A 72089-nucleotide genomic window follows, 5' to 3' on the forward strand; every position below is an offset into this window, starting at 1 on the left:
AAACACTAACCCACTAACAACAAACAACCCTAACCCACTAACAACAAACAACCCTAAACCCCTAACATCAAACACACTAACCCCCTAACAACACAAACCACTAACCCCCTAACAACAAACAACACTAACACCCTAACAACAAAAACTACTAAACCCCAACAAGAAACAACCTTAAACCCCTAACAACAAACAACCCTAAACCCCTAACATCAAACAACACTAACACCCTAACAACAAACAACTCTAACCCCCTAACAACAAACAACCCTAAACCCCTAACATCAAAGAACACTAACACCCTAACAACAAAAACCACTAAACCCCAACAAGAAACAACCTTAAACCCCTAACAACAAACAACCCTAAACCCCTAACATCAAACAACACTAACCCCCTAACAACACAAACCACTAACACCCTAACAACAAACAACACTAACACCCTAACAACAAAAACCACTAAACCCCAACAAGAAACAACCTTAAACCCCTAACAACAAACAACCCTAAACCCCTAACATCAAACAACACTAACACCCTAACAACAAACAACTCTAACCCCCTAACAACAAACAGCCCTAAACCCCTAACATCAAACAACACTAACACCCTAACAACAAAAACCACTAAACCCCAACAAGAAACAACCTTAAACCCCTAACAACAAACAACCCTAAACCCCTAACAACAAACAACACTAACACCCTAACAACAAACAACTCTAACCCACTAACAACAAACAACCCTAAACCCCTAACATCAAACAACACTAACCCCCTAACAACACAAACCACTAACACCCTAACAACAAACAACACTAACACCCTAACAACAAAAACCACTAAACCCCAACAAGAAACAACCTTAAACCCCTAACAACAAACAACCCTAAACCCCTAACAACAAACAACACTAACACCCTAACAACAAACAACTCTAACCCCCAAACAACAAACAACCCTAAACCCCTAACATCAAACAACACTAACCCCCTAACAACACAAACCACTAACACCCTAACAACAAACAACAGTAACCCCCAACAACAAACAACCCTAACCCCTGAAAACCAAAAACACTAACCCACTAACAACAAACAACCCTAACCCACTAACAACAAACAACCCTAAACCCCTAACATCAAACAACACTAACCCCCTAACAACACAAACCACAAACACCCTAACAACAAACAACACTAACACCCTAACAACAAAAACCACTAAACCCCAACAAGAAACAACCTTAAACCCCTAACAACAAACAACCCTAAACCCCTAACATCAAACAACACTAACACCCTAACAACAAACAACTCTAACCCCCTAACAACAAACAACCCTAAACCCCTAACATCAAACAACACTAACCCCCTATCAACACAAACCACTAACACCGTAACAAGAAACAACACTAACACCCTAACAACAAAAACCACTAAACCCCAACAAGAAACAACCTTAAACCCCTAACAACAAACAACCCTAAACCCCTAACATCAAACAACACTAACCCCCTAACAACAAAAACCACTAACACCCTAACAACAAACAACACTAACACCCTAACAACAAAAACCACTAAACCCCAACAAGAAACAACCTTAAACCCCTAACAACAAACAACCCTAAACCCCTAACATCAAACAACACTAACACCCTAACAACAAACAACTCTAACCCCCTAACAACAAACAACCCTAAACGCCTAACATCAAACAACACTAACCCCCTAACAACACAAACCACTAACACCCTAACAACAAACAACAGTAACCCCCAACAACAAACAACCCTAACCCCTGAAAACCAAAAACACTAACCCACTAACAACAAACAACCCTAACCCACTAACAACAAACAACCCTAAACCCCTAACATCAAACAACACTAACCCCCTAACAACACAAACCACTAACACCCTAACAACAAACAACACTAACACCCTAACAACAAAAACCACTAAACCCCAACAAGAAACAACCTTAAACCCCTAACAACAAACAACCCTAAACCCCTAACATCAAACAACACTAACACCCTAACAACAAACAACTCTAACCCCCTAACAACAAACAACCCTAAACCCCTAACATCAAACAACACTAACACCCTAACAACAAAAACCACTAAACCCCAACAAGAAACAACCTTAAACCCCTAACAACAAACAACCCTAAACCCCTAACATCAAACAACACTAACCCCTTAACAACACAAACCACTAACACCCTAACAACAAACAACACTAACACCCTAATAACAAAAACCACTAAACCCCAACAGAAACAACCTTAAACCCCTAACAACAAACAACCCTAAACCCCTAACAACAAACAACACTAACACCCTAACAACAAACAACTCTAACCCCCTAACAACAAACAACCCTAAACCCCTAACATCAAACAACACTAACCCCCTAACAACACAAACCACTAACACCCTAACATCAAACAACACTAACACCCTAACAACAAAAACCACTAAACCCCAACAAGAAACAACCTTAAACCCCTAACAACAAACAACCCTAAACCCCTAACATCAAACAACACTAACACCCTAAGAACAAACAACTCTAACCCCCTAACAACAAACAACCCTAAACCCCTAACATCAAACAACACTAACACCCTAACAACAAAAACCACTAAACCCCAACAAGAAACAACCTTAAACCCCTAACAACAAACACTAACCCCCTAACAAAAAACAACACTAGACCCCTAACAAGAAACTACCCTAACCCCGTAACAACAAACAACACTAACCCCGTAACAAGAAACAACCCTAACCCCCTAACAACAAAGAACACTAACACCCTAACAACAAACAACCCTAACCCCTGAAAACCAAAAACACTAACCCACTAACAACAAACAACCCTAACCCACTAACAACAAACAACCCTAAACCCCTAACATCAAACAACACTAACCCCCTAACAACACAAACCACTAAACCCCAACAAGAAACAACCTTAAACCCCTAACAACAAACACTAACCCCCTAAAAAAAACAACACTAAACCCCTAACAAGAAACTACCCTAACCCCGTAACAACAAACAACACTAACCCCGTAACAAGAAACAACCCTAACCCCCTAACAACAAAGAACACTATCACCCTAACAACAAACAACCCTAAACCCTGAAAACCAAAAACACTAACCCACTAAAAACAAACAACCCTAACAAACTAACAACAAACAACCCTAAACCCCTAACATCAAACAACACTAACCCCCTAACAACACAAACCACTAACACCCTAACAACAAACAACACTAACACCCTAACAACAAAAACCACTAAACCCCAACAAGAAACAACCCTAAACCCCTAACAACAAACACTAACACCCTAACAAAAAACAACACTAAACCCCTAAGAAGAAACTACCCTAACCCCGTAACAACAAACAACACTAACCCCGTAACAAGAAACAACCCTAACCCCCTAACAACAAAGAACACTAACACCCTAACAACAAACAACCCTAAACCCCTAACATCAAAGAACACTAACACCCTAACAACAAACAACCCTAACCCCCTAACATCAAACAACACTAACCCCCTAACAACACAAGCCACTAACACCCTAACAACAAACAACACTAACACCCTAACAACAAAAACCACTAAACCCCAACAAGAAACAACCTTAAACCCCTAACAACAAACAACCCTAAACCCCTAACAACAAACAACACTAACACCCTAACAAAAAAAAACTCTAACCCCCTAACAACAAACAACCCTAAACCCCTAACATCAAACAACACTAACCCCCTAACAACACAAACCACTAACACCCTAACAACAAACAACACTAACACCCTAACAACAAAAACCACTAAACCCCAACAAGAAACAACCTTAAACCCCTAACAACAAACAACCCTAAACCCCTAACATGAAACAACACTAACACCCTAACAACAAACAACTCTAACCACCTAACAACAAACAACCCTAAACCCCTAACATCAAACAACACTAACCCCCTAACAACACAAACCACTAACACCCTAACAACAAACAACACTAACACCCTAACAACAAAAACCACTAAACCCCAACAAGAAACAACCTTAAACCCCTAACAACAAACAACCCTAAACCCCTAACAACAAACAACACTAACACCCTAACAACAAACAACTCTAACCCCCTAACAACAAACAACCCTAAACCCCTAACAACATCACTAACCCCCAAACAACAAACAACCCTAACCCCTGAAAACCAAAAACACTAACCCACTAACAACAAACAACCCTAACCCACTAACAACAAACAACCCTAAACCCCTAACATCAAACAACACTAACACCCTAACAACAAACAACTCTAACCCAATAACAACAAACAACCCTAAACCCCTAACATCAAACAACACTAACCCCCTAACAACACAAACCACTAACACCCTAACAACAAACAACACTAACACCCTAACAACAAAAACCACTAAACCCCAACAAGAAACAACCTTAAACCCCTAACAACAAACAACCCTAAACCCCTAACATCAAACAACACTAACACCGTAACAACACAAACCACTAACACCCTAACAACAAACAACCCTAACCCCCTAACATCAAACAACACTAACCCCCTAACAACACAAACCACTAACACCCTAACAACAAACAACACTAACACCGTAACAACAAAAACCACTAAACCCCAACAAGAAACAACCTTAAACCCCTAACAACAAACAACCCTAAACCCCTAACAACAAACAACACTAACACCCTAACAACACAAACCACTAACACCCTAACAACAAACAACACTAACACCCTAACAACAAAAACCACTAAACCCCAACAGGAAACAACCCTAAACACCTAACAACAAACACTAACCCCCTAACGAAAAACAACACTAAACCCCTAACAAGAAACTACCCTAACCCCGTAACAACAAACAACACTAACCCCGTAACAAGAAACAACCCTAACCCCCTAACAACAAAGAACACTAACACCCTAACAACAAACAACCCTAAACCCCTAACATCAAACAACACTAACACCCTAACAAAACAAACCACTAACACCCTAACAACAAACAACACTAACCCCCTAACAACAAACACTAACCCCCAAACAACAAACAATCCTAACCCCTGAAAACCAAAAACACTAACCCACTAACAACAAACAACCCTAACCCACTAACAACAAACAACCCTAAACCCCTAACATCAAACACACTAACCCCCTAACAACACAAACCACTAACCCCCTAACAACAAACAACACTAACACCCTAACAACAAAAACTACTAAACCCCAACAAGAAACAACCTTAAACCCCTAACAACAAACAACCCTAAACCCCTAACATCAAACAACACTAACACCCTAACAACAAACAACTCTAACCCCCTAACAACAAACAACCCTAAACCCCTAACATCAAAGAACACTAACACCCTAACAACAAAAACCACTAAACCCCAACAAGAAACAACCTTAAACCCCTAACAACAAACAACCCTAAACCCCTAACATCAAACAACACTAACCCCCTAACAACACAAACCACTAACACCCTAACAACAAACAACACTAACACCCTAACAACAAAAACCACTAAACCCCAACAAGAAACAACCTTAAACCCCTAACAACAAACAACCCTAAACCCCTAACATCAAACAACACTAACACCCTAACAACAAACAACTCTAACCCCCTAACAACAAACAGCCCTAAACCCCTAACATCAAACAACACTAACACCCTAACAACAAAAACTACTAAACCCCAACAAGAAACAACCTTAAACCCCTAACAACAAACAACCCTAAACCCCTAACAACAAACAACACTAACACCCTAACAACAAACAACTCTAACCCACTAACAACAAACAACCCTAAACCCCTAACATCAAACAACACTAACCCCCTAACAACACAAACCACTAACACCCTAACAACAAACAACACTAACACCCTAACAACAAAAACCACTAAACCCCAACAAGAAACAACCTTAAACCCCTAACAACAAACAACCCTAAACCCCTAACAACAAACAACACTAACACCCTAACAACAAACAACTCTAACCCCCAAACAACAAACAACCCTAAACCCCTAACATCAAACAACACTAACCCCCTATCAACACAAACCACTAACACCCTAACAACAAACAACACTAACACCCTAACAACAAAAACCACTAAACCCCAACAAGAAACAACCTTAAACCCCTAACAACAAACAACCCTAAACCCCTAACATCAAACAACACTAACACCCTAACAACAAACAACTCTAACCCCCTAACAACAAACAACCCTAAACGCCTAACATCAAACAACACTAACCCCCTAACAACACAAACCACTAACACCCTAACAACAAACATCAGTAACCCCCAACAACAAACAATCCTAACCCCTGAAAACCAAAAACACTAACCCACTAACAACAAACAACCCTAACCCACTAACAACAAACAACCCTAAACCCCTAACATCAAACAACACTAACCCCCTAACAACACAAACCACTAACACCCTAACAACAAACAACACTAACACCCTAACAACAAAAACCACTAAACCCCAACAAGAAACAACCTTAAACCCCTAACAAGAAACAACCCTCAACCCCTAACATCAAACAACACTAACACCCTAACAACAAACAACTCTAACCCCCTAACAACAAACAACCCTAAACCCCTAACATCAAACAACACTAACCCCCTATCAACACAAACCACTAACACCCTAACAACAAACAACACTAACACCCTAACAACAAAAACCACTAAACCCCAACAAGAAACAACCTTAAACCCCTAACAACAAACAACCCTAAACCCCTAACATCAAACAACACTAACCCCCTAACAACAAAAACCACTAACACCCTAACAACAAACAACACTAACACCCTAACAACAAAAACAACTAAACCCCAACAAGAAACAACCTTAAACCCCTAACAACAAACAACCCTAAACCCCTAACATCAAACAACACTAACACCCTAACAACAAACAACTCTAACCCCCTAACAACAAACAACCCTAAACGCCTAACATCAAACAACACTAACCCCCTAACAACACAAACCACTAACACCCTAACAACAAACAACAGTAACCCCCAACAACAAACAACCCTAACCCCTGAAAACCAAAAACACTAACCCACTAACAACAAACAACCCTAACCCACTAACAACAAACAACCCTAAACCCCTAACATCAAACAACACTAACCCCCTAACAACACAAACCACTAACACCCTAACAACAAACAACGCTAACACCCTAACAACAAAAACCACTAAACCCCAACAAGAAACAACCTTAAACCCCTAACAACAAACAACCCTAAACCCCTAACATCAAACAACACTAACACCCTAACAACAAACAACTCTAACCCCCTAACAACAAACAACCCTAAACCCCTAACATCAAACAACACTAACACCCTAACAACAAAAACCACTAAACCCCAACAAGAAACAACCTTAAACCCCTAACAACAAACAACCCTAAACCCCTAACATCAAACAACACTAACCCCTTAACAACACAAACCACTAACACCCTAACAACAAACAACACTAACACCCTAACAACAAAAACCACTAAACCCCAACAAGAAACAAACTTAAACCCCTAACAACAAACAACCCTAAACCCCTAATATCAAACAACACTAACACCCTAACAACACAAACCACTAACACCCTAACAACAAACAACACTAACCCCCTAACAACAAACACTAACCCCCAAACAACAAACAATCCTAACCCCTGAAAACCAAAAACACTAACCCACTAACAACAAACAACCCTAACCCACTAACAACAAACAACCCTAAACCCCTAACATCAAACAACACTAACCCCCTAACAACACAAACCACTAACACCCTAACAACAAACAACACTAACACCCTAACAACAAAAACCACTAAACCCCAACAAGAAACAACCTTAAACCCCTAACAACAAACAACCCTAAACCCCTAACATCAAACAGCACTAACACCCTAACAACAAACAACTCTAACCCCCTAACAACAAACAACCCTAAACCCCTAACATCAAACAACACTAACACCCTAACAACAAAAACCACTAAACCCCAACAAGAAACAACCTTAAACCCCTAACAACAAACAACCCTAAACCCCTAACATCAAACAACACTAACCCCCTAACAACACAAACCACTAACACCCTAACAACAAACAACACTAACACCCTAACAACAAAAACCACTAAACCCCAACAAGAAACAACCTTAAACCCCTAACAACAAACAACCCTAAACCCCTAACATCAAACAACACTAACACCCTAACAACAAACAACTCTAACCCCCTAACAACATACAACCCTAAACCCCTAACATCAAACAACACTAACCCCCTAACAACACAAACCACTAACACCCTAACAACAAACAACTCTAACCCCCTAACAACAAACAACCCTAACCCCTGAAAACCAAAAACACTAACCCACTAACAACAAACAACCCTAACCCACTAACAACAAACAACCCTAAACCCCTAACAACAAACAACACTAACACCCTAACAACAAACAACTCTAACCCCCTAACAACAAACAACCCTAAACCCCTATCATCAAACAACACTAACCCCCTAACAACACAAACCACTAACACCCTAACAACAAACAACACTAACCCCCTAACAACACAAACCACTAACACCCTAACAACAAACAACACTAACACCCTAACAACAAAAACCACTAAACCCCAACAAGAAACAACCTTAAACCCCTAACAACAAACAACCCTAAACCCCTAACATCAAACAACACTAACACCCTAACAACAAACAACTCTAACCCCCTAACAACAAACAACCCTAAACCCCTAACATCAAACAACACTAACACCCTAACAACAAAAACCACTAAACCCCAACAAGAAACAACCTTAAACCCCTAACAACAAACAACCCTAAACCCCTAACATCAAACAACACTAACCCCCTAACAACACAAACCACTAACACCCTAACAACAAACAACACTAACACCCTAACAACAAAAACCACTAAACCCCAACAAGAAACAACCTTAAACCCCTAACAACAAACAACCCTAAACCCCTAACATCAAACAACACTAACACCCTAACAACAAACAACTCTAACCGCCTAACAACAAACAGCCCTAAACCCCTAACATCAAACAACACTAACACCCTAACAACAAAAACCACTAAACCCCAACAAGAAACAACCTTAAACCCCTAACAACAAACAACCCTAAACCCCTAACAACAAACAGCACTAACACCCTAACAACACACAACTCTAAACCCCTAACAACAAACAACCCTAAACCCCTAACATCAAACAACACTAACTCCCTAACAACACAAACCACTAACACCCTAACAACAAACAACACTAACACCCTAACAACAAAAACCACTAAACCCCAACAAGAAACAACCTTAAACCCCTAACAACAAACAACCCTAAACCCCTAACAACAAACAACACTAACACCCTAACAACAAACAACTCTAACCCCCTAACAACAAACAACCCTAAACCCCTAACATCAAACAACACTAACCCCCTATCAACACAAACCACTAACACCCTAACAACAAACAACACTAACACCCTAACAACAAAAACCACTAAACCCCAACAAGAAACAACCTTAAACCCCTAACAACAAACAACCCTAAACCCCTAACATCAAACAACACTAACCCCCTAACAACAAAAACCACTAACACCCTAACAACAAACAACACTAACACCCTAACAACAAAAACCACTAAACCCCAACAAGAAACAACCTTAAACCCCTAACAACAAACAACCCTAAACCCCTAACATCAAACAACACTAACACCCTAACAACAAACAACTCTAACCCCCTAACAACAAACAACCCTAAACGCCTAACATCAAACAACACTAACCCCCTAACAACACAAACCACTAACACCCTAACAACAAACAACAGTAACCCCCAACAACAAACAACCCTAACCCCTGAAAACCAAAAACACTAACCCACTAACAACAAACAACCCTAACCCACTAACAACAAACAACCCTAAACCCCTAACATCAAACAACACTAACCCCGTAACAACACAAACTACTAACACCCTAACAACAAACAACACTAACACCCTAACAACAAAAACCACTAAACCCCAACAAGAAACAACCTTAAACCCCTAACAACAAACAACCCTAAACCCCTAACATCAAACAACACTCACACCCTAACAACAAACAACTCTAACGCCCTAACAACAAACAACCCTAAACCCCTAACATCAAACAACACTAACACCCTAACAACAAAAACCACTAAACCCCAACAAGAAACAACCTTAAACCCCTAACAACAAACAACCCTAAACCCCTAACATCAAACAACACTAACCCCTTAACAACACAAACCACTAACACCCTAACAACAAACAACACTAACACCCTAACAACAAAAACCACTAAACCCCAACAAGAAACAACCTTAAACCCCTAACAACAAACAACCCTAAACCCCTAACATCAAACAACACTAACCCCCTAACAACAAAAACCACTAACACCCTAACAACAAACAACACTAACACCCTAACAACAAAAACCACTAAACCCCAACAAGAAACAACCTTAAACCCCTAACAACAAACAACCCTAAACCCCTAACATCAAACAACACTAACACCGTAACAACAAACAACTCTAACCCCCTAACAACAAACAACCCTAAACGCCTAACATCAAACAACACTAACCCCCTAACAACACAAACCACTAACACCCTAACAACAAACAACAGTAACCCCCAACAACAAACAACCCTAACCCCTGAAAACCAAAAACACTAACCCACTAACAACAAACAACCCTAACCCACTAACAACAAACAACCCTAAACCCCTAACATCAAACAACACTAACCCCCTAACAACACAAACCACTAACACCCTAACAACAAACAACACTAACACCCTAACAACAAAAACCACTAAACCCCAACAAGAAACAACCTTAAACCCCTAACAACAAACAACCCTAAACCCCTAACATCAAACAACACTAACACCCTAACAACAAACAACTCTAACCCCCTAACAACAAACAACCCTAAACCCCTAACATCAAACAACCCTAACACCCTAACAACAAAAACCACTAAACCCCAACAAGAAACAACCTTAAACCCCTAACAACAAACAACCCTAAACCCCTAACATCAAACAACACTAACACGCTAACAACAAACAACTCTAACCCCCTAACAACAAACAACCCTAAACCCCTAACATCAAACAACACTAACCCCCTAACAACACAAACCACTAACACCCTAACAACAAACAACACTAACACCCTAACAACAAAAACCACTAAACCCCAACAAGAAACAACCTTAAACCCCTAACAACAAACAACCCTAAACCCCTAACATCAAACAACACTAACACCCTAACAACACACAACTCTAACCCCCTAACAACAAACAACCCTAAACCCCTAACATCAAACAACACTAACCCCCTAACAACACAAACCACTAACACCCTAACAAGAAACAACACTAACACCCTAACAACAAAAACCACTAAACCCCAACAAGAAACAACCTTAAACCCCTAACAACAAACAACCCTAAACCCCTAACAACAAACAACACTAACACCCTAACAACAAACAACTCTAACCCCCTAACAACAAACAACCCTAAACCCCTAACATCAAACAACACTAACCCCCTATCAACACAAACCACTAACACCCTAACAACAAACAACACTAACACCCTAACAACAAAAACCACTAAACCCCAACAAGAAACAACCTTAAACCCCTAACAACAAACAACCCTAAACCCCTAACATCAAACAACACTAACCCCCTAACAACAAAAACCCCTAACACCCTAACAACAAACAACACTAACACCCTAACAACAAAAACCACTAAACCCCAACAAGAAACAACCTTAAACCCCTAACAACAAACAACCCTAAACCCCTAACATCAAACAACACTAACACCCTAACAACAAACAACTCTAACCCCCTAACAACAAACAACCCTAAACGCCTAACATCAAACAACACTAACCCCCTAACAACACAAACCACTAACACCCTAACAACAAACAACAGTAACCCCCAACAACAAACAACCCTAACCCCTGAAAACCAAAAACACTAACCCACTAACAACAAACAACCCTAACCCACTAACAACAAACAACCCTAAACCCCTAACATCAAACAACACTAACCCCGTAACAACACAAACCACTAACACCCTAACAACAAACAACACTAACACCCTAACAACAAAAACCACTAAACCCCAACAAGAAACAACCTTAAACCCCTAACAACAAACAACCCTAAACCCCTAACATCAAACAACACTAACACCCTAACAACAAACAACTCTAACCCCCTAACAACAAACAACCCTAAACCCCTAACATCAAACAACACTAAAACCCTAACAACAAAAACCACTAAACCCCAACAAGAAACAACCTTAAACCCCTAACAACAAACAACCCTAAACCCCTAACATCAAATAACACTAACCCCTTAACAACACAAACCACTAACACCCTAACAACAAACAACACTAACACCCTAACAACAAAAACCACTAAACCCCAACAAGAAACAACCTTAAACCCCTAACAACAAACAACCCTAAACCCCTAACATCAAACAACACTAACACCCTAACAACACAAACCACTAACACCCTAACAACAAACAACACTAACCCCCTAACAACAAACACTAACCCCCAAACAACAAACAATCCTAACCCCTGAAAACCAAAAACACTAACCCACTAACAACAAACAACCCTAACCCACTAACAACAAACAACCCTAAACCCCTAACATCAAACAACACTAACCCCCTAACAACACAAACCACTAACACCCTAACAACAAACAACACTAACACCCTAACAACAAAAACTACTAAACCCCAACAAGAAACAACCTTAAACCCCTAACAACAAACAACCCTAAACCCCTAACATCAAACAGCACTAACACCCTAACAACAAACAACTCTAACCCCCTAACAACAAACAACCCTAAACCCCTAACATCAAAGAACACTAACACCCTAACAACAAAAACCACTAAACCCCAACAAGAAACAACCTTAAACCCCTAACAACAAACAACCCTAAACCCCTAACATCAAACAACACTAACCCCCTAACAACACAAACCACTAACACCCTAACAACAAACAACACTAACACCCTAACAACAAAAACCACTAAACCCCAACAAGAAACAACCTTAAGCCCCTAACAACAAACAACCCTAAACCCCTAACATCAAACAACACTAACACCCTAACAACAAACAACTCTAACCCCCTAACAACAAACAGCCCTAAACCCCTAACATCAAACAACACTAACACCCTAACAACAAAAACCACTAAACCCCAACAAGAAACAACCTTAAACCCCTAACAACAAACAACCCTAAAACCCTAACAACAAACAACACTAACACCCTAACAACAAACAACTCTAACCCACTAACAACAAACAACCCTAAACCCCTAACATCAAACAACACTAACCCCCTAACAACACAAACCACTAACACCCTAACAACAAACAACACTAACACCCTAACAACAAAAACCACTAAACCCCAACAAGAAACAACATTAAACCCCTAACAACAAACAACCCTGAACCCCTAACAACAAACAACACTAACACCCTAACAACAAACAACTCTAACCCCCAAACAACAAACAACCCTAAACCCCTAACATCAAACAACACTAACCCCCTATCAACACAAACCACTAACACCCTAACAACAAACAACACTAACACCCTAACAACAAAAACCACTAAACCCCAACAAGAAACAACCTTAAACCCCTAACAACAAACAACCCTAAACCCCTAACATCAAACAACACTAACACCCTAACAACAAACAACTCTAACCCCCTAACAACAAACAACCCTAAACGCCTAACATCAAACAACACTAACCCCCTAACAACACAAACCACTAACACCCTAACAACAAACAACAGTAACCCCCAACAACAAACAATCCTAACCCCTGAAAACCAAAAACACTAACCCACTAACAACAAACAACCCTAACCCACTAACAACAAACAACCCTAAACCCCTAACATCAAACAACACTAACCCCCTAACAACACAAACCACTAACACCCTAACAAAAAACAACACTAACACCCTAACAACAAAAACCACTAAACCCCAACAAGAAACAACCTTAAACCCCTAACAAGAAACAACCCTAAACCCCTAACATCAAACAACACTAACACCCTAACAACAAACAACTCTAACCCCCTAACAACAAACAACCCTAAACCCCTAACATCAAACAACACTAACCCCCTATCAACACAAACCACTAACACCCTAACAACAAACAACACTAACACCCTAACAACAAAAACCACTAAACCCCAACAAGAAACAACCTTAAACCCCTAACAACAAACAACCCTAAACCCCTAACATCAAACAACACTAACCCCCTAACAACAAAAACCACTAACACCCTAACAACAAACAACACTAACACCCTAACAACAAAAACCACTAAACCCCAACAAGAAACAACCTTAAACCCCTAACAACAAACAACCGTAAACCCCTAACATCAAACAACACTAACACCCTAACAACAAACAACTCTAACCCCCTAACAACAAACAACCCTAAACGCCTAACATCAAACAACACTAACCCCCTAACAACACAAACCACTAACACCCTAACAACAAACAACAGTAACCCCCAACAACAAACAACCCTAACCCCTGAAAACCAAAAACACTAACCCACTAACAACAAACAACCCTAACCCACTAACAACAAACAACCCTAAACCCCTAACATCAAACAACACTAACCCCCTAACAACACAAACCACTAACACCCTAACAACAAACAACACTAACACCCTAACAACAAAAACCACTAAACCCCAACAAGAAACAACCTTAAACCCCTAACAACAAACAACCCTAAACCCCTAACATCAAACAACACTAACACCCTAACAACAAACAACTCTAACCCCCTAACAACAAACAACCCTAAACCCCTAACATCAAACAACACTAACACCCTAACAACATAAACCACTAAACCCCAACAAGAAACAACCTTAAACCCCTAACAACAAACAACCCTAAACCCCTAACATCAAACAACACTAACCCCTTAACAACACAAACCACTAACACCCTAACAACAAACAACACTAACACCCTAACAACAAAAACCACTAAACCCCAACAAGAAACAAACTTAAACCCCTAACAACAAACAACCCTAAACCCCTAACATCAAACAACACTAACACCCTAACAACACAAACCACTAACACCCTAACAACAAACAACACTAACCCCCTAACAACAAACACTAACCCCCAAACAACAAACAATCCTAACCCCTGAAAACCAAAAACACTAACCCACTAACAACAAACAACCCTAACCCACTAACAACAAACAACCCTAAACCCCTAACATCAAACAACACTAACCCCCTAACAACACAAACCACTAACACCCTAACAACAAACAACACTAACACCCTAACAACAAAAACCACTAAACCCCAACAAGAAACAACCTTAAACCCCTAACAACAAACAACCCTAAACCCCTAACATCAAACAGCACTAACACCCTAACAACAAACAACTCTAACCCCCTAACAACAAACAACCCTAAACCCCTAACATCAAACAACACTAACACCCTAACAACAAAAACCACTAAACCCCAACAAGAAACAACCTTAAACCCCTAACAACAAACAACCCTAAACCCCTAACATCAAACAACACTAACCCCCTAACAACACAAACCACTAACACCCTAACAACAAACACACTAACACCCTAACAACAAACAACCCTAAACGCCTAACATCAAACAACACTAACCCCCTAACAACACAAACCACTAACACCCTAACAACAAACAACAGTAACCCCCAACAACAAACAATCCTAACCCCTGAAAACCAAAAACACTAACCCACTAACAACAAACAACCCTAACCCACTAACAACAAACAACCCTAAACCCCTAACATCAAACAACACTAACCCCCTAACAACACAAACCACTAACACCCTAACAACAAACAACACTAACACCCTAACAACAAAAACCACTAAACCCCAACAAGAAACAACCTTAAACCCCTAACAAGAAACAACCCTAAACCCCTAACATCAAACAACACTAACACCCTAACAACAAACAACTCTAACCCCCTAACAACAAACAACCCTAAACCCCTAACATCAAACAACACTAACCCCCTATCAACACAAACCACTAACACCCTAACAACAAACAACACTAACACCCTAACAACAAAAACCACTAAACCCCAACAAGAAACAACCTTAAACCCCTAACAACAAACAACCCTAAACCCCTAACATCAAACAACACTAACCCCCTAACAACAAAAACCACTAACACCCTAACAACAAACAACACTAACACCCTAACAACAAAAACCACTAAACCCCAACAAGAAACAACCTTAAACCCCTAACAACAAACAACCGTAAACCCCTAACATCAAACAACACTAACACCCTAACAACAAACAACTCTAACCCCCTAACAACAAACAACCCTAAACGCCTAACATCAAACAACACTAACCCCCTAACAACACAAACCACTAACACCCTAACAACAAACAACAGTAACCCCCAACAACAAACAACCCTAACCCCTGAAAACCAAAAACACTAACCCACTAACAACAAACAACCCTAACCCACTAACAACAAACAACCCTAAACCCCTAACATCAAACAACACTAACCCCCTAACAACACAAACCACTAACACCCTAACAACAAACAACACTAACACCCTAACAACAAAAACCACTAAACCCCAACAAGAAACAACCTTAAACCCCTAACAACAAACAACCCTAAACCCCTAACATCAAACAACACTAACACCCTAACAACAAACAACTCTAACCCCCTAACAACAAACAACCCTAAACCCCTAACATCAAACAACACTAACACCCTAACAACATAAACCACTAAACCCCAACAAGAAACAACCTTAAACCCCTAACAACAAACAACCCTAAACCCCTAACAACAAACAACACTAACCCCTTAACAACACAAACCACTAACACCCTAACAACAAACAACACTAACACCCTAACAACAAAAACCACTAAACCCCAACAAGAAACAAACTTAAACCCCTAACAACAAACAACCCTAAACCCCTAACATCAAACAACACTAACACCCTAACAACACAAACCACTAACACCCTAACAACAAACAACACTAACCCCCTAACAACAAACACTAACCCCCAAACAACAAACAATCCTAACCCCTGAAAACCAAAAACACTAACCCACTAACAACAAACAACCCTAACCCACTAACAACAAACAACCCTAAACCCCTAGCATCAAACAACACTAACCCCCTAACAACACAAACCACTAACACCCTAACAACAAACAACACTAACACCCTAACAACAAAAACCACTAAACCCCAACAAGAAACAACCTTAAACCCCTAACAACAAACAACCCTAAACCCCTAACATCAAACAGCACTAACACCCTAACAACAAACAACTCTAACCCCCTAACAACAAACAACCCTAAACCCCTAACATCAAACAACACTAACACCCTAACAACAAAAACCACTAAACCCCAACAAGAAACAACCTTAAACCCCTAACAACAAACAACCCTAAACCCCTAACATCAAACAACACTAACCCCCTAACAACACAAACCACTAACACCCTAACAACAAACAACACTAACACCCTAACAACAAAAACCACTAAACCCCAACAAGAAACAACCTTAAACCCCTAACAACAAACAACCCTAAACCCCTAACATCAAACAACACTAACACCCTAACAACAAACAACTCTAACCCCCTAACAACAAACAACCCTAAACCCCTAACATCAAACAACACTAACCCCCTAACAACACAAACCACTAACACCCTAACAACAAACAACACTAACCCCCTAACAACAAACAACCCTAACCCCTGAAAACCAAAAACACTAACCCACTAACAACAAACAACCCTAACCCACTAACAACAAACAACCCTAAACCCCTAACAACAAACAACACTAACACCCTAACAACAAACAACTCTAACCCCCTAACAACAAACAACCCTAAACCCCTAACATCAAACAACACTAACCCCCTAACAACACAAACCACTAACACCCTAACAACAAACAACACTAACCCCCTAACAACACAAACCACTAACACCCTAACAACAAACAACACTAACACCCTAACAACAAAAACCACTAAACCCCAACAAGAAACAACCTTAAACCCCTAACAACAAACAACCCTAAACCCCTAACATCAAACAACACTAACACCCTAACAACAAACAACTCTAACCCCCTAACAACAAACAACCCTAAACCCCTAACATCAAACAACACTAACACCCTAACAACAAAAACCACTAAACCCCAACAAGAAACAACCTTAAACCCCTAACAACAAACAACCCTAAACCCCTAACATCAAACAACACTAACCCCCTAACAACACAAACCACTAACACCCTAACAACAAACAACACTAACACCCTAACAACAAAAACCACTAAACCCCAACAAGAAACAACCTTAAACCCCTAACAACAAACAACCCTAAACCCCTAACATCAAACAACACTAACACCCTAACAACAAACAACTCTAACCCCCTAACAACAAACAGCCCTAAACCCCTAACATCAAACAACACTAACACCCTAAGAACAAAAACCACTAAACCCCAACAAGAAACAACCTTAAACCCCTAACAACAAACAACCCTAAACCCCTAACAACAAACAACACTAACACCCTAACAACACACAACTCTAACCCCCTAACAACAAACAACCCTAAACCCCTAACATCAAACAACACTAACTCCCTAACAACACAAACCACTAACACCCTAACAACAAACAACACTAACACCCTAACAACAAAAACCACTAAACCCCAACAAGAAACAACCTTAAACCCCTAACAACAAACAACCCTAAACCCCTAACAACAAACAACACTAACACCCTAACAACAAACAACTCTAACCCCCTAACAACAAACAACCCTAAACCCCTAACATCAAACAACACTAACCCCCTATCAACACAAACCACTAACACCCTAACAACAAACAACACTAACACCCTAACAACAAAAACCACTAAACCCCAACAAGAAACAACCTTAAACCCCTAACAACAAACAACCCTAAACCCCTAACATCAAACAACACTAACCCCCTAACAACAAAAACCACTAACACCCTAACAACAAACAACACTAACACCCTAACAACAAAAACCACTAAACCCCAACAAGAAACAACCTTAAACCCCTAACAACAAACAACCCTAAACCCCTAACATCAAACAACACTAACACCCTAACAACAAACAACTCTAACCCCCTAACAACAAACAACCCTAAACGCCTAACATCAAACAACACTAACCCCCTAACAACACAAACCACTAACACCCTAACAACAAACAACAGTAACCCCCAACAACAAACAACCCTAACCCCTGAAAACCAAAAACACTAACCCACTAACAACAAACAACCCTAACCCACTAACAACAAACAACCCTAAACCCCTAACATCAAACAACACTAACCCCGTAACAACACAAACCACTAACACCCTAACAACAAACAACACTAACACCCTAACAACAAAAACCACTAAACCCCAACAAGAAACAACCTTAAACCCCTAACAACAAACAACCCTAAACCCCTAACATCAAACAACACTAACACCCTAACAACAAACAACTCTAACGCCCTAACAACAAACAACCCTAAACCCCTAACATCAAACAACACTAACACCCTAACAACAAAAACCACTAAACCCCAACAAGAAACAACCTTAAACCCCTAACAACAAACAACCCTAAACCCCTAACATCAAACAACACTAACCCCTTAACAACACAAACCACTAACACCCTAACAACAAACAACACTAACACCCTAACAACAAAAACCACTAAACCCCAACAAGAAACAACCTTAAACCCCTAACAACAAACAACCCTAAACCCCTAACATCAAACAACACTAACACCCTAACAACACAAACCACTAACACCCTAACAACAAACAACACTAACCCCCTAACAACAAACACTAACCCCCAAACAACAAACAATCCTAACCCCTGAAAACCAAAAACACTAACCCACTAACAACAAACAACCCTAACCCACTAACAACAAACAACCCTAAACCCCTAACATCAAACAACACTAACCCCCTAACAACACAAACCACTAACACCCTAACAACAAACAACACTAACACCCTAACAACAAAAACCACTAAACCCCAACAAGAAACAACCTTAAACCCCTAACAACAAACAACCCTAAACCCCTAACAACAAACAACACTAACACCCTAACAACAAACAACTCTAACCCCCTAACAACAAACAACCCTAAACCCCTAACATCAAACAACACTAACCCCCTATCAACACAAACCACTAACACCCTAACAACAAACAACACTAACACCCTAACAACAAAAACCACTAAACCCCAACAAGAAACAACCTTAAACCCCTAACAATAAACAACCCTAAACCCCTAACATCAAACAACACTAACACCCTAACAACAAACAACTCTAACCCCCTAACAACAAACAACCCTAAACGCCTAACATCAAACAACACTAACCCCCTAACAACACAAACCACTAACACCCTAACAACAAACAACAGTAACCCCCAACAACAAACAACCCTAACCCCTGAAAACCAAAAACACTAACCCACTAACAACAAACAACCCTAACCCACTAACAACAAACAACCCTAAACCCCTAACATCAAACAACACTAACCCCCTAACAACACAAACCACTAACACCCTAACAACAAACAACACTAACACCCTAACAACAAAAACCACTAAACCCCAACAAGAAACAACCTTAAACCCCTAACAACAAACAACCCTAAACCCCTAACATCAAACAACACTAACCCCTTAACAACACAAACCACTAACACCCTAACAACAAACAACACTAACACCCTAACAACAAAAACCACTAAACCCCAACAAGAAACAACCTTAAACCCCTAACAACAAACAACCCTAAACCCCTAACATCAAACAACACTAACACCCTAACAACACAAACCACTAACACCCTAACAAGAAACAACACCAACCCCCTAACAACAAACACTAACCCCCAAACAACAAACAATCCTAACCCCTGAAAACCAAAAACACTAACCCACTAACAACAAACAACCCTAACCCACTAACAACAAACAACCCTAAACCCCTAACATCAAACAACACTAACCCCCTAACAACACAAACCACTAACACCCTAACAACAAACAACACTAACTCCCTAACAACAAAAACTACTAAACCCCAACAAGAAACAACCTTAAACCCCTAACAACAAACAACCCTAAACCCCTAACATCAAACAGCACTAACACCCTAACAACAAACAACTCTAACCCCCTAACAACAAACAACCCTAAACCCCTAACATCAAAGAACACTAACACCCTAACAACAAAAACCACTAAACCCCAACAAGAAACAACCTTAAACCCCTAACAACAAACAACCCTAAACCCCTAACATCAAACAACACTAACCCCCTAACAACACAAACCACTAACACCCTAACAACAAACAACACTAACACCCTAACAACAAAAACCACTAAACCCCAACAAGAAACAACCTTAAACCCCTAACAACAAACAACCCTAAACCCCTAACATCAAACAACACTAACACCCTAACAACAAACAACTCTAACCCCCTAACAACAAACAGCCCTAAACCCCTAACATCAAACAACACTAACACCCTAACAACAAAAACCACTAAACATCAACAAGAAACAACCTTAAACCCCTAACAACAAACAACCCTAAACCCCTAACAACAAACAACACTAACACCCTAACAACAAACAACTCTAACCCCCTAACAACAAACAACCCTAAACCCCTAACATCAAACAACACTAACCCCCTAACAACACAAACCATTAACACCCTAACAACAAACAACACTAACACCCTAACAACAAAAACCACTAAACCCCAACAAGAAACAACCTTAAACCCCTAACAACAAACAACCCTAAACCCCTAACAACAAACAACACTAACACCCTAACAACAAACAACTCTAACCCCCTAACAACAAACAACCCTAAACCCCTAACATCAAACAACACTAACCCCCTATCAACACAAACCACTAACACCCTAACAACAAACAACACTAACACCCTAACAACAAAAACCACTAAACCCCAACAAGAAACAACCTTAAACCCCTAACAACAAACAACCCTAAACCCCTAACATCAAACAACACTAACACCCTAACAACAAACAACTCTAACCCCCTAACAACAAACAACCCTAAACGCCTAACATCAAACAACACTAACCCCCTAACAACACAAACCACTAACACCCTAACAACAAACAACAGTAACCCCCAACAACAAACAACCCTAACCCCTGAAAACCAAAAACACTAACCCACTAACAACAAACAACCCTAACCCACTAACAACAAACAACCCTAAACCCCTAACATCAAACAACACTAACCCCCTAACAACACAAACCACTAACACCCTAACAACAAACAACACTAACACCCTAACAACAAAAACCACTAAACCCCAACAAGAAACAACCTTAAACCCCTAACAACAAACAACCCTAAACCCCTAACATCAAACAACACTAACACCCTAACAACAAACAACTCTAACCCCCTAACAACAAACAACCCTAAACCCCTAACATCAAACAACACTAACCCCCATCAACACAAACCACTAACACCCTAACAACAAACAACACTAACACCCAGCAACAAAAACCACTAAACCCCAACAAGAAACAACCTTAAACCCCTAACAACAAACAACCCTAAACCCCTAACATCAAACAACACTAACCCCCTAACAACAAAAACCACTAACACCCTAACAACAAACAACACTAACACCCTAACAACAAAAACCACTAAACCCCAACAAGAAACAACCTTAAACCCCTAACAACAAACAACCCTAAACCCCTAACATCAAACAACACTAACACCCTAACAACAAACAACTCTAACCCCCTAACAACAAACAACCCTAAACGCCTAACATCAAACAACACTAACCCCCTAACAACACAAACCACTAACACCCTAACAACAAACAACAGTAACCCGCAACAACAAACAACCCTAACCCCTGAAATCCAAAAACACTAACCCACTAACAACAAACAACCCTAACCCACTAACAACAAACAACCCTAAACCCCTAACATCAAACAACACTAACCCCCTAACAACACAAACCACTAACACCCCAACAACAAACAACACTAACACCCTAACAACAAAAACCACTAAACCCCAACAAGAAACAACCTTAAACCCCTAACAACAAACAACCCTAAACCCCTAACATCAAACAACACTAACACCCTAACAACAAACAACTCTAACCCCCTAACAACAAACAACCCTAAACCCCTAACATCAAACAACACTAACACCCTAACAACAAAAACCACTAAACCCCAACAAGAAACAACCTTAAACCCCTAACAACAAACAACCCTAAACCCCTAACATCAAACAACACTAACCCCTTAACAACACAAACCACTAACACCCTAACAACAAACAACACTAACACCCTAACAACAAAAACCACTAAACCCCAACAAGAAACAACCTTAAACCCCTAACAACAAACAACCCTAAACCCTAACATCAAACAACACTAACACCCTAACAACACAAACCACTAACACCCTAACAACAAACAACACTAACCCCCTAACAACAAACACTAACCCCCAAACAACAAACAATCCTAACCCCTGAAAACCAAAAACACTAACCCACTAACAACAAACAACCCTAACCCACTAACAACAAACAACCCTAAACCCCTAACATCAAACAACACTAACCCCCTAACAACACAAACCACTAACACCCTAACAACAAACAACACTAACACCCTAACAACAAAAACCACTAAACCCCAACAAGAAACAACCTTAAACCCCTAACAACAAACAACCCTAAACCCCTAACATCAAACAGCACTAACACCCTAACAACAAACAACTCTAACCCCCTAACAACAAACAACCCTAAACCCCTAACATCAAACAACACTAACACCCTAACAACAAAAACCACTAAACCCCAACAAGAAACAACCTTAAACCCCTAACAACAAACAACCCTAAACCCCTAACATCAAACAACACTAACCCCCTAACAACACAAACCACTAACACCCTAACAACAAACAACACTAACACCCTAACAACAAAAACCACTAAACCCCAACAAGAAACAACCTTAAACCCCTAACAACAAACAACCCTAATCCCCTAACATCAAACAACACTAACACCCTAACAACAAACAACTCTAACCCCCTAACAACAAACAACCCTAAACCCCTAACATCAAACAACACTAACCCCCTAACAACACAAACCACTAACACCCTAACAACAAACAACACTAACCCCCTAACAACAAACAACCCTAACCCCTGAAAACCAAAAACACTAACCCACTAACAACAAACAACCCTAACCCACTAACAACAAACAACCCTAAACCCCTAACAACAAACAACACTAACACCCTAACAACAAACAACTTTAACCCCCTAACAACAAACAACCCTAAACCCCTAACATCAAACAACACTAACCCCCTAACAACACAAACCACTAACACCCTAACAACAAACAACACTAACCCCCTAACAACACAAACCACTAACACCCTAACAACAAACAACACTAACACCCTAACAACAAAAACCACTAAACCCCAACAAGAAACAACCTTAAACCCCTAACAACAAACAACCCTAAACCCTAACATCAAACAACACTAACACCCTAACAACAAACAACTCTAACCCCCTAACAACAAACAACCCTAAACCCCTAACATCAAACAACACTAACACCCTAACAACAAAAACCAGTAAACCCCAACAAGAAACAACCTTAAACCCCTAACAACAAACAACCCTAAACCCCTAACATCAAACAACACTAACACCCTAACAACAAACAACTCTAACGCCCTAACAACAAACAACCCTAAACCCCTAACATCAAACAACACTAACACCCTAACAACAAACAACTCTAACCCCCTAACAACAAACAACCCTAAACCCCTAACATCAAACAACACTAACCCCTTAACAACACAAACCACTAACACCCTAACAACAAACAACACTAACACCCTAACAACAAAAACCACTAAACCCCAACAAGAAACAACCTTAAACCCCTAACAACAAACAACCCTAAACCCCTAACATCAAACAACACTAACACCCTAACAACACAAACCACTAACACCCTAACAACAAACAACACTAACCCCCTAACAACAAACACTAACCCCCAAACAACAAACAATCCTAACCCCTGAAAACCAAAAACACTAACCCACTAACAACAAACAACCCTAACCCACTAACAACAAACAACCCTAAACCCCTAACATCAAACAACACTAACCCCCTAACAACACAAACCACTAACACCCTAACAACAAACAACACTAACACCCTAACAACAAAAACTACTAAACCCCAACAAGAAACAACCTTAAACCCCTAACAACAAACAACCCTAAACCCCTAACATCAAACAGCACTAACACCCTAACAACAAACAACTCTAACCCCCTAACAACAAACAACACTAAACCCCTAACATCAAAGAACACTAACACCCTAACAACAAAAACCACTAAACCCCAACAAGAAACAACCTTAAACCCCTAACAACAAACAACCCTAAACCCCTAACATCAAACAACACTAACCCCCTAACAACACAAACCACTAACACCCTAACAACAAACAACACTAACACCCTAACAACAAAAACCACTAAACCCCAACAAGAAACAACCTTAAATCCCTAACAACAAACAACCCTAAACCCCTAACATCAAACAACACTAACACCCTAACAACAAACAACTCTAACCCCCTAACAACAAACAGCCCTAAACCCCTAACATCAAACAACACTAACACCCTAACAACAAAAACCACTAAACCCCAACAAGAAACAACCTTAAACCCCTAACAACAAACAACCCTAAACCCCTAACAACAAACAACACTAACACCCTAACAACAAACAACTCTAACCCCCTAACAACAAACAACCCTAAACCCCTAACATCAAACAACACTAACCCCCTAACAACACAAACCACTAACACCCTAACAACAAACAACACTAACACCCTGACAACAAAAACCACTAAACCCCAACAAGAAACAACATTAAACCCCTAACAACAAACAACCCTAAACCCCTAACAACAAACAACACTAACACCCTAACAACAAACAACTCTAACCCCCTAACAACAAACAACCCTAAACCCCTAACATCAAACAACACTAACCCCCTATCAACACAAACCACTAACACCCTAACAACAAACAACACTAACACCCTAACAACAAAAACCACTAAACCCCAACAAGAAACAACCTTAAACCCCTAACAACAAACAACCCTAAACCCCTAACATCAAACAACACTAACACCCTAACAACAAACAACTCTAACCCCCTAACAACAAACAACCCTAAACGCCTAACATCAAACAACACTAACCCCCTAACAACACAAACCACTAACACCCTAACAACAAACAACAGTAACCCCCAACAACAAACAACCCTAACCCCTGAAAACCAAAAACACTAACCCACTAACAACAAACAACCCTAACCCACTAACAACAAACAACCCTAAACCCCTAACATCAAACAACACTAACCCCCTAACAACACAAACCAGTAACACCCTAACAACAAACAACACTAACACCCTAACAACAAAAACCACTAAACCCCAACAAGAAACAACCTTAAACCCCTAACAACAAACAACCCTAAACCCCTAACATCAAACAACACTAACCCCCTAACAACAAAAACCACTAACACCCTAACAACAAACAACACTAACACCCTAACAACAAAAACCACTAAACCCCAACAAGAAACAACCTTAAACCCCTAACAACAAACAACCCTAAACCCCTAACATCAAACAACACTAACACCCTAACAACAAACAACTCTAACCCCCTAACAACAAACAACCCTAAACGCCTAACATCAAACAACACTAACCCCCTAACAACACAAACCACTAACACCCTAACAACAAACAACAGTAACCCCCAACAACAAACAACCCTAACCCCTGAAAACCAAAAACACTAACCCACTAACAACAAACAACCCTAACCCACTAACAACAAACAACCCTAAAGCCCTAACATCAAACAACACTAACCCCGTAACAACACAAACTACTAACACCCTAACAACAAACAACACTAACACCCTAACAACAAAAACCACTAAACCCCAACAAGAAACAACCTTAAACCCCTAACAACAAACAACCCTAAACCCCTAACTTCAAACAACACTCACACCCTAACAACAAACAACTCTAACGCCCTAACAACAAACAACCCTAAACCCCTAACATCAAACAACACTAACACCCTAACAACAAAAACCACTAAACCCCAACAAGAAACAACCTTAAACCCCTAACAACAAACAACCCTAAACCCCTAACATCAAACAACACTAACCCCTTAACAACACAAACCACTACCACCCTAACAACAAACAACACTAACACCCTAACAACAAAAACCACTAAACCCCAACAAGAAACAACCTTAAACCCCTAACAACTAACAACCCTAAACCCCTAACATCAAACAACACTAACACCCTAACAACAAACAACTCTAACCCCCTAACAACAAACAACCCTAAACCCCTAACATCAAACAACACTAACCCCCTATCAACACAAACCACTAACACCCTAACAACAAACAACACTAACACCCTAACAACAAAAACCACTAAACCCCAACAAGAAACAACCTTAAACCCCTAACAACAAACAACCCTAAACCCCTAACATCAAACAACACTAACCCCCTAACAACACAAACCACTAACACCCTAACAACAAACAACACTAACACCCTAACAACAAAAACCACTAAACCCCAACAAGAAACAACCTTAAATCCCTAACAACAAACAACCCTAAACCCCTAACATCAAACAACACTAACACCCTAACAACAAACAACTCTAACCCCCTAACAACAAACAGCCCTAAACCCCTAACATCAAACAACACTAACACCCTAACAACAAAAACCACTAAACCCCAACAAGAAACAACCTTAAACCCCTAACAACAAACAACCCTAAACCCCTAACAACAAACAACACTAACACCCTAACAACAAACAACTCTAACCCCCTAACAACAAACAACCCTAAACCCCTAACATCAAACAACACTAACCCCCTAACAACACAAACCACTAACACCCTAACAACAAACAACACTAACACCCTAACAACAAAAACCACTAAACCCCAACAAGAAACAACCTTAAACCCCTAACAACAAACAACCCTAAACCCCTAACAACAAACAACACTAACACCCTAACAACAAACAACTCTAACCCCCTAACAACAAACAACCCTAAACCCCTAACATCAAACAACACTAACCCCCTATCAACACAAACCACTAACACCCTAACAACAAACAACACTAACACCCTAACAACAAAAACCACTAAAACCCAACAAGAAACAACCTTAAACCCCTAACAACAAACAACCCTAAACCCCTAACATCAAACAACACTAACACCCTAACAACAAACAACTCTAACCCCCTAACAACAAACAACCCTAAACGCCTAACATCAAACAACACTAACCCCCTAACAACACAAACCACTAACACCCTAACAACAAACAACAGTAACCCCCAACAACAAACAACCCTAACCCCTGAAAACCAAAAACACTAACCCACTAACAACAAACAACCCTAACCCACTAACAACAAACAACCCTAAACCCCTAACATCAAACAACACTAACCCCCTAACAACACAAACCACTAACACCCTAACAACAAACAACACTAACACCCTAACAACAAAAACCACTAAACCGCAACAAGAAACAACCTTAAACCCCTAACAACAAACAACCCTAAACCCCTAACATCAAACAACACTAACCCCCTAACAACAAAAACCACTAACACCCTAACAACAAACAACACTAACACCCTAACAACAAAAACCACTAAACCCCAACAAGAAACAACCTTAAACCCCTAACAACAAACAACCCTAAACCCCTAACATCAAACAACACTAACACCCTAACAACAAACAACTCTAACCCCCTAACAACAAACAACCCTAAACGCCTAACATCAAACAACACTAACCCCCTAACAACACAAACCACTAACACCCTAACAACAAACAACAGTAACCCCCAACAACAAACAACCCTAACCCCTGAAAACCAAAAACACTAACCCACTAACAACAAACAACCCTAACCCACTAACAACAAACAACCCTAAAGCCCTAACATCAAACAACACTAACCCCCTAACAACACAAACCACTAACACCCTAACAACAAACAACACTAACACCCTAACAACAAAAACCACTAAACCCCAACAAGAAACAACCTTAAACCCCTAACAACAAACAACCCTAAACCCCTAACATCAAACAACACTAACACCCTAACAACAAACAACTCTAACCCCCTAACAACAAACAACCCTAAACCCCTAACATCAAACAACACTAACACCCTAACAACAAAAACCACTAAACCCCAACAAGAAACAACCTTAAACCCCTAACAACAAACAACCCTAAACCCCTAACATCAAACAACACTAACCCCTTAACAACACAAACCACTAACACCCTAACAACAAACAACACTAACACCCTAACAACAAAAACCACTAAACCCCAACAAGAAACAACCTTAAACCCCTAACAACTAACAACCCTAAACCCCTAACATCAAACAACACTAACACCCTAACAACAAACAACTCTAACCCCCTAACAACAAACAACCCTAAACCCCTAACATCAAACAACACTAACCCCCTATCAACACAAACCACTAACACCCTAACAACAAACAACACTAACACCCTAACAACAAAAACCACTAAACCCCAACAAGAAACAACCTTAAACCCCTAACAACAAACAACCCTAAACCCCTAACAACAAACAACACTAACACCCTAACAACAAACAACTCTAACCCCCTAACAACAAACAACCCTAAACCCCTAACATCAAACAACACTAACCCCCTATCAACACAAACCACTAACACCCTAACAACAAACAACACTAACACCCTAACAACAAAAACCACTAAACCCCAACAAGAAACAACCTTAATCCCCTAACAACAAACAACCCTAAACCCCTAACATCAAACAACACTAACACCCTAACAACAAACAACTCTAACCCCCTAACAACAAACAACCCTAAACGCCTAACATCAAACAACACTAACCCCCTAACAACACAAACCACTAACACCCTAACAACAAACAACAGTAACCCCCAACAACAAACAACCCTAACCCCTGAAAACCAAAAACACTAACCCACTAACAACAAACAACCCTAACCCACTAACAACAAACAACCCTAAACCCCTAACATCAAACAACACTAACCCTCTAACAACACAAACCACTAACACCCTAACAACAAACAACACTAACACCCTAACAACAAAAACCACTAAACCCCAACAAGAAACAACCTTAAACCCCTAACAACAAACAACCCTAAACCCCTAACATCAAACAACACTAACACCCTAACAACAAACAACTCTAACCCCCTAACAACAAACAACCCTAAACCCCTAACATCAAACAACACTAACCCCCTATCAACACAAACCACTAACACCCTAACAACAAACAACACTAACACCCTAACAACAAAAACCACTAAACCCCAACAAGAAACAACCTTAAACCCCTAACAACAAACAACCCTAAACCCCTAACAACAAACAACACTAACACCCTAACAACAAACAACTCTAACCCCCTAACAACAAACAACCCTAAACCCCTAACATCAAACAACACTAACCCCCTATCAACACAAACCACTAACACCCTAACAACAAACAACACTAACACCCTAACAACAAAAACCACTAAACCCCAACAAGAAACAACCTTAATCCCCTAACAACAAACAACCCTAAACCCCTAACATCAAACAACACTAACACCCTAACAACAAACAACTCTAACCCCCTAACAACAAACAACCCTAAACGCCTAACATCAAACAACACTAACCCCCTAACAACACAAACCACTAACACCCTAACAACAAACAACAGTAACCCCCAACAACAAACAACCCTAACCCCTGAAAACCAAAAACACTAACCCACTAACAACAAACAACCCTAACCCACTAACAACAAACAACCCTAAACCCCTAACATCAAACAACACTAACCCTCTAACAACACAAACCACTAACACCCTAACAACAAACAACACTAACACCCTAACAACAAAAACCACTAAACCCCAACAAGAAACAACCTTAAACCCCTAACAACAAACAACCCTAAACCCCTAACATCAAACAACACTAACACCCTAACAACAAACAACTCTAACCCCCTAACAACAAACAACCCTAAACCCCTAACATCAAACAACACTAACCCCCTATCAACACAAACCACTAACACCCTAACAACAAACAACACTAACACCCTAACAACAAAAACCACTAAACCCCAACAAGAAACAACCTTAAACCCCTAACAACAAACAACCCTAAACCCCTAACATCAAACAACACTAACCCCCTAACAACAAAAACCACTAACACCCTAACAACAAACAACACTAACACCCTAACAACAAAAACCACTAAACCCCAACAAGAAACAACCTTAAACCCCTAACAACAAACAACCCTAAACCCCTAACATCAAACAACACTAACACCCTAACAACAAACAACTCTAACCCCCTAACAACAAACAACCCTAAACGCCTAACATCAAACAACACTAACCCCCTAACAACACAAACCACTAACACCCTAACAACAAACAACAGTAACCCCCAACAACAAACAACCCTAACCCCTGAAAACCAAAAACACTAACCCACTAACAACAAACAACCCTAACCCACTAACAACAAACAACCCTAAACCCCTAACATCAAACAACACTAACCCCCTAACAACACAAACCACTAACACCCTAACAACAAACAACACTAACACCCTAACAACAAAAACCACTAAACCCCAACAAGAAACAACCTTAAACCCCTAACAACAAACAACCCTAAACCCCTAACATCAAACAACACTAACACCCTAACAACAAACAACTCTAACCCCCTAACAACAAACAACCCTAAACCCCTAACATCAAACAACACTAACACCCTAACAACAAAAACCACTAAACCCCAACAAGAAACAACCTTAAACCCCTAACAACAAACAACCCTAAACCCCTAAGATCAAAAAACACTAACCCCTTAACAACACAAACCACTAACACCCTAACAACAAACAACACTAACACCCTAACAACAAAAACCACTAAACCCCAACAAGAAACAACCTTAAACCCCTAACAACATACAACCCTAAACCCCTAACATCAAACAACACTAACACCGTAACAACACAAACCACTAACACCCTAACAACAAACAACACTAACCCCCTAACAACAAATACTAACCCCCAAACAACAAACAATCCTAACCCCTGAAAACCAAAAACACTAACCCACTAACAACAAACAACCCTAATCCACTAACAACAAACAACCCTAAACCCCTAACATCAAACAACACTAACCCCCTAACAACACAAACCACTAACACCCTAACAACAAACAACACTAACACCCTAACAACAAAAACCACTAAACCCCAACAAGAAACAACCTTAAACCCCTAACAACAAACAACCCTAAACCCCTAACATCAAACAGCACTAACACCCTAACAACAAACAACTCTAACCCCCTAACAACAAACAACCCTAAACCCCTAACATCAAACAACACTAACACCCTAACAACAAAAACCACTAAACCCCAACAAGAAACAACCTTAAACCCCTAACAACAAACAACCCTAAACCCCTAACATCAAACAACACTAACCCCCTAACAACACAAACCACTAACACCCTAACAACAAACAACACTAACACCCTAACAACAAAAACCACTAAACCCCAACAAGAAACAACCTTAAACCCCTAACAACAAACAACCCTAAACCCCTAACATCAAACAACACTAACACCCTAACAACAAACAACTCTAACCCCCTAACAACAAACAGCCCTAAACCCCTAACATCAAACAACACTAACACCCTAACAACAAAAACCACTAAACCCCAACAAGAAACAACCTTAAACCCCTAACAACAAACAACCCTAAACCCCTAACAACAAACAACATTAACACCCTAACAACAAACAACTCTAACCCCTTAACAACAAACAACCCTAAACCCCTAACATCAAACAACACTAACCCCCTAACAACACAAACCACTAACACCCTAACAACAAACAACACTAACACCCTAACAACAAAAACCACTAAACCCCAACAAGAAACAACCTTAAACCCCTAACAACAAACAACCCTAAACCCCTAACAACAAACAACACTAACACCCTAACAACAAACAACTCTAACCCCCTAACAACAAACAACCCTAAACCCCTAACATCAAACAACACTAACCCCCTATCAACACAAACCACTAACACCCTAACAACAAACAACACTAACACCCTAACAACAAAAACCACTAAACCCCAACAAGAAACAACCTTAAACCCCTAACAACAAACAACCCTAAACCCCTAACATCAAACAACACTAACACCCTAACAACAAACAACTCTAACCCCCTAACAACAAACAACCCTAAACGCCTAACATCAAACAACACTAACCCCCTAACAACACAAACCACTAACACCCTAACAACAAACAACAGTAACCCCCAACAACAAACAACCCTAACCCCTGAAAACCAAAAACACTAACCCACTAACAACAAACAACCCTAACCCACTAACAACAAACAACCCTAAACCCCTAACATCAAACAACACTAACCCCCTAACAACACAAACCACTAACACCCTAACAACAAACAACACTAACACCCTAACAACAAAAACCACTAAACCCCAACAAGAAACAACCTTAAACCCCTAACAACAAACAACCCTAAACCCCTAACATCAAACAACACTAACACCCTAACAACAAACAACTCTAACCCCCTAACAACAAACAACCCTAAACCCCTAACATCAAACAACACTAACCCCCTATCAACACAAACCACTAACACCCTAACAACAAACAACACTAACACCCTAACAACAAAAACCACTAAACCCCAACAAGAAACAACCTTAAACCCCTAACAACAAACAACCCTAAACCCCTAACATCAAACAACACTAACCCCCTAACAACAAAAACCACTAACACCCTAACAACAAACAACACTAACACCCTAACAACAAAAACCACTAAACCCCAACAAGAAACAACCTTAAACCCCTAACAACAAACAACCCTAAACCCCTAACATCAAACAGCACTAACACCCTAACAACAAACAACTCTAACCCCCTAACAACAAACAACCCTAAACGCCTAACATCAAACAACACTAACCCCCTAACAACACAAACCACTAACACCCTAACAACAAACAACAGTAACCCCCAACAACAAACAACCCTAACCCCTGAAAACCAAAAACACTAACCCACTAACAACAAACAACCCTAACCCACTAACAACAAACAACCCTAAACCCCTAACATCAAACAACACTAACCCCCTAACAACACAAACCACTAACACCCTAACAACAAACAACACTAACACCCTAACAACAAAAACCACTAAACCCCAACAAGAAACAACGTTAAACACCTAACAACAAACAACCCTAAACCCCTAACATCAAACAACACTAACACCCTAACAACAAACAACTCTAACCCCCTAACAACAAACAACCCTAAACCCCTAACATCAAACAACACTAACACCCTAACAACAAAAACCACTAAACCCCAACAAGAAACAACCTTAAACCCCTAACAACAAACAACCCTAAACCCCTAACATCAAACAACACTAACCCCTTAACAACACAAACCACTAACACCCTAACAACAAACAACACTAACACCCTAACAACAAAAACCACTAAACCCCAACAAGAAACAACCTTAAACCCCTAACAACAAACAACCCTAAACCCCTAACATCAAACAACACTAACACCCTAACAACACAAACCACTAACACCCTAACAACAAACAACACTAACCCCCTAACAACAAACACTAACCCCCAAACAACAAACAATCCTAACCCCTGAAAACCAAAAACAATAACCCACTAACAACAAACAACCCTAACCCACTAACAACAAACAACCCTAAACCCCTAACATCAAACAACACTAACCCCCTAACAACACAAACCACTAACACCCTAACAACAAACAACACTAACACCCTAACAACAAAAACCACTAAACCCCAACAAGAAACAACCTTAAACCCCTAACAACAAACAACCCTAAACCCCTAACATCAAACAACACTAACACCCTAACAACAAACAACTCTAACCCCCTAACAACAAACAACCCTAAACCCCTAACATCAAACAACACTAACACCCTAACAACAAAAACCACTAAACCCAAACAAGAAACAACCTTAAACCCCTAACAACAAACAACCCTAAACCCCTAACATCAAACAACACTAACCCCTTAACAACACAAACCACTAACACCCTAACAACAAACAACACTAACACCCTAACAACAAAAACCACTAAACCCCAACAAGAAACAACCTTAAACCCCTAACAACAAACAACCCTAAACCCTAACATCAAACAACACTAACACCCTAACAACACAAACCACTAACACCCTAACAACAAACAACACTAACCCCCAAACAACAAACAATCCTAACCCCTGAAAACCAAAAACACTAACCCACTAACAACAAACAACCCTAACCCACTAACAACAAACAACCCTAAACCCCTAACATCAAACAACACTAACCCCCTAACAACACAAACCACTAACACCCTAACAACAAACAACACTAACACCCTAACAACAAAAACCACTAAACCCCAACAAGAAACAACCTTAAACCCCTAACAACAAACAACCCTAAACCCCTAACATCAAACAGCACTAACACCCTAACAACAAACAACTCTAACCCCCTAACAACAAACAACCCTAAACCCCTAACATCAAACAACACTAACACCCTAACAACAAAAACCACTAAACCCCAACAAGAAACAACCTTAAACCCCTAACAACAAACAACCCTAAACCCCTAACATCAAACAACACTAACCCCCTAACAACACAAACCACTAACACCCTAACAACAAACAACACTAACACCCTAACAACAAAAACCACTAAACCCCAACAAGAAACAACCTTAAACCCCTAACAACAAACAACCCTAAACCCCTAACATCAAACAACACTAACACCCTAACAACAAACAACTCTAACCCCCTAACAACAAACAACCCTAAAACCCTAACATCAAACAACACTAACCCCCTAACAACACAAACCACTAACACCCTAACAACAAACAACACTAACCCCCTAACAACAAACAACCCTAACCCCTGAAAACCAAAAACACTAACCCACTAACAACAAACAACCCTAACCCACTAACAACAAACAACCCTAAACCCCTAACATCAAACAACACTAACCCCCTAACAACACAAACCACTAACACCCTAACAACAAACAACACTAACACCCTAACAACAAAAACCACTAAACCCCAACAAGAAACAACCTTAAACCCCTAACAACAAACAACCCTAAACCCCTAACATCAAACAACACTAACACCCTAACAACAAACAACTCTAACCCCCTAACAACAAACAGCCCTAAACCCCTAACATCAAACAACACTAACACCCTAACAACAAAAACCACTAAACCCCAACAAGAAACAACCTTAAACCCCTAACAACAAACAACCCTAAACCCCTAACAACAAACAACACTAACACCCTAACAACAAACAACTCTAACCCCCTAACAACAAACAACCCTAAACCCCTAACATCAAACAACACTAACCCCCTAACAACACAAACCACTAACACCCTAACAACAAACAACACTAACACCCTAACAACAAAAACCACTAAACCCCAACAAGAAACAACCTTAAACCCCTAACAACAAACAACCCTAAACCCCTAACAACAAACAACACTAACACCCTAACAACAAACAACTCTAACCCCCTAACAACAAACAACCCTAAACCCCTAACATCAAACAACACTAACCCCCTATCAACACAAACCACTAACACCCTAACAACAAACAACACTAACACCCTAACAACAAAAACCACTAAACCCCAACAAGAAACAACCTTAAACCCCTAACAACAAAGAACCCTAAACCCCTAACATCAAACAACACTAACCCCCTAACAACACAAACCACTAACACCCTAGCAACAAACAACAGTAACCCCCAACAACAAACAACCCTAACCCCTGAAAACCAAAAACACTAACCCACTAACAACAAACAACCCTAACCCACTAACAACAAACAACCCTAAACCCCTAACATCAAACAACACTAACCCCCTAACAACAAAAACCACTAACACCCTAACAACAAACAACACTAACACCCTAACAACAAAAACCACTAAACCCCAACAAGAAACAACCTTAAACCCCTAACAACAAACAACCCTAAACCCCTAACATCAAACAACACTAACACCCTAACAACAAACAACTCTAACCCCCTAACAACAAACAACCCTAAACCCCTAACATCAAACAACACTAACCCCCTATCAACACAAACCACTAACACCCTAACAACAAACAACACTAACACCCTAACAACAAAAACCACTAAACCCCAACAAGAAACAACCTTAAACCCCTAACAACAAACAACCCTAAACCCCTAACATCAAACAACACTAACCCCCTAACAACAAAAACCACTAACACCCTAACAACAAACAACACTAACACCCTAACAACAAAAACCACTAAACCCCAACAAGAAACAACCTTAAACCCCTAACAACAAACAACCCTAAACCCCTAACATCAAACAACACTAACACCCTAACAACAAACAACTCTAACCCCCTAACAACAAACAACCCTAAACGCCTAACATCAAACAACACTAACCCCCTAACAACACAAACCACTAACACCCTAACAACAAACAACAGTAACCCCCAACAACAACCAACCCTAACCCCTGAAAACCAAAAACACTAACCCACTAACAACAAACAACCCTAACCCACTAACAACAAACAACCCTAAAGCCCTAACATCAAACAACACTAACCCCCTAACAACACAAACCACTAACACCCTAACAACAAACAACACTAACACCCTAACAACAAAAACCACTAAACCCCAACAAGAAACAACCTTAAACCCCTAACAACAAACAACCCTAAACCCCTAACATCAAACAGCACTAACACCCTAACAACAAACAACTCTAACCCCCTAACAACAAACAACCCTAAACCCCTAACATCAAACAACACTAACACCCTAACAACAAAAACCACTAAACCCCAACAAGAAACAACCTTAAACCCCTAACAACAAACAACCCTAAACCCCTAACATCAAACAACACTAACCCCCTAACAACACAAACCACTAACACCCTAACAACAAACAACAGTAACCCCCAACAACAACCAACCCTAACCCCTGAAAACCAAAAACACTAACCCACTAACAACAAACAACCCTAACCCACTAACAACAAACAACCCTAAACCCCTAACAACAAACAACACTAACACCCTAACAACAAAAACCACTAAACCCCAACAAGAAACAACCTTAAACCCCTAACAACAAACAACCCTAAACCCCTAACATCAAACAACACTAACACCCTAACAACAAACAACTCTAACCCCCTAACAACAAACAGCCCTAAACCCCTAACATCAAACAACACTAACACCCTAACAACAAAAACCACTAAACCCCAACAAGAAACAACCTTAAACCCCTAACAACAAACAACCCTAAACCCCTAACAACAAACAACACTAACACCCTAACAACAAACAACTCTAACCCCCTAACAACAAACAACCCTAATCCCCTAACATCAAACAACACTAACCCCCTAACAACACAAACCACTAACACCCTAACAACAAACAACACTAACACCCTAACAACAAAAACCACTAAACCCCAACAAGAAACAACCTTAAACCCCTAACAACAAACAACCCTAAACCCCTAACAACAAACAACACTAACACCCTAACAACAAACAACTCTAACCCCCAAACAACAAACAACCCTAAACCCCTAACATCAAACAACACTAACCCCCTATCAACACAAACCACTAACACCCTAACAACAAACAACACTAACACCCTAACAACAAAAACCACTAAACCCCAACAAGAAACAACCTTAAACCCCTAACAACAAACAACCCTAAACCCCTAACATCAAACAACACTAACACCCTAACAACAAACAACTCTAACCCCCTAACAACAAACAACCCTAAAGGCCTAACATCAAACAACACTAACCCCCTAACAACACAAACCACTAACACCCTGACAACAAACAACAGTAACCCCCAACAACAAACAACCCTAACCCCTGAAAACCAAAAACACTAACCCACTAACAACAAACAACCCTAACCCACTAACAACAAACAACCCTAAACCCCTAACATCAAACAACACTAACCCCCTAACAACACAAACCACTAACACCCTAACAACAAACAACACTAACACCCTAACAACAAAAACCACTAAACCCCAACAAGAAACAACCTTAAACCCCTAACAACAAACAACCCTAAACCCCTAACATCAAACAACACTAACACCCTAACAACAAACAACTCTAACCCCCTAACAACAAACAACCCTAAACCCCTAACATCAAACAACACTAACCCCCTATCAACACAAACCACTAACACCCTAACAACAAACAACACTAACACCCTAACAACAAAAACCACTAAACCCCAACAAGAAACAACCTTAAACCCCTAACAACAAACAACCCTAAACCCCTAACATCAAACAACACTAACCCCCTAACAACAAAAACCACTAACACCCTAACAACAAACAACACTAACACCCTAACAACAAAAACCACTAAACCCCAACAAGAAACAACCTTAAACCCCTAACAACAAACAACCCTAAACCCCTAACATCAAACAACACTAACACCCTAACAACAAACAACTCTAACCCCCTAACAACAAACAACCCTAAACGCCTAACATCAAACAACACTAACCCCCTAACAACACAAACCACTAACACCCTAACAACAAACAACAGTAACCCCCAACAACAAACAACCCTAACCCCTGAAAACCAAAAACACTAACCCACTAACAACAAACAACCCTAACCCACTAACAACAAACAACCCTAAACCCCTAACATCAAACAACACTAACCCCCTAACAACACAAACCACTAACACCCTAACAACAAACAACACTAACACCCTAACAACAAAAACCACTAAACCCCAACAAGAAACAACCTTAAACCTCTAACAACAAACAACCCTAAACCCCTAACATCAAACAACACTAACGCCCTAACAACACAAACCACTAACACCCTAACAACAAACAACACTAACACCCTAACAAGAAAAACCACTAAACCCCAACCCGAAACAACCTTAAACCCCTAACAACAAACAACCCTAAACCCCTAACAACAAACAACACTAACACCCTAACAACAAACAACTCTAACCCCCTAACAACAAACAACCCTAAACCCCTAACATCAAACAACACTAACCCCCTAACAACACAAACCACTAACACCCTAACATCAAACAACACTAACACCCTAACAACAAAAACCACTAAACCCCAACAAGAAACAACCTTAAACCCCTAACAACAAACAACCCTAAACCCCTAACATCAAACAACACTAACACCCTAACAACAAACAACTCTAACCCCCTAACAACAAACAACCCTAAACCCCTAACATCAAACAACACTAACACCCTAACAACAAAAACCACTAAACCCCAACAAGAAACAACCTTAAACCCCTAACAACAAACACTAACCCCCTAACAAAAAACAACACTAAACCCCTAACAAGAAACTACCCTAACCCCGTAACAACAAACAACACTAACCCCGTAACAAGAAACAACCCTAACCCCCTAACAACAAAGAACACTAACACCCTAACAACAAACAACCCTAAACCCCTAACATCAAAGAACACTAACACCCTAACAACAAACAACCCTAACCCCCTAACATCAAACAACACTAACCCCCTAACAACACAAGCCACTAACACCCTAACAACAAACAACACTAACACCCTAACAACAAAAACCACTAAACCCCAACAAGAAGCAACCTTAAACCCCTAACAACAAACAACCCTAAACCCCTAACAACAAACAACACTAACACCCTAACAAAAAAAAAATCTAACCCCCTAACCACAAACAACCCTAAACCCCTAACATCAAACAACACTAACCCCCTAACAACACAAACCACTAACACCCTAACAACAAACAACACTAACACCCTAACAACAAAAACCACTAAACCCCAACAAGAAACAACCTTAAACCCCTAACAACAAACAACCCTAAACCCCTAACATCAAACAACACTAACACCCTAACAACAAACAACTCTAACCACCTAACAACAAAAAACCCTAAACCCCTAACATCAAACAACACTAACCCCCTAACAACACAAACCACTAACACCCTAACAACAAACAACACTAACACCCTAACAACAAAAACCACTAAACCCCAACAAGAAACAACCTTAAACCCCTAACAACAAACAACCCTAAACCCCTAACATCAAACAACACTAACCCCCTAACAACACAAACCACTAACACCCTAACAACAAACAACACTAACACCCTAACAACAAAAACCACTAAACCCCAACAAGAAACAACCTTAAACCCCTAACAACAACCAACCCTAAACCACTAACATCAAACAACACTAACACCCTAACAACAAACAACTCTAACCCCCTAACAACAAACAACCCTAAACCCCTAACATCAAACAACACTAACACCCTAACAACAAAAACCACTAAACCCCAACAAGAAACAACCTTAAACCCCTAACAACAAACAACCCTAAACCCCTAACTTGAAACAACACTAACGCCCTAACAACACAAACCACTAACACCCTAACAACAAACAACACTAACACCCTAACAAGAAAAACAACTAAACCCCAACCCGAAACAACCTTAAACCCCTAACAACAAACAACCCTAAACCCCTAACAACAAACAACACTAACACCCTAACAACAAACAACTCTAACCCCCTAACAACAAACAACCCTAAACCCCTAACATCAAACAACACTAACCCCCTAACAACACAAACCACTAACACCCTAACATCAAACAACACTAACACCCTAACAACAAAAACCACTAAACCCCAACAAGAAACAACCTTAAACCCCTAACAACAAACAACCCTAAACCCCTAACATCAAACAACACTAACACCCTAACAAAAAACAACTCTAACCCCCTAACAACAAACAACCCTAAACCCCTAACATCAAACAACACTAACACCCTAACAACAAAAACCACTAAACCCCAACAAGAAACAACCTTAAACCCCTAACAACAAACACTAACCCCCTAACAAAAAACAACACTAAACCCCTAACAAGAAACTACCCTAACCCCGTAACAACAAACAACACTAACCCCGTAACAAGAAACAACCCTAACCCCCTAACAACAAAGAACACTAACACCCTAACAACAAACAACCCTAAACCCTGAAAACCAAAAACACTAACCCACTAACAACAAACAACCCTAACAAACTAACAACAAACAACCCTAAACCCCTAACATCAAACAACACTAACCCCCTAACAACACAAACCACTAACACCCTAACAACAAACAACACTAACACCCTAACAACAAAAACCACTAAACCCCAACAAGAAACAACCCTAAACCCCTAACAACAAACACTAACACCCTAACAAAAAACAACACTAAACCCCTAACAAGAAACTACCCTAACCCCGTAACAACAAACAACACTAACCCCGTAACAAGAAACAACCCTAACCCCCTAACAACAAAGAACACTAACACCCTAACAACAAACAACCCTAAACCCCTAACATCAAAGAACACTAACACCCTAACAACAAACAACCCTAACCCCCTAACATCAAACAACACTAACCCCCTAACAACACAAGCCACTAACACCCTAACAACAAACAACACTAACACCCTAACAACAAAAACCACTAAACCCCAACAAGAAACAACCTTAAACCCCTAACAACAAACAACCCTAAACCCCTAACAACAAACAACACTAACACCCTAACAAAAAAAAACTCTAACCCCCTAACAACAAACAACCCTAAACCCCTAACATCAAACAACACTAACCCCCTAACAACACAAACCACTAACACCCTAACAACAAACAACACTAACACCCTAACAACAAAAACCACTAAACCCCAACAAGAAACAACCTTAAACCCCTAACAACAAACAACCCTAAACCCCTAACATGAAACAACACTAACACCCTAACAACAAACAACTCTAACCACCTAACAACAAACAACCCTAAACCCCTAACATCAAACAACACTAACCCCCTAACACCACAAACCACTAACACCCTAACAACAAACAACACTAACACCCTAACAACAAAAACCACTAAACCCCAACAAGAAACAACCTTAAACCCCTAACAACAAACAACCCTAAACCCCTAACAACAAACAACACTAACACCCTAACAACAAACAACTCTAACCCCCTAACAACAAACAACCCTAAACCCCTAACAACAAACACTAACCCCCAAACAACAAACAACCCTAACCCCTGAAAACCAAAAACACTAACCCACTAACAACAAACAACCCTAACCCACTAACAACAAACAACCCTAAACCCCTAACATCAAACAACACTAACACCCTAACAACAAACAACTCTAACCCAATAACAACAAACAACCCTAAACCCCTAACATCAAACAACACTAACCCCCTAACAACACAAACCACTAACACCCTAACAACAAACAACACTAACACCCTAACAACAAAAACCACTAAACCCCAACAAGAAACAACCTTAAACCCCTAACAACAAACAACCCTAAACCCCTAACATCAAACAACACTAACACCCTAACAACACAAACCACTAACACCCTAACAACAAACAACCCTAACCCCCTAACATCAAACAACACTAACCCCCTAACAACACAAACCACTAACACCCTAACAACAAACAACACTAACACCCTAACAACAAAAACCACTAAACCCCAACAAGAAACAACCTTAAACCCCTAACAACAAACAACCCTAAACCCCTAACAACAAACAACACTAACACCCTAACAACACAAACCACTAACACCCTAACAACAAACAACACTAACACCCTAACAACAAAAACCACTAAACCCCAACAGGAAACAACCCTAAACACCTAACAACAAACACTAACCCCCTAACGAAAAACAACACTAAACCCCTAACAAGAAACTACCCTAACCCCGTAACAACAAACAAAACTAACCCCGTAACAAGAAACAACCCTAACCCCCTAACAACAAAGAACACTAACCCACTAACAACAAACAACCCTAAACCCCTAACATCAAACAACACTAACCCCCTAACAACACAAACCACTAACACCCTAACAACAAACAACACTAACACCCTAACAACAAAAACCACTAAACCCCAACAAGAAACAACCTTAAACCCCTAACAACAAACAACCCTAAACCCCTAACAACAAACAACACTAACACCCTAACAACACAAACTACTAACACCCTAACAACAAACAACACTAACACCCTAACAACAAAAACCACTAAACCCCAACAGGAAACAACCCTAAACACCTAACAACAAACACTAACCCCCTAACGAAAAACAACACTAAACCCCTAACAAGAAACTACCCTAACCCCGTAACAACAAACAAAACTAACCCCGTAACAAGAAACAACCCTAACCCCCTAACAACAAAGAACACTAACACCCTAACAACAAACAACCCTAAACCCCTAACATCAAACAACACTAACACCCTAACAACACAAACCACTAACATCCTAACAACAAACAACACTAACACCCTAACAACAAAAACCACTAAACCCCAACAAGAAACAACCTTAAACCCCTCACAACAATCAACCCTAAATCCCTAACATCAAACAACACTAACACCCTAAGAACAAACAACTCGAACCCCCTAACAACAAACAACCCTAAACCCCTAACAACAAACAACACTAACACCCTAACAACAAAAACCACTAAACCCCAACAAGAAACAACCTTAAACCCCTAACAACAAACAACCCTAAACCCCTAACAACAAACAACACTAACACCCTAACAACAAACAACTCTAACCCCCTAACAACAAACAACCCTATACCCCTAACATCAAACAACACTAACCCCCTAACAACTCAAACCACTAACACCCTAACAACAAACAACACTAACACCCTAACAACAAAAACCACTAAACCCCCACAAGAAACAACCTTAAACCCCTAACAACAAACAAACCTAAACCCCTAACAATAAACAACACTAACACCCTAACAACAAACAACTCTAACCCCCTAACAACAAACAACCCTAAACCCCTAACATCAAACAACACTAACACCCTAACAACACAAACCACTAACACCCTAACAACAAACAACACTAACACCCTAACAACAAAAACCACTAAACCCCAACAAGAAACAACCTTAAACCCCTAACAACAAACAACCCTAAACCCCTAACAACAAACAACACTAACACCCTAACAACAAACAACTCTAACCCCCTAACAACAAACAACCCTAAACCCCTAACATCAAACAACACTAACCCCCTAACAACACAAACCACTAACACCCTAACAACAAACAACACTAACACCCTAACAACAAAAACCACTAAACCCCAACAAGAAACAACCCTAAACCCCTAACAACAAACACTAACCCCCTAACAAAAAACAACACTAGACCCCTAACAAGAAACTACCCTAACCCCGTAACAACAAACAACACTAACCCCGTAACAAGAAACAACCCTAACCCCCTAACAACAAAGAACACTAACACCCTAACAACAAACAACCCTAACCCCTGAAAACCAAAAACACTAACCCACTAACAACAAACAACCCTAACCCACTAACAACAAACAACCCTAAACCCCTAACATCAAACAACACTAACCCCCTAACAACACAAACCACTAACACCCTAACAACAAACAACACTAACACCCTAACAACAAAAACCACTAAACCCCAACAAGAAACAACCCTAAACCCCTAACAACAAACACTAACACCCTAACAAAAAACAACACTAAACCCCTAACAAGAAACTACCCTAACCCCGTAACAACAAACAACACTAAACCCGTAACAAGAAACAACCCTAACCCCCTAACAACAAAGAACACTAACACCCTAACAACAAACAACCCTAAACCCCTAACATCAAAGAACACTAACACCCTAACAACAAACAACCCTAACCCCCTAACATCAAACAACACTAACCCCCTAACAACACAAGCCACTAACACCCTAACAACAAACAACACTAACACCCTAACAACAAAAACCACTAAACCCCAACAAGAAGCAACCTTAAACCCCTAACAACAAACAACCCTAAACCCCTAACAACAAACAACACTAACACCCTAACAAAAAAAAAATCTAACCCCCTAACAACAAACAACCCTAAACCCCTTACATCAAACAACACTAACCCCCTAACAACACAAACCACTAACACCCTAACAACAAACAACACTAACACCCTAACAACAAAAACCACTAAACCCCAACAAGAAACAACCTTAAACCCCTAACAAAAAACAACCCTAAACACCTAACATCAAACAACACTAACACCCTAACAACAAACAACTCTAACCACCTAACAACAAACAACCCTACACCCCTAACATCAAACAACACTAACCCCCTAACAACACAAACCACTAACACCCTAACAACAAACAACACTAACACCCTAACAACAAAAACCACTAAACCCCAACAAGAAACAACCTAAAACCCCTAACAACAAACAACCCTAAACCCCTAACATCAAACAACACTAACCCCCTAACAACACAAACCACTAACACCCTAACAACAAACAACACTAACACCCTAACAAAAAAACCACTAAACCCCAACAAGAAACAACCTTAAACCCCTAACAACAAACAACCCTAAACCCCTAACAACAAACAACACTAACACCCTAACAACAAAAAACTCTAACCCCCTAACAACAAACATCCCTAAACCCCTAACATCAAACAACACTAACCCCCTAACAACACAAACAACTAACACCCTAACAACAAACAACACTAACCCCCTAACAACAAACACTAACCCCCAAACAACAAACAACCCTAACACCTGAAAACCAAAAACACTAAGCCACTAACAACAAACAACCCTAACCCACTAACAACAAACAACCCTAAACCCCTAACATCAAACAACACTAACCCCCTAACAACACAAACCACTAACACCCTAACAACAAACAACACTAACACCCTAACAACAAAAACCACTAAACCCCAACAAGAAACAACCCTAAACCCCTAACAACAAACACTAACCCCCTAACAAAAAACAACACTAAACCCCTAACAAGAAACTACCCTAACCCCGTAACAACAAACAACACTAACCCCGTAACAAGAAACAACCCTAACCCCCTAACAACAAAGAACACTAACACCCTAACAACAAACAACCCTAACCCCTGAAAACCAAAAACACTAACCCACTAACAACAAACAACCCTAACCCACTAACAACAAACAACCCTAAACCCCTAACATCAAACAACACTAACCCCCTAACAACACAAACCACTAACACCCTAACAACAAACAACACTAACACCCTAACAACAAAAACCACTAAACCCCAACAAGAAACAACCTTAAACCCCTAACAACAAACACCCCTAAACTCCTAACAACAAACAATCCTAACCCCCTAACAACCTACAACACTAACCCCCTAACCACAAACAACACTAACCCCGTAAGAACAAATAACACTAACCCCCAACAACAGTCCTAACCACCTAACAAAAAACAACAATAACCCCCTAAAAAGAAACAATAAACCCCTAACAACAAACAACACTTACCCCTAGGAAGAAACAACACTAACCCCCTAACAACAAACAACCCTAAACCCCTAACATCAAAGAACAGTAACACCCTAACAACAAACAACCCTAACCCCCTAACAACAAACACTAACCCCGAAACAACAAACAACACTAACCACTAAAAACCAAAAACACTAACCCACTAACAACAAACAACCCTAACCCACTAACAACAAACAACCCTAACTCCCTAACAGCAAACAACACTAACCCCTAACAACAAACAACCCTAAACCCCTAACATCAAACAACACTAACCCCCTAACAACACAAAACACTAACACCCTAACAACAACCAACCCTAACCTCCTAAGAACAAACGACACTAACCCCCTAAGAACAAACAACACTAACCCCCAACAACGAACAATACTAACCCCCTAACAACACAAAACCTAACCCCTTATCAACAAACAACCCTAACCCACTAACAAAAAACAACCCAATCACCCTAACAACAAACAACCCTAACCCCCTAACAACAAACAACACTAAACCTCTAACAACAAACAACCTTAAACCCTTAACATCAAAGAACACTAACACCCTAACAACAAACAACCCTAACCCCCTAACAACAAACACTAAACCCCAAACAACAAACAACCCTAACCCCTAAAAACCAAAAACACTAACCCACTAACAACAAACAACCCTAACCCACTAACAACAAACATCACTAACCCCCTAAGAACAAACAACCCTAAAGCCGTAACATCAAACAACACTAACCCCCTAACAACACAAAACACTAACACCCTAAGAACAAACAACACTAACACCCTAACAATAAAAACCACTAAACCCCAACAAGAAACAACCTTAAACCCCTAACAACAAACAACCCTAAACCACTAACATCAAACAACACTAACACCCTAACAACAAACAACTCTAAGCCCCTAACAACAAACAACCCTACACCCCTAACATCAAACAACACTAACACCCTAACAACAAAAACCACTAAACCCCAACAAGAAACAACCTTAAACCTCTAACAACAAACAACCCTAAACCCCTAACATCAAACAACACTAACGCCCTAACAACACAAACCACTAACACCCTAACAACAAACAACACTAACAACCTAACAAGAAAAACCACTAAACCCCAACCCGAAACAACCTTAAACCCCTAACAACAAACAACCCTAAACCCCTAACAACAAACAACACTAACACCCTAACAACAAACAACTCTAACCCCCTAACAACAAACAACCCTAAACCCCTAACATCAAACAACACTAACCCCCTAACAACACAAACCACTAACACCCTAACATCAAACAACACTAACACCCTAACAACAAAAACCACTAAACCCCAACAAGAAACAACCTTAAACCCCTAACAACAAACAACCCTAAACCCCTAACATCAAACAACACTAACACCCTAACAACAAACAACTCTAACCCCCTAACAACAAACAACCCTAAACCCCTAACATCAAACAACACTAACACCCTAACAACAAAAACCACTAAACCCCAACAAGAAACAACCTTAAACCCCTAACAACAAACACTAACCCCCTAACAAAAAACAACACTAAACCCCTAACAAGAAACTACCCTAACCCCGTAACAACAAAAAACACTAACCCCGTAACAAGAAACAACCCTAACCCCCTAACAACAAAGAACACTAACACCCTAACAACAAACAACACTAAACCCTGAAAACCAAAAACACTAACCCACTAACAACAAACAACCCTATCAAACTAACAACAAACAACCCTAAACCCCTAACATCAAACAACACTAACCCCCTAACAACACAAACCACTAACACCCTAACAACAAACAACACTAACACCCTAACAACAAAAACCACTAAACCCCAACAAGAAACAACCCTAAACCCCTAACAACAAACACTAACACCCTAACAAAAAACAACACTAAACCCCTAAGAAGAAACTACCCTAACCCCGTAACAACAAACAACACTAACCCCGTAACAAGAAACAACCCTAACCCCCTAACAACAAAGAACACTAACACCCTAACAACAAACAACCCTAAACCCCTAACATCAAAGAACACTAACACCCTAACAACAAACAACCCTAACCCCCTAACATCAAACAACACTAACCCCCTAACAACACAAGCCACTAACACCCTAACAACAGACAACACTAACACCCTAACAACAAAAACCACTAAACCCCAACAAGAAGCAACCTTAAACCCCTAACAACAAACAACCCTAAACCCCTAACAACAAACAACACTAACACCCTAACAAAAAAAAAATCTAACCCCCTAACAACAAACAACCCTAAACCCCTAACATCAAACAACACTAACCCCCTAACAACACAAACCACTAACACCCTAACAACAAACAACACTAACACCCTAACAACAAAAACCACTAAACCCCAACAAGAAACAACCTTAAACCCCTAACAACAAACAACCCTAAACCCCTAACATCAAACAACACTAACACCCTAACAACAAACAACTCTAACCACCTAACAACAAACAACCCTAAACCCCTAACATCAAACAACACTAACCCCCTAACAACACAAACCACTAACACCCTAACAACAAACAACACTAACACCCTAACAACAAAAACCACTAAACCCCAACAAGAAACAACCTTAAACCCCTAACAACAAACAACCCTAAACCCCTAACATCAAACAACACTAACCCCCTAACAACACAAACCACTAACACCCTAACAACAAACAACACTAACACCCTAACAACAAAAACCACTAAACCCCAACAAGAAACAACCTTAAACCCCTAACAACAAACAACCCTAAACCACTAACATCAAACAACACTAACACCCTAACAACAAACAACTCTAACCCCCTAACAACAAACAACCCTAAACCCCTAACATCAAACAACACTAACACCCTAACAACAAAAACCACTAAACCCCAACAAGAAACAACCTTAAACCCCTAACAACAAACAACCCTAAACCCCTAACTTGAAACAACACTAACGCCCTAACAACACAAACCACTAACACCCTAACAACAAACAACACTAACACCCTAACAAGAAAAACAACTAAACCCCAACCCGAAACAACCTTAAACCCCTAACAACAAACAACCCTAAACCCCTAACAACAAACAACACTAACACCCTAACAACAAACAACTCTAACCCCCTAACAACAAACAACCCTAAACCCCTAACATCAAACAACACTAACCCCCTAACAACACAAACCACTAACACCCTAACATCAAACAACACTAACACCCTAACAACAAAAACCACTAAACCCCAACAAGAAACAACCTTAAACCCCTAACAACAAACAACCCTAAACCCCTAACATCAAACAACACTAACACCCTAACAACAAACAACTCTAACCCCCTAACAACAAACAACCCTAAACCCCTAACATCAAACAACACTAACACCCTAACAACAAAAACCACTAAACCCCAACAAGAAACAACCTTAAACCCCTAACAACAAACACTAACCCCCTAACAAAAAACAACACTAGACCCCTAACAAGAAACTACCCTAACCCCGTAACAACAAACAACACTAACCCCGTAACAAGAAACAACCCTAACCCCCTAACAACAAAGAACACTAACACCCTAACAACAAACAACCCTTACCCCTGAAAACCAAAAACACTAACCCACTAACAACAAACAACCCTAACCCACTAACAACAAACAACCCTAAACCCCTAACATCAAACAACACTAACCCCCTAACAACACAAACCACTAAACCCCAACAAGAAACAACCTTAAACCCCTAACAACAAACACTAACCCCCTAAAAAAAACAACACTAAACCCCTAACAAGAAACTACCCTAACCCCGTAACAACAAACAACACTAACCCCGTAACAAGAAACAACCCTAACCCCCTAACAACAAAGAACACTAACACCCTAACAACAAACAACCCTAAACCCTGAAAACCAAAAACACTAACCCACTAACAACAAACAACCCTAACAAACTAACAACAAACAACCCTAAACCCCTAACATCAAACAACACTAACCCCCTAACAACACAAACCACTAACACCCTAACAACAAACAACACTAACACCCTAACAACAAAAACCACTAAACCCCAACAAGAAACAACCCTAAACCCCTAACAACAAACACTAACACCCTAACAGAAAACAACACTAAACCCCTAACAAGAAACTACCCTAACCCCGTAACAACAAACAACACTAACCCCGTAACAGGAAACAACCCTAACCCCCTAACAACAAAGAACACTAACACCCTAACAACAAACAACCCTAAACCCCTAACATCAAAGAACACTAACACCCTAACAACAAACAACCCTAACCCCCTAACATCAAACAACACTAACCCCCTAACAACACAAGCCACTAACACCCTAACAACAAACAACACTAACACCCTAACAACAAAAACCACTAAACCCCAACAAGAAACAACCTTAAACCCCTAACAACAAACAACCCTAAACCCCTAACAACAAACAACACTAACACCCTAACAAAAAAAAACTCTAACCCCCTAACAACAAACAACCCTAAACCCCTAACATCAAACAACACTAACCCCCTAACAACACAAACCACTAACACCCTAACAACAAACAACACTAACACCCTAACAACAAAAACCACTAAACCCCAACAAGAAACAACCTTAAACCCCTAACAACAAACAACCCTAAACCCCTAACATGAAACAACACTAACACCCTAACAACAAACAACTCTAACCACCTAACAACAAACAACCCTAAACCCCTAACATCAAACAACACTAACCCCCTAACAACACAAACCACTAACACCCTAACAACAAACAACACTAACACCCTAACAACAAAAACCACTAAACCCCAACAAGAAACAACCTTAAACCCCTAACAACAAACAACCCTAAACCCCTAACAACAAACAACACTAACACCCTAACAACAAACAACTCTAACCCCCTAACAACAAACAACCCTAAACCCCTAACAACAAACACTAACCCCCAAACAACAAACAACCCTAACCCCTGAAAACCAAAAACACTAACCCACTAACAACAAACAACCCTAACCCACTAACAACAAACAACCCTAAACCCCTAACATCAAACAACACTAACACCCTAAAAACAAACAACTCTAACCCAATAACAACAAACAACCCTAAACCCCTAACATCAAACAACACTAACCCCCTAACAACACAAACCACTAACACCCTAACAACAAACAACACTAACACCGTAACAACAAAAACCACTAAACCCCAACAAGAAACAACCTTAAACCCCTAACAACAAACAACCCTAAACCCCTAACAACAAACAACACTAACACCCTAACAACACAAACCACTAACACCCTAACAACAAACAACACTAACACCCTAACAACAAAAACCACTAAACCCCAACAGGAAACAACCCTAAACACCTAACAACAAACACTAACCCCCTAACGAAAAACAACACTAAACCCCTAACAAGAAACTACCCTAACCCCGTAACAACAAACAACACTAACCCCGTAACAAGAAACAACCCTAACCCCCTAACAACAAAGAACACTAACACCCTAACAACAAACAACCCTAAACCCCTAACATCAAACAACACTAACACCCTAACAACAAACAACTCTAACCCCCTAACAACAAACAACCCTAAACCCCTAACATCAAACAACACTAACACCCTAACAACAAAAACCACTAAACCCCAACAAGAAACAACCTTAAACCCCTAACAACAAACAACCCTAAACCCCTAACATCAAATAACACTAACCCCTTAACAACACAAACCACTAACACCCTAACAACAAACAACACTAACACCCTAACAACAAAAACCACTAAACCCCAACAAGAAACAACCTTAAACCCCTAACAACAAACAACCCTAAACCCCTAACATCAAACAACACTAACACCCTAACAAAACAAACCACTAACACCCTAACAACAAACAACACTAACCCCCTAACAACAAACACTAACCCCCAAACAACAAACAATCCTAACCCCTGAAAACCAAAAACACTAACCCACTAACAACAAACAACCCTAACCCACTAACAACAAACAACCCTAAACCCCTAACATCAAACACACTAACCCCCTAACAACACAAACCACTAACACCCTAACAACAAACAACACTAACACCCTAACAACAAAAACTACTAAACCCCAACAAGAAACAACCTTAAACCCCTAACAACAAACAACCCTAAACCCCTAACATCAAACAGCACTAACACCCTAACAACAAACAACTCTAACCCCCTAACAACAAACAACCCTAAACCCCTAACATCAAAGAACACTAACACCCTAACAACAAAAACCACTAAACCCCAACAAGAAACAACCTTAAACCCCTAACAACAAACAACCCTAAACCCCTAACATCAAACAACACTAACCCCCTAACAACACAAACCACTAACACCCTAACAACAAACAACACTAACACCCTAACAACAAAAACCACTAAACCCCAACAAGAAACAACCTTAAACCCCTAACAACAAACAACCCTAAACCCCTAACATCAAACAACACTAACACCCTAACAACAAACAACTCTAACCCCCTAACAACAAACAGCCCTAAACCCCTAACATCAAACAACACTAACACCCTAACAACAAAAACCACTAAACCCCAACAAGAAACAACCTTAAACCCCTAACAACAAACAACCCTAAACCCCTAACAACAAACAACAGTAACACCCTAACAACAAACAACTCTAACCCACTAACAACAAACAACCCTAATCCCCTAACATCAAACAACACTAACCCCCTAACAACACAAACCACTAACACCCTAACAACAAACAACACTAACACCCTAACAACAAAAACCACTAAACCCCAACAAGAAACAACCTTAAACCCCTAACAACAAACAACCCTAAACCCCTAACAACAAACAACACTAACACCCTAACAACAAACAACTCTAACCCCCAAACAACAAACAACCCTAAACCCCTAACATCAAACAACACTAACCCCCTATCAACACAAACCACTAACACCCTAACAACAAACAACACTAACACCCTAACAACAAAAACCACTAAACCCCAACAAGAAACAACCTTAAACCCCTAACAACAAACAACCCTAAACCCCTAACATCAAACAACACTAACACCCTAACAACAAACAACTCTAACCCCCTAACAACAAACAACCCTAAACGCCTAACATCAAACAACACTAACCCCCTAACAACACAAACCACTAACACCCTAACAACAAACATCAGTAACCCCCAACAACAAACAATCCTAACCCCTGAAAACCAAAAACACTAACCCACTAACAACAAACAACCCTAACCCACTAACAACAAACAACCCTAAACCCCTAACATCAAACAACACTAACCCCCTAACAACACAAACCACTAACACCCTAACAACAAACAACACTAACACCCTAACAACAAAAACCACTAAACCCCAACAAGAAACAACCTTAAACCCCTAACAAGAAACAACCCTAAACCCCTAACATCAAACAACACTAACACCCTAACAACAAACAACTCTAACCCCCTAACAACAAACAACCCTAAACCCCTAACATCAAACAACACTAACCCCCTATCAACACAAACCACTAACACCCTAACAACAAACAACACTAACACCCTAACAACAAAAACCACTAAACCCCAACAAGAAACAACCTTAAACCCCTAACAACAAACAACCCTAAACCCCTAACATCAAACAACACTAACGCCCTAACAACACAAACCACTAACACCCTAACAACAAACAACACTAACAACCTAACAAGAAAAACCACTAAACCCCAACCCGAAACAACCTTAAACCCCTAACAACAAACAAACCTAAACCCCTAACAACAAACAACACTAACACCCTAACAACAAACAACTCTAACCCCCTAACAACAAACAACCCTAAACCCCTAACATCAAACAACACTAACCCCCTAACAACACAAACCACTAACACCCTAACATCAAACAACACTAACACCCTAACAACAAAAACCACTAAACCCCAACAAGAAACAACCTTAAACCCCTAACAACAAACAACCCTAAACCCCTAACATCAAACAACACTAACACCCTAACAACAAACAACTCTAACCCCCTAACAACAAACAACCCTAAACCCCTAACATCAAACAACACTAACACCCTAACAACAAAAACCACTAAACCCCAACAAGAAACAACCTTAAACCCCTAACAACAAACACTAACCCCCTAACAAAAAACAACACTAAACCCCTAACAAGAAACTACCCTAACCCCGTAACAACAAAAAACACTAACCCCGTAACAAGAAACAACCCTAACCCCCTAACAACAAAGAACACTAACACCCTAACAACAAACAACACTAAACCCTGAAAACCAAAAACACTAACCCACTAACAACAAACAACCCTATCAAACTAACAACAAACAACCCTAAACCCCTAACATCAAACAACACTAACCCCCTAACAACACAAACCACTAACACCCTAACAACAAACAACACTAACACCCTAACAACAAAAACCACTAAACCCCAACAAGAAACAACCCTAAACCCCTAACAACAAACACTAACACCCTAACAAAAAACAACACTAAACCCCTAAGAAGAAACTACCCTAACCCCGTAACAACAAACAACACTAACCCCGTAACAAGAAACAACCCTAACCCCCTAACAACAAAGAACACTAACACCCTAACAACAAACAACCCTAAACCCCTAACATCAAAGAACACTAACACCCTAACAACAAACAACCCTAACCCCCTAACATCAAACAACACTAACCCCCTAACAACACAAGCCACTAACACCCTAACAACAGACAACACTAACACCCTAACAACAAAAACCACTAAACCCCAACAAGAAGCAACCTTAAACCCCTAACAACAAACAACCCTAAACCCCTAACATCAAACAACACTAACACCCTAACAACAAACAACTCTAACCACCTAACAACAAACAACCCTAAACCCCTAACATCAAACAACACTAACCCCCTAACAACACAAACCACTAACACCCTAACAACAAACAACACTAACACCCTAACAACAAAAACCACTAAACCCCAACAAGAAACAACCTTAAACCCCTAACAACAAACAACCCTAAACCCCTAACATCAAACAACACTAACCCCCTAACAACACAAACCACTAACACCCTAACAACAAACAACACTAACACCCTAACAACAAAAACCACTAAACCCCAACAAGAAACAACCTTAAACCCCTAACAACAAACAACCCTAAACCACTAACATCAAACAACACTAACACCCTAACAACAAACAACTCTAACCCCCTAACAACAAACAACCCTAAACCCCTAACATCAAACAACACTAACACCCTAACAACAAAAACCACTAAACCCCAACAAGAAACAACCTTAAACCCCTAACAACAAACAACCCTAAACCCCTAACTTGAAACAACACTAACGCCCTAACAACACAAACCACTAACACCCTAACAACAAACAACACTAACACCCTAACAAGAAAAACAACTAAACCCCAACCCGAAACAACCTTAAACCCCTAACAACAAACAACCCTAAACCCCTAACAACAAACAACACTAACACCCTAACAACAAACAACTCTAACCCCCTAACAACAAACAACCCTAAACCCCTAACATCAAACAACACTAACCCCCTAACAACACAAACCACTAACACCCTAACATCAAACAACACTAACACCCTAACAACAAAAACCACTAAACCCCAACAAGAAACAACCTTAAACCCCTAACAACAAACAACCCTAAACCCCTAACATCAAACAACACTAACACCCTAACAACAAACAACTCTAACCCCCTAACAACAAACAACCCTAAACCCCTAACATCAAACAACACTAACACCCTAACAACAAAAACCACTAAACCCCAACAAGAAACAACCTTAAACCCCTAACAACAAACACTAACCCCCTAACAAAAAACAACACTAGACCCCTAACAAGAAACTACCCTAACCCCGTAACAACAAACAACACTAACCCCGTAACAAGAAACAACCCTAACCCCCTAACAACAAAGAACACTAACACCCTAACAACAAACAACCCTTACCCCTGAAAACCAAAAACACTAACCCACTAACAACAAACAACCCTAACCCACTAACAACAAACAACCCTAAACCCCTAACATCAAACAACACTAACCCCCTAACAACACAAACCACTAAACCCCAACAAGAAACAACCTTAAACCCCTAACAACAAACACTAACCCCCTAAAAAAAACAACACTAAACCCCTAACAAGAAACTACCCTAACCCCGTAACAACAAACAACACTAACCCCGTAACAAGAAACAACCCTAACCCCCTAACAACAAAGAACACTAACACCCTAACAACAAACAACCCTAAACCCTGAAAACCAAAAACACTAACCCACTAACAACAAACAACCCTAACAAACTAACAACAAACAACCCTAAACCCCTAACATCAAACAACACTAACCCCCTAACAACACAAACCACTAACACCCTAACAACAAACAACACTAACACCCTAACAACAAAAACCACTAAACCCCAACAAGAAACAACCCTAAACCCCTAACAACAAACACTAACACCCTAACAAAAAACAACACTAAACCCCTAACAAGAAACTACCCTAACCCCGTAACAACAAACAACACTAACCCCGTAAAAAGAAACAACCCTAACCCCCTAACAACAAAGAACACTAACACCCTAACAACAAACAACCCTAAACCCCTAACATCAAAGAACACTAACACCCTAACAACAAACAACCCTAACCCCCTAACATCAAACAACACTAACCCCCTAACAACACAAGCCACTAACACCCTAACAACAAACAACACTAACACCCTAACAACAAAAACCACTAAACCCCAACAAGAAACAACCTTAAACCCCTAACAACAAACAACCCTAAACCCCTAACAACAAACAACACTAACACGCTAACAAAAAAAAACTCTAACCCCCTAACAACAAACAACCCTAAACCCCTAACATCAAACAACACTAACCCCCTAACAACACAAACCACTAACACCCTAACAACAAACAACACTAACACCCTAACAACAAAAACCACTAAACCCCAACAAGAAACAACCTTAAACCCCTAACAACAAACAACCCTAAACCCCTAACATGAAACAACACTAACACCCTAACAACAAACAACTCTAACCACCTAACAACAAACAACCCTAAACCCCTAACATCAAACAACACTAACCCCCTAACACCACAAACCACTAACACCCTAACAACAAACAACACTAACACCCTAACAACAAAAACCACTAAACCCCAACAAGAAACAACCTTAAACCCCTAACAACAAACAACCCTAAACCCCTAACAACAAACAACACTAACACCCTAACAACAAACAACTCTAACCCCCTAACAACAAACAACCCTAAACCCCTAACAACAAACACTAACCCCCAAACAACAAACAACCCTAACCCCTGAAAACCAAAAACACTAACCCACTAACAACAAACAACCCTAACCCACTAACAACAAACAACCCTAAACCCCTAACATCAAACAACACTAACACCCTAACAACAAACAACTCTAACCCAATAACAACAAACAACCCTAAACCCCTAACATCAAACAACACTAACCCCCTAACAACACAAACCACTAACACCCTAACAACAAAAAACACTAACACCCTAACAACAAAAACCACTAAACCCCAACAAGAAACAACCTTAAACCCCTAACAACAAACAACCCTAAACCCCTAACATCAAACAACACTAACACCCTAACAACACAAACCACTAACACCCTAACAACAAACAACCCTAACCCCCTAACATCAAACAACACTAACCCCCTAACAACACAAACCACTAACACCCTAACAACAAACAACACTAACACCGTAACAACAAAAACCACTAAACCCCAACAAGAAACAACCTTAAACCCCTAACAACAAACAACCCTAAACCCCTAACAACAAACAACACTAACACCCTAACAACACAAACCACTAACACCCTAACAACAAACAACACTAACACCCTAACAACAAAAACCACTAAACCCCAACAGGAAACAACCCTAAACACCTAACAACAAACACTAACCCCCTAACGAAAAACAACACTAAACCCCTAACAAGAAACTACCCTAACCCCGTAACAACAAACAACACTAACCCCGTAACAAGAAACAACCCTAACCCCCTAACAACAAAGAACACTAACACCCTAACAACAAACAACCCTAAACCCCTAACATCAAACAACACTAACACCCTAACAACAAACAACTCTAACCCCCTAACAACAAACAACCCTAAACCCCTAACATCAAACAACACTAACACCCTAACAACAAAAACCACTAAACCCCAACAAGAAACAACCTTAAACCCCTAACAACAAACAACCCTAAACCCCTAACATCAAATAACACTAACCCCTTAACAACACAAACCACTAACACCCTAACAACAAACAACACTAACACCCTAACAACAAAAACCACTAAACCCCAACAAGAAACAACCTTAAACCCCTAACAACAAACAACCCTAAACCCCTAACATCAAACAACACTAACACCCTAACAAAACAAACCACTAACACCCTAACAACAAACAACACTAACCCCCTAACAACAAACACTAACCCCCAAACAACAAACAATCCTAACCCCTGAAAACCAAAAACACTAACCCACTAACAACAAACAACCCTAACCCACTAACAACAAACAACCCTAAACCCCTAACATCAAACACACTAACCCCCTAACAACACAAACCACTAACACCCTAACAACAAACAACACTAACACCCTAACAACAAAAACTACTAAACCCCAACAAGAAACAACCTTAAACCCCTAACAACAAACAACCCTAAACCCCTAACATCAAACAGCACTAACACCCTAACAACAAACAACTCTAACCCCCTAACAACAAACAACCCTAAACCCCTAACATCAAAGAACACTAACACCCTAACAACAAAAACCACTAAACCCCAACAAGAAACAACCTTAAACCCCTAACAACAAACAACCCTAAACCCCTAACATCAAACAACACTAACCCCCTAACAACACAAACCACTAACACCCTAACAACAAACAACACTAACACCCTAACAACAAAAACCACTAAACCCCAACAAGAAACAACCTTAAACCCCTAACAACAAACAACCCTAAACCCCTAACATCAAACAACACTAACACCCTAACAACAAACAACTCTAACCCCCTAACAACAAACAGCCCTAAACCCCTAACATCAAACAACACTAACACCCTAACAACAAAAACCACTAAACCCCAACAAGAAACAACCTTAAACCCCTAACAACAAACAACCCTAAACCCCTAACAACAAACAACACTAACACCCTAACAACAAACAACTCTAACCCACTAACAACAAACAACCCTAAACCCCTAACATCAAACAACACTAACCCCCTAACAACACAAACCACTAACACCCTAACAACAAACAACACTAACACCCTAACAACAAAAACCACTAAACCCCAACAAGAAACAACCTTAAACCCCTAACAACAAACAACCCTAAACCCCTAACAACAAACAACACTAACACCCTAACAACAAACAACTCTAACCCCCAAACAACAAACAACCCTAAACCCCTAACATCAAACAACACTAACCCCCTATCAACACAAACCACTAACACCCTAACAACAAACAACACTAACACCCTAACAACAAAAACCACTAAACCCCAACAAGAAACAACCTTAAACCCCTAACAACAAACAACCCTAAACCCCTAACATCAAACAACACTAACACCCTAACAACAAACAACTCTAACCCCCTAACAACAAACAACCCTAAACGCCTAACATCAAACAACACTAACCCCCTAACAACACAAACCACTAACACCCTAACAACAAACATCAGTAACCCCCAAAAACAAACAATCCTAACCCCTGAAAACCAAAAACACTAACCCACTAACAACAAACAACCCTAACCCACTAACAACAAACAACCCTAAACCCCTAACATCAAACAACACTAACCCCCTAACAACACAAACCACTAACACCCTAACAACAAACAACACTAACACCCTAACAACAAAAACCACTAAACCCCAACAAGAAACAACCTTAAACCCCTAACAAGAAACAACCCTAAACCCCTAACATCAAACAACACTAACACCCTAACAACAAACAACTCTAACCCCCTAACAACAAACAACCCTAAACCCCTAACATCAAACAACACTAACCCCCTATCAACACAAACCACTAACACCCTAACAACAAACAACACTAACACCCTAACAACAAAAACCACTAAACCCCAACAAGAAACAACCTTAAACCCCTAACAACAAACAACCCTAAACCCCTAACATCAAACAACACTAACCCCCTAACAACAAAAACCACTAACACCCTAACAACAAACAACACTAACACCCTAACAACAAAAACAACTAAACCCCAACAAGAAACAACCTTAAACCCCTAACAACAAACAACCCTAAACGCCTAACATCAAACAACACTAACCCCCTAACAACACAAACCACTAACACCCTAACAACAAACAACAGTAACCCCCAACAACAAACAACCCTAACCCCTGAAAACCAAAAACACTAACCCACTAACAACAAACAACCCTAACCCACTAACAACAAACAACCCTAAACCCCTAACATCAAACAACACTAACCCCCTAACAACACAAACCACTAACACCCTAACAACAAACAACACTAACACCCTAACAACAAAAACCACTAAACCCCAACAAGAAACAACCTTAAACCCCTAACAACAAACAACCCTAAACCCCTAACATCAAACAACACTAACACCCTAACAACAAACAACTCTAACCCCCTAACAACAAACAACCCTAAACCCCTAACATCAAACAACACTAACACCCTAACAACAAAAACCACTAAACCCCAACAAGAAACAACCTTAAACCCCTAACAACAAACAACCCTAAACCCCTAACATCAAACAACACTAACCCCCTAACAACACAAACCACTAACACCCTAACAACAAACAACACTAACACCCTAACAACAAAAACCACTAAACCCCAACAAGAAACAACCTTAAACCCCTAACAACAAACAACCCTAAACCCCTAACATCAAACAACACTAACACCCTAACAACAAACAACTCTAACCCCCTAACAACAAACAGCCCTAAACCCCTAACATCAAACAACACTAACACCCTAACAACAAAAACCACTAAACCCCAACAAGAAACAACCTTAAACCCCTAACAACAAACAACCCTAAACCCCTAACAACAAACAACACTAACACCCTAACAACAAACAACTCTAACCCACTAACAACAAACAACCCTAAACGCCTAACATCAAACAACACTAACCCCCTAACAACACAAACCACTAACACCCTAACAACAAACATCAGTAACCCCCAACAACAAACAATCCTAACCCCTGAAAACCAAAAACACTAACCCACTAACAACAAACAACCCTAACCCACTAACAACAAACAACCCTAAACCCCTAACATCAAACAACACTAACCCCCTAACAACACAAACCACTAACACCCTAACAACAAACAACACTAACACCCTAACAACAAAAACCACTAAACCCCAACAAGAAACAACCTTAAACCCCTAACAAGAAACAACCCTAAACCCCTAACATCAAACAACACTAACACCCTAACAACAAACAACTCTAACCCCCTAACAACAAACAACCCTAAACCCCTAACATCAAACAACACTAACCCCCTATCAACACAAACCACTAACACCCTAACAACAAACAACACTAACACCCTAACAACAAAAACCACTAAACCCCAACAAGAAACAACCTTAAACCCCTAACAACAAACAACCCTAAACCCCTAACATCAAACAACACTAACCCCCTAACAACAAAAACCACTAACACCCTAACAACAAACAACACTAACCCCCTAACAACAAACACTAACCCCCAAACAACAAACAATCCTAACCCCTGAAAACCAAAAACACTAACCCACTAACAACAAACAACCCTAACCCACTAACAACAAACAACCCTAAACCCCTAACATCAAACAACACTAACCCCCTAACAACACAAACCACTAACACCCTAACAACAAACAACACTAACACCCTAACAACAAAAACCACTAAACCCCAACAAGAAACAACCTTAAACCCCTAACAACAAACAACCCTAAACCCCTAACATCAAACAGCACTAACACCCTAACAACAAACAACTCTAACCCCCTAACAACAAACAACCCTAAACCCCTAACATCAAACAACACTAACACCCTAACAACAAAAACCACTAAACCCCAACAAGAAACAACCTTAAACCCCTAACAACAAACAACCCTAAACCCCTAACATCAAACAACACTAACCCCCTAACAACACAAACCACTAACACCCTAACAACAAACAACACTAACACCCTAACAACAAAAACCACTAAACCCCAACAAGAAACAACCTTAAACCCCTATCAACAAACAACCCTAAACCCCTAACATCAAACAACACTAACACCCTAACAACAAACAACTCTAACCCCCTAACAACATACAACCCTAAACCCCTAACATCAAACAACACTAACCCCCTAACAACACAAACCACTAACACCCTAACAACAAACAACACTAACCCCCTAACAACAAACAACCCTAACCCCTGAAAACCAAAAACACTAACCCACTAACAACAAACAACCCTAACCCACTAACAACAAACAACCCTAAACCCCTAACAACAAACAACACTAACACCCTAACAACAAACAACTCTAACCCCCTAACAACAAACAACCCTAAACCCCTATCATCAAACAACACTAACCCCCTAACAACACAAACCACTAACACCCTAACAACAAACAACACTAACCCCCTAACAACACAAACCACTAACACCCTAACAACAAACAACACTAACACCCTAACAACAAAAACCACTAAACCCCAACAAGAAACAACCTTAAACCCCTAACAACAAACAACCCTAAACCCCTAACAACAAACAACCCTAAACCCCTAACATCAAACAACTCTAACCCCCTAACAACAAACAACCCTAAACCCCTAACATCAAACAACACTAACCCCCTAACAACACAAACCACTAACACCCTAACAACAAACAACACTAACACCCTAACAACAAAAACCACTAAACCCCAACAAGAAACAACCTTAAACCCCTAACAACAAACAACCCTAAACCCCTAACATCAAACAACACTAACACCCTAACAACAAACAACTCTAACCCCCTAACAACAAACAACCCTAAACCCCTAACATCAAACAACACTAACACCCTAACAACAAAAACCACTAAACCCCAACAAGAAACCTTAAACCCCTAACAACAAACAACCCTAAACCCCTAACATCAAACAACACTAACCCCCTAACAACACAAACCACTAACACCCTAACAACAAACAACACTAACACCCTAACAACAAAAACCACTAAACCCCAACAAGAAACAACCTTAAACCCCTAACAACAAACAACCCTAAACCCCTAACATCAAACAACACTAACACCCTAACAACAAACAACTCTAACCGCCTAACAACAAACAGCCCTAAACCCCTAACATCAAACAACACTAACACCCTAACAACAAAAACCACTAAACCCCAACAAGAAACAACCTTAAACCCCTAACAACAAACAACCCTAAACCCCTAACAACAAACAACACTAACACCCTAACAACACACAACTCTAACCCCCTAACAACAAACAACCCTAAACCCCTAACATCAAACAACACTAACTCCCTAACAACACAAACCACTAACACCCTAACAACAAACAACACTAACACCCTAACAACAAAAACCACTAAACCCCAACAAGAAACAACCTTAAACCCCTAACAACAAACAACCCTAAACCCCTAACAACAAACAACACTAACACCCTAACAACAAACAACTCTAACCCCCTAACAACAAACAACCCTAAACCCCTAACATCAAACAACACTAACCCCCTATCAACACAAACCACTAACACCCTAACAACAAACAACACTAACACCCTAACAACAAAAACCACTAAACCCCAACAAGAAACAACCTTAAACCCCTAACAACAAACAACCCTAAACCCCTAACATCAAACAACACTAACCCCCTAACAACAAAAACCACTAACACCCTAACAACAAACAACACTAACACCCTAACAACAAAAACCACTAAACCCCAACAAGAAACAACCTTAAACCCCTAACAACAAACAACCCTAAACCCCTAACATCAAACAACACTAACACCCTAACAACAAACAACTCTAACCCCCTAACAACAAACAACCCTAAACGCCTAACATCAAACAACACTAACCCCCTAACAACACAAACCACTAACACCCTAACAACAAACAACAGTAACCCCCAACAACAAACAACCCTAACCCCTGAAAACCAAAAACACTAACCCACTAACAACAAACAACCCTAACCCACTAACAACAAACAACCCTAAACCCCTAACATCAAACAACACTAACCCCGTAACAACACAAACTACTAACACCCTAACAACAAACAACACTAACACCCTAACAACAAAAACCACTAAACCCCAACAAGAAACAACCTTAAACCCCTAACAACAAACAACCCTAAACCCCTAACATCAAACAACACTAACACCCTAACAACAAACAACTCTAACGCCCTAACAACAAACAACCCTAAACCCCTAACATCAAACAACACTAACACCCTAACAACAAAAACCACTAAACCCCAACAAGAAACAACCTTAAACCCCTAACAACAAACAACCCTAAACCCCTAACATCAAACAACACTAACCCCTTAACAACACAAACCACTAACACCCTAACAACAAACAACACTAACACCCTAACAACAAAAACCACTAAACCCCAACAAGAAACAACCTTAAATCCCTAACAACAAACAACCCTAAACCCCTAACATCAAACAACACTAACCCCCTAACAACAAAAACCACTAACACCCTAACAACAAACAACACTAACACCCTAACAACAAAAACCACTAAACCCCAACAAGAAACAACCTTAAACCCCTAACAACAAACAACCCTAAACCCCTAACATCAAACAACACTAACACCCTAACAACACACAACTCTAACCCCCTAACAACAAACAACCCTAAACCCCTAACATCAAACAACACTAACCCCCTAACAACACAAACCACTAACACCCTAACAACAAACAACACTAACACCCTAACAACAAAAACCACTAAACCCCAACAAGAAACAACCTTAAACCCCTAACAACAAACAACCCTAAACCCCTAACAACAAACAACACTAACACCCTAACAACAAACAACTCTAACCCCCTAACAACAAACAACCCTAAACCCCTAACATCAAACAACACTAACCCCCTATCAACACAAACCACTAACACCCTAACAACAAACAACACTAACACCCTAACAACAAAAACCACTAAACCCCAACAAGAAACAACCTTAAACCCCTAACAACAAACAACCCTAAACCCCTAACATCAAACAACACTAACCCCCTAACAACAAAAACCCCTAACACCCTAACAACAAACAACACTAACACCCTAACAACAAAAACCACTAAACCCCAACAAGAAACAACCTTAAACCCCTAACAACAAACAACCCTAAACCCCTAACATCAAACAACACTAACACCCTAACAACAAACAACTCTAACCCCCTAACAACAAACAACCCTAAACGCCTAACATCAAACAACACTAACCCCCTAACAACACAAACCACTAACACCCTAACAACAAACAACAGTAACCCCCAACAACAAACAACCCTAACCCCTGAAAACCAAAAACACTAACCCACTAACAACAAACAACCCTAACCCACTAACAACAAACAACCCTAAACCCCTAACATCAAACAACACTAACCCCGTAACAACACAAACCACTAACACCCTAACAACAAACAACACTAACACCCTAACAACAAAAACCACTAAACCCCAACAAGAAACAACCTTAAACCCCTAACAACAAACAACCCTAAACCCCTAACATCAAACAACACTAACCCCCTAACAACAAAAACCACTAACACCCTAACAACAAACAACACTAACCCCCTAACAACAAACACTAACCCCCAAACAACAAACAATCCTAACCCCTGAAAACCAAAAACACTAACCCACTAACAACAAACAACCCTAACCCACTAACAACAAACAACCCTAAACCCCTAACATCAAACAACACTAACCCCCTAACAACACAAACCACTAACACCCTAACAACAAACAACACTAACACCCTAACAACAAAAACCACTAAACCCCAACAAGAAACAACCTTAAACCCCTAACAACAAACAACCCTAAACCCCTAACATCAAACAGCACTAACACCCTAACAACAAACAACTCTAACCCCCTAACAACAAACAACCCTAAACCCCTAACATCAAACAACACTAACACCCTAACAACAAAAACCACTAAACCCCAACAAGAAACAACCTTAAACCCCTAACAACAAACAACCCTAAACCCCTAACATCAAACAACACTAACCCCCTAACAACACAAACCACTAACACCCTAACAACAAACAACACTAACACCCTAACAACAAAAACCACTAAACCCCAACAAGAAACAACCTTAAACCCCTAACAACAAACAACCCTAAACCCCTAACATCAAACAACACTAACACCCTAACAACAAACAACTCTAACCCCCTAACAACATACAACCCTAAACCCCTAACATCAAACAACACTAACCCCCTAACAACACAAACCACTAACACCCTAACAACAAACAACACTAACCCCCTAACAACAAACAACCCTAACCCCTGAAAACCAAAAACACTAACCCACTAACAACAAACAACCCTAACCCACTAACAACAAACAACCCTAAACCCCTAACAACAAACAACACTAACACCCTAACAACAAACAACTCTAACCCCCTAACAACAAACAACCCTAAACCCCTATCATCAAACAACACTAACCCCCTAACAACACAAACCACTAACACCCTAACAACAAACAACACTAACCCCCTAACAACACAAACCACTAACACCCTAACAACAAACAACACTAACACCCTAACAACAAAAACCACTAAACCCCAACAAGAAACAACCTTAAACCCCTAACAACAAACAACCCTAAACCCCTAACAACAAACAACCCTAAACCCCTAACATCAAACAACTCTAACCCCCTAACAACAAACAACCCTAAACCCCTAACATCAAACAACACTAACCCCCTAACAACACAAACCACTAACACCCTAACAACAAACAACACTAACACCCTAACAACAAAAACCACTAAACCCCAACAAGAAACAACCTTAAACCCCTAACAACAAACAACCCTAAACCCCTAACATCAAACAACACTAACACCCTAACAACAAACAACTCTAACCCCCTAACAACAAACAACCCTAAACCCCTAACATCAAACAACACTAACACCCTAACAACAAAAACCACTAAACCCCAACAAGAAACCTTAAACCCCTAACAACAAACAACCCTAAACCCCTAACATCAAACAACACTAACCCCCTAACAACACAAACCACTAACACCCTAACAACAAACAACACTAACACCCTAACAACAAAAACCACTAAACCCCAACAAGAAACAACCTTAAACCCCTAACAACAAACAACCCTAAACCCCTAACATCAAACAACACTAACACCCTAACAACAAACAACTCTAACCGCCTAACAACAAACAGCCCTAAACCCCTAACATCAAACAACACTAACACCCTAACAACAAAAACCACTAAACCCCAACAAGAAACAACCTTAAACCCCTAACAACAAACAACCCTAAACCCCTAACAACAAACAACACTAACACCCTAACAACACACAACTCTAACCCCCTAACAACAAACAACCCTAAACCCCTAACATCAAACAACACTAACTCCCTAACAACACAAACCACTAACACCCTAGCAACAAACAACACTAACACCCTAACAACAAAAACCACTAAACCCCAACAAGAAACAACCTTAAACCCCTAACAACAAACAACCCTAAACCCCTAACAACAAACAACACTAACACCCTAACAACAAACAACTCTAACCCCCTAACAACAAACAACCCTAAACCCCTAACATCAAACAACACTAACCCCCTATCAACACAAACCACTAACACCCTAACAACAAACAACACTAACACCCTAACAACAAAAACCACTAAACCCCAACAAGAAACAACCTTAAACCCCTAACAACAAACAACCCTAAACCCCTAACATCAAACAACACTAACCCCCTAACAACAAAAACCACTAACACCCTAACAACAAACAACACTAACACCCTAACAACAAAAACCACTAAACCCCAACAAGAAACAACCTTAAACCCCTAACAACAAACAACCCTAAACCCCTAACATCAAACAACACTAACACCCTAACAACAAACAACTCTAACCCCCTAACAACAAACAACCCTAAACGCCTAACATCAAACAACACTAACCCCCTAACAACACAAACCACTAACACCCTAACAACAAACAACAGTAACCCCCAACAACAAACAACCCTAACCCCTGAAAACCAAAAACACTAACCCACTAACAACAAACAACCCTAACCCACTAACAACAAACAACCCTAAACCCCTAACATCAAACAACACTAACCCCGTAACAACACAAACTACTAACACCCTAACAACAAACAACACTAACACCCTAACAACAAAAACCACTAAACCCCAACAAGAAACAACCTTAAACCCCTAACAACAAACAACCCTAAACCCCTAACATCAAACAACACTAACACCCTAACAACAAACAACTCTAACGCCCTAACAACAAACAACCCTAAACCCCTAACATCAAACAACACTAACACCCTAACAACAAAAACCACTAAACCCCAACAAGAAACAACCTTAAACCCCTAACAACAAACAACCCTAAACCCCTAACATCAAACAACACTAACCCCTTAACAACACAAACCACTAACACCCTAACAACAAACAACACTAACACCCTAACAACAAAAACCACTAAACCCCAACAAGAAACAACCTTAAATCCCTAACAACAAACAACCCTAAACCCCTAACATCAAACAACACTAACCCCCTAACAACAAAAACCACTAACACCCTAACAACAAACAACACTAACA

The sequence above is a fragment of the Elephas maximus genome, chromosome 13 (genome assembly GCF_024166365.1).
Source record: "Elephas maximus indicus isolate mEleMax1 chromosome 13, mEleMax1 primary haplotype, whole genome shotgun sequence".
In the NCBI taxonomy this organism is placed as follows: domain Eukaryota; kingdom Metazoa; phylum Chordata; class Mammalia; order Proboscidea; family Elephantidae; genus Elephas; species Elephas maximus.